The 72089-nt window shown below is 36.9% G+C and overlaps 1 protein-coding gene and 1 pseudogene across 1 annotated transcript; one reads left to right on the forward strand and one right to left on the reverse strand.

Moving 5' to 3' along the window:
- Nucleotides 1–37520: 37520 nt before the first annotated feature.
- Nucleotides 37521–39809, reverse strand: LOC123933543 (disintegrin and metalloproteinase domain-containing protein 20-like). The gene has a single exon (XM_045992819.1). It carries the CDS (start codon nt 39807–39809, stop codon nt 37521–37523), a length of 2289 nt encoding a protein of 762 aa, XP_045848775.1.
- Nucleotides 39810–68280: 28471 nt separating this feature from the next.
- LOC123936921 lies at nt 68281–68806 on the forward strand (annotated as a pseudogene).
- The last annotated feature ends 3283 nt before the right edge of the window (nt 68807–72089 follow it).

Here is a 72089-nt window from a genome sequence, read left to right on the forward strand (position 1 = left end):
AGGAAACTGAGACATGTTGGACAAAGGGCATAAACTTCTAGGTATAAGATGAATAATGTCTGGGGAACTAGTGGATAGCATGGTGATTACAATGCCATATTATATAGTTGGAAGTTGTTAGAAGAATATATTTTACACACACACACACAGTTAGTTATGTCAGACGGTGGAGGTGTATACTAACCTTATTGTGGTATCATTTCAAAATATATATATATATATATGTGTATGTGTGTGTGTATCAAATAATCACACTGTACACCTTAAATTTACATATATTATATTTTAATAATATCTCAATAGACTGGAAAACAATTTAAAAAGTTATTTTCAATTTCAAAGAAATATTTAAAAATTGTCTATCTTTGTTTTCTCATTTTATGTTTTACAGATTGAAGACAGATATGTCATAGAAAAATGCTTTTAGGCCAACAGAATAGAAAATAAAATGAGAACTAGAAAAATAGGGGACCTGGGTGGGTTAGTCAGTTAATTATCTGCCTTGAGCTTGGGTCATGATCCCAGGGCCTAGGGATCAAGCCCCACATTGGGCTCCCTGTTCATCACGGAGCCTGCTTCTCCCTTTCCCTCTGTCCGCAGCTTTCCTTGCTTGTGCTTGCATACTCTCTATCAAATAAATAAAATATTAAAAAAATAAAAACATTTATTATCACTGGATCTCAAATCAATTTTTTGCTAAACACAGATGTATCTTGTGCTATTTATTGTAGAGAATTTATGTTTAATGTATCATGATACAGACTCTCTACTCAAATCATATACTATATGTGAATTCTTTGATTCTGTAAGACTTCACTGGTTTCTGCAGCTTTTCCAGAAACACTTTCTTTTGGAAAAAATCATTGTAAAATTAATCACCTATGACTTACATTGTATTTAGTATTGCCTCCTGTCTACAGGTTAGTGATAATATTTTATGTGTTATCATTATTTTTTTGAGAAGCAATCATAGTCATTGTGTGTGTGGGACTGGGAAAGCAGTGGGAAGAATAGCTTTAGGATAACATAATTAATAATCAAGGTCAGTGTATAAACATTCAATAATTAATCTTAAATAAATATTTAATTGAAATGACCAAATCTTGTCTCAAAGTATGATATTCAGAAATAGAGAAACATTGAATTCTTTTTTCAATATTTGGATTAATCATGGTTGTCTAATGAAATCAGAGCAGAAAAATTTCATTTTAATAATTGATTCATGGTATCAGTGGAAAACTCATGACATGAAAAATTAATTAGAATACTGTACAAATACAAAAATAAAGCTGTCACCATCTAAATCTATTCTTCAACTTTCACATCCCAAAAGATGGAACAACCAGTCTTATTGTGCTTTCCACGCAATGAGACCAATCTATTATGCCTCCTTCCTAAAAGACCTGGTCTGCATATATCAAAATTTGAGTCTAATCATATTTACATGGAAAGACAAGTGATAGAGGAACAGTTTAATGCACACCTCAAAAAACAGACACATCCAAGGAATGATGCTTTCTTCAAAACAACTAATTTGTGTTCCACAATAAATTAAAGGCATTAGAAACAACAAATAAAAAAATTGGCAGGTACAGAGGAAATTATCTAGAATACAAGTAACTTAAGAAACACAATTTTGAGTGCAATGTAGTTGAATCTGGCATGGATTCTCATTTACATAAACATGGAGAATTTTTTTTAATAACAAAAATGGATTATTATAAACTTACATCAAGAAAATACTTAAGTTTGGTATTAATGGATTCATGGTGTCTTTTATAAATAGTTTCAGGGATAAAATAGCATGTGTGGTTTGCTTTAAATGCTTTAACAAAGAAAGACCAAAAAGAAGGAGCCATGTAAAACTCACGTGGCAAAATCTTGATAATCTGAGTATTAAAGGTTTCATTATAGTTCTTATATATCTTCAGTAGATTTAAAGTATTTTTTAAGTATGATGGCTCCACTGACAGAAATTACCTGGAGGGACAGACAGCACATTTTAATTTAGAAGAGGTCTTACCTTGGGGAGCCTGAGTGGCTCAGCTGATTAAATGTCTAACTTAAGCTCAGGTTATGATCTCAGGGTCCCCTCTGCCCCTCACCCCACTCATGCTCTTTCTCTCTCTCACATAAATAAATAAAATCTCAAAAAAAAAAAGAAAGATCTGGACTTACTTAGTCTGTCTCTACAATTAACTATTGTACTCTGTTAACAGGCCAGATCATGGAAAGGGATATAATATTTAATTTGTTACATTTTTGAATAAAATTTTAAATTTCCTGAAATTCATTGGTTAAATATTAATATGGACTAAAAAAGTAAATACTTTTTCTTTAAGTTATTTGAGCATATAAACCGGCAGCATCCTATACATTGTGGAGTTCACAAAATCTAAACAACAAGAAACCAAAGGTATAACTCAGAAGATTAGGAAACATAAAGGAAATGGATACAAGTACTTAGGAAGCCATAACTTGTCTTTTACCTTTAAAAACTAATTTATGGAGACAGTTCTGTGTCTCCATCAGTTTAGCACCGGCTTCCAGCTCAGGTCGTTATCTCCGGGTCTGGGCATGGAGCCCTCTATTGGGCTCCCTCCTTGGAGGGGAGTCAGGTTCTCTGGCTCCCTCTGCCTTTCCCCTGCCCTCGCTCATTCTCTCTCTCTTTCAAATAAATAAGTAAAATCTCTAAAAATAACCCCCTATTTTACTATATAATTGTTGTATTTGTTGGAATAGACCTTAATTTTTCCTGAGCAAATTTTGTGGTGCATTGGTAAGGTATTGAACTTTTATTTTCAACTGAGTATATAGAAATGTAAAGGTCGTATGTCATTAGGGTGGTGTAACATCATGCATTCTGTTCTCATTAACTTCAAGAGCAGCTACACATATTACATCATTATGTAATTTATTTTCTAAAATAACACTACTCTCTGATCTCAATTCAATCAACTACTTAAAACCTAACAGTGTTGCAATTTACAAACTGAGACTCAAACTTCACTTTTCCTGTTTTCCTGAGACTCAAACTTCACCTTTCACTGTTGCCACTATATTTTCACCTCTCACCACCAAAATCATTGAGTAAATTCTGTTTTATTTTTTTTTTTAATATACACTTTATGACTAAGGTAAGAATAAAGAAGGAAGAATTGCTGGAGTGATGTTATTGAATACACTAGAGGGAATGAAATCTGCAAAGTTGAAAGATTTGGTTTTATATATGAGTGTAAAAACCTCTATAATTACAGGAGGGAAAGTAGAACTATTTGTTATAGATATCAATAGATACTGTTGACAGTCCCTTTGATTATTTTGATTTTTCTCAGTGAAATTTGGTCTATGTCTGCAGATCAATAACTGTATATATAATATATATAGTTACATATATGTATATAAGTATATAATTTATATATTATATCTGTACAGAAATATACACACTTATCTTTTTTAGACGGATCTCTCCAATACCCAGATCAAGATATAGTCTGTTTTCAGCAACTCAGTAGGCTTCCTCATACACCCTACCATTACCTTCAAGGTAATCACAATGTGAATAGGGAGTCTGCTTCTCCCTCTGACCTTCTCCCCTCTCATTCTCTCTCTCTCTCTCTCAAATAAATAAATAAAATCTTTAAAAAAAAAAACTAGAAATAACCCCAATTTCCCTCAGTATTAAATAAAAGAAAACATCTGCACAATGGAATTCTGTGCAATAACCATAAAGTAAAACAACAATAACAGAAAGAGACTCGATCCCAGGACTCAGGGAACATGACCTGAGCCAAAGGTAGTTGCTTAACCAACTGAGCCACCCAGGTGGCCCAGGTTATTTCTAGTTTTAATTTTAGGTAAAACTTCTATGATCATTCTTCTACATGCTTTTGGTCTACATAAGCACTCCCTGATGTTTAAAAATGTAGTAAATCTCAGAATGTACTCATTGGAATTTTTAAACATTTTCTGAATATCTTTGTTGTTGTTGCCTCTGGTATTGTTAATTACATATGACATGGTTGACAAATAAATACTTTCTTCATTTGACTTATAAGACACCATATTATTTTGCCTTTACTTCATATCTTTCAGTCTTTTTGTTCTCAAATATCTTTACTTTCTTTTCTTATACATAAAATTTGAAGGATTCTGTCCTCAGTCTCTTGATGATATCACCTTCAGTTTCTTCATTCTCTTGATGGTATCACTCAGTTTCATAGCCTTCAATATGATAATGTTGATGACCACCAAATTTATATTCCTGGCTTTGCCTCATATTCTGAACTGTAGCTTTCATATATATCAACAACCTACTGAAGGCCTCCAGTTAGAGCTCTAACAGTCATCATAAACTTAAGATACTATGAACTCAACTTCTGTTCTTCCCTTCCCTTAATCTCCTTGTTCTACAGTCTAAGGGCAAATCCATTTTGTATTGCCCAGACCAATCTGTGATTTCATCTGTAACAGCTGCTCTTTCCATAGCTCATGGTGCATGAGAAATCTTGTTCTTTGATGTCAAAATATGTCTAGAAATCTAACTACTTTTTATCACCTTCCCTTCTATCGTGCTGGTCCAAAGTAACATATCTGTGTCCTTGATTTTTTTCTTCAATAGTGTTCTAAACATTTTCTCAGATTCTACTCCCAGTTTCATACAGATTCTTCTCAACAGAACATCCAGAGAGACTTAAAAATATAATCTACTCTCATTTTGTCTTTTTTCAAAACTTTCTAATGGTTTCCAGTGTCACTTATAATTATTACAATGTTGTAAAATCCTAGTATTTTTATGATTATCTGATTATTTTCCCAACTGTATCCAATTCTTCTGTTCTCTTGTTCTCACTACCTTCCAGCCATATTGGATTATTTACAAAGATGGGCTCCAGACTGTACCCTACCAAACCTCACCCACATTCCAAAACCCCATCAGGGGCACATACATTTACAATTGTTATGTCTTGATAATTAACCCCTTTATTATTATATAATGTGTGGAAACAAAGGTAGAATTAAATTTCCTTACTACTTACAGCCCATTGACAAGTCCTTGAAACAGGCAGAGTGACATTCCAAGTAGAAGCTCAGCTGCCTTTGAGGTGGTTTTGGAATGTAGGTGAGGTTCAATGGGGTGGAATCCAGAGCCCATAGCCAAGAAAGAATTCTTGGGATGTCTTTGGTGCAGAATGGTTATTTATTAAAGCAGGGGAACAGGACCCATGGGCAGAGAAAGCTGTTGCACTGAGGTTGTAAGGGGTGGCTGATTATATACTGTGGGGTTGGGGGATAAGCAAAAGGGAGGTTTCAGAACTTTCATATGTTAAAGAAGACCTACAAGATACTGAGGCCTTGTCCTTATCAAGTTAAGGTTGTTTTCCTCTCCTCTAGTAAGGCAGTAACATTAAGATAGCTGGGAGATTCCTGGAAGAATGTCACACAAGGAAGTGAAAGTGGGGGTGGGGGAGGTTGCAGGGTGTCAGGTTATGCTTTGTCTTCAGCCAGTACTTTCCTCCCTCATCACCTTGATGTTAATACTCTGTTAAGAGCAAAAGACAATCTTGGGTCCCACACCCAAGATTCTGTAAGTCTACTTTACCATACAAGAATTCCTTTGCAAACCTCCTTTATCTCGACACCCACCCTAGTGCCAAGATATCTGTTGGCAATCATCCTCCAAGCACATGATCCATATACATCTGAAGGGTCTCATGACTGAGGGTTTACTAAGCAATAACAAATGACCTTTTCCTAACAATAGCTAGCCCCCTCAGGATCCTGGAAACCTTGTTTCCAAAATACCTGGTAAGTTTATGCTCTCCCTAACTTCCCCCCAACCCAAAACCTGCCCAACTTTAAAGTATATAATGGGACACTACTAATGACCCCAGTGTTGTGGAAAATCTGAGGTGACCGAGGAAACCCAAAGGGCACGTGGAGAGATGAGAGAATACAGCTTAATGCCAGTGGGCTCAGTGGGACCATTCCCAAAGACTGAGCACCCAACAGGGTTAGGAGTGAGTTTTTATGGTTACAGGCAATGGGGGATGGTAGCAGGGTGTTTTTGTGGCCCAGACACATTCCCAGTTCCCCAAGGCCGAATGGCCCTTTCATGTGGCAGTATAATCTACACTGAGACTACTCAGGAGAGTGCTAAATCACCTCCAGGGCTGTTTCTCTTTTTTTTCTTATTCAAACAAGACCAGATCTCTGGTCTTTTTCTTTGTCTCTCGGGACCTTGACTTGTTATCTTATCTTAGTCAAAGGGGATGGCTATTTGGTCTTTTCTTGTCCATCCATGGAGCAAAGGGGAGCCAGGGACTGAAAGGGACTGGAGCCAGGAGTCTCTATCCACCTCACCAGTGCAGTTCTTTCTGCCCTCTGGTCCTCTTGTCATGCTTCAATAAAACCACCTTTTTAGACTAAAGAAGTCTCAGGAATTCTTTTTGCCCATCGGCTTTGAACCCTAACATCTTTCCTACATCATTATATAATGACTTCTAATTATAATAATGACCTCTAGTTACTGTTTTTGGCTTAAAGTCTGTTTGGTGTGATGTGAATTTTCTACTTGCATGGAATATCTTTTTCCATTCTTTCACTTTGATCCTGTAGGCAGCATATAATTGGGACTTTTTTTCCTTTTAATTCCATCCAGTCAGTGTGTACCGTTTTAATCTGTGAATGCAGTCTATTTGAATTTACAGTGATTATTGATATGTAAAACTCACTATGGCCCTCTGATTGATTGCTTTCTATTTGTTTTCTATCTCATTGTCTCTTTTCTGTTTTAGTCTACCTTTTAAATGGATGTTTTTCCATAGTGGTATACTCTGTTTCCCCAATTTTTGTTTCACGAATCAACTCTAGATTTTCGCTTTGCAGTTACCATCTCAAAGTTAAAACAGTCCATTTTTTGAAGATAGCCATTTCTTTGTCTTTAAAGCAACAACACTTTTACTATCCTTTTTTAAAAATTTTTGATGTCACAAGTTACCTCTTTCTGTGTTATGAATTTGTTACAAATTGTAGTAGCTACAGTTATTTTTAATATTCTTTTCCTTTAAACTTTACACAGTTGTTAAGTGGCTAATACACCATCCTATGACATAATTGAAGTTTTCTATACCTGACCATATATTTTTTACCTTCACCAGTTCATATATTCTGTATTTTTTAATCTCACTGATTACAGCATTTTTTCATTTCCACTTGAACTTTCAGCCTGCCTTGCATGGTACGTCTAGGGGTGATCAATTCCCTCAGTTCTAAAGTCTTTTTTCTTCCAATCTGAAGGATAATTTTGATTGAAAATATACACTTAACTGGCATTTTTTTTTTTTTTTAGCACTTTAAACATCTATTCTTCTTTCTCCTGGCCTAAGAAATCCACTGACAGCCTAATAGGGGTGTCTTTCAAAATTTCTATCTGGGATACTTGGGTGACTCAGGCAGTGAAGCATTTGGCTTCAAGCTAAGGTCATGCTGGGATTGAGTCCCACATCAAGCTTCCTGCTCAGTAAAGAGTCTGCTTCTCCCTCTCCTCTCCCTCTGCTGCTCTCCTGCTCTTTCTCTCTCTGTAAAACAAATAAATAAAATCTTAAAAAATACCAAAAATCTTAAGTAAATAAAATCAATTCCTATTTAACTCATCTATTTGCTCTTCTATCTGCTCTACTCCTGTGAGGGCCTATTTAACCAGAGCGGCCCCACCACGGTTGAACAGCCATTTTTGTTGTTTATGCAGTAAAACTTAAATTGGCCCCGCCCCCTCCCCAGGGAAACTTATTTAAAAGCAGGTCTGGGAAACCAGTCCCAGGTAACAGCCCAAATGCAAGGGTGGGTCAGGTCAGGTAGAGATATTCAATCAGTGGGGGTGCATACTGTCTGTCTCCTAGCTACCAAGGTGATAGGCTAGTTTCCATGGCTACTGAAGGGTGAATTGTAATTCAATTAGCCACCTGTGTGTGGCCAGGCCCAACCACATGGCCTTTGCTCTATAAAAGTTAGTCTGGAAAGCAGGGAGCGGTCATCCTCTCTGTAAGGGGCACCCCCAACCGGTCTGTCTGACAGTAGGTCTGATTCTTGATGCGTGGCGTGAAATAAAGCTTTGCTTGACCTTCGCTTTGTATCAGTCTTACTCCTTTGACCATGGAACAATTATTGGGGGTTGGATACTCTTAATTATACCCTTCATCCCACTCACTGACTGCTCCAGAATTTTGGTTTGTTACGGTTTTGTCTTTCTTGTAAAGAATTCATTCTGTTCATGTATCATTTTCCTAACCTCACTGAGTTGTCTTTCTGAGATTTCTTACAGTTTGCTGAATTTCTTCAATACGGCTATTGTCAATTGTTTATGGGCAAGGTTGTCTTCAGATGGGTACTGTTCACTGGTGTGCTTGCCTAGGGATCCTAGATTTGTCATGGGTAGACCTGCTTCATTTTTATTCCCTTTCATGGCAGTATTTATAAGCTTTGTTTTTTTTCTCTTCATCTCATAAGAAACTGGCTGAGAAATCTCTATTTTGTTTTTCAGAAGCTCCAGTATATGATCTCTCTTACCCTCAAACTGCGGACCATTTTGCTGAGAACACATAGATTACCCACCTGCTCTCACTGCCACACTCAGGAGCATATACAAGGGGCCCAACACACAGTGGGGAGATGTATGAGTTTGGCAATTGGGGCTTTGGAGATGCCTTTGGGTTGGTAAGGAAATCCTCCCATGAGACAATCCCAGAGGCTTGTATGCAGACCTCTTGCTGAAGTCCTAAAGCCAGAGCATGAATCAGGTTCCTTTCACGAACTTTGATATTCTTATCTGCTTTCTTCCCTTTCTTCTTCACCCTGTGGTGGTGGTTCTTCCTCAGAAACTTGGTAGCTGCTGGAGACAAACAGGTTTCTCCACTTGAGACCCCCAAAACTAGGTTAGCTGAGTAGCCACACACTTTTTCCAACTCTACCATGAGAGAAGTTGAGTCTTTGGGACACTGCAGAAAATGTTTCTGCTGCCACTGCCAGAGAACATAGCCCATTGCTATCTCACCTTGAGGAGGGGCTGTGGCTCTTCTAGTGGAGTTCCCCACTGTCCATTGCAACCAAACTTGTCCTTATTCCACTCCTGTGGCATGCTGGAATCTCCCCTTTGGCAGACTGAACTTGGATTAACTTTCTCTCACCTGTTTATTTCTACCCAGCTCAGTTCCCTCCAAGTTTGTTTCCATCATTGGCCAAAGCAAATGGAGATGGGATGGGTTTGTCAACTCCCTTGGATTTGCATCCCTTACCAAGGGCTTGATTGTTTATTTTCCCATGCACAAATAAGCAAGAGTCCTCCCCAGTCCCTCCCACTGCTGAGGTGCTCATGTATGGATGTCTGTAAGTGGTTGTTTAAAAAGGGGAATGAAAAAGGGAAAATGTCTTATATCACCATGGTGCTGACCTCAACACCTACACTATATTAAATTCACCTCTGTCTCCTTTTAAATTTTACTTTCCTTATTCTTGCTGATGCAGTTCTAATAGATGAGCATATTTGTTTGTAGATATGAAATGTCTCTGAGTTATTTATTGACCTTATAGTGAAAGTCACAGATGATTACTGATGTCTGTATCTCTGTAAATTGTTTTAAGTAAGGTCAAATCTCTTTCTGGAATCTATAGTAACTCAGTATTCCATAATGTGGTTCAATGTTGAGAAAATAATCTGGGGCCAGGGCAAGAGTACTGAAAATAAAGTGTTTCCACTATGTGCAGGGAGCACACAGAACTGGGATAAAAAATGTAGTCACATTTATTCATATTGAAGAGTAGTTAGACATAAAGTGTGATGGAGGTGATGTGGTCAGAGGGGGAGAACTTTTATCCAGTTGCCATGGTCTTTAGAATTGAGAAAGTCTTGTTGCTAAGCAGTTCAATCTAGAACACAGTTAAATGAGAGATGAAAGGGAGGGGATTGTTACTACTCCTTGTCATGTAAAATTTCAAATAAAAATCTGTTCATAGCCATCAGTGGTCAAATTATCTATGACAGGACTATAATGCAAAAAGACCAGGGGGGGCATTAATTTTACTGCTGGTAAGTCATTTGAGAATTTAACAATAAAGGAGAGAAGCAGTAGTATTTGCACATACATGAGTACATACAGGTGCATACATACAAACACAATGTGATTCTTTGCCGATTTTTTAATCTTAAGGAAGATCTGTAACCTGTATATGTCTGATTCTGGACTATTTATTCAGAGCCAAAAATTTTTGTTTCTAATGGGTTGCTACTCATTGGGAAAAACTGAATTAGGCGATAAAGGAAAGTGAGAGGGGAGATGTATTAGGGTAATTAGATTGATGAATTTTATTAAGCTGTAGGGAAAGAAAAGAATTCATTAAAGATAATATATGGTAGTCTATTTGGAAGTTTCTGTACTATTATGGTTCTCTACCACATGAATGAAAATGTTATACTTTGGCACCTGGGTGGCTCAGTTGGTTAAGTGACTGCCTTTGGCTCAGGTCATGATCTCAGCATCTTGGGGTCAAGACCCATATAGGGCTCCCTGCTTAGTGGGGAGCCTGCTTTCCCTTTCCCTCTGCCTGCTGCTCTGCCTTGCCATGCTCTCTCTCTCAATCTCTCTATCAAATAAATAAAATCTTTAAAAAAAAAGAAAAAGAGAAAATGTTATACTTTCTCAGGAAGTATGTCTTTTGTTTCACTCTATAAAAGAATTTATGAGGACAAATTCAGTCTGACTCAAATATTTTTGGAGTTTGTTTTCCTATTACCTGTTTGCAAGCTGACATCTTAGGAATTATTTCTGGTCAATTTAAATTGATTAAGGACACTTTTAACACTATCCTATTCAGAGATAATTTTTTCTATTATAATCAATACTCCATAATAATTACCAAATACATATCAAGAGGGCTATGGAAAGCAAATCAGTGTTTTAGGATTCTGCTCACAATTTAGAGGAGGTGTCCTCTAAAAAAGATTTAATTTAATTTAGGGATCTTAGGTCTTTTTGTTGGCTCTTGGCATCTTGTGAAATATCCCTTCCCTTTAATCCTAGAAAAATATCCACAAACTCTAAGAATTTAGGTCACTTTAATGATGAGGTTAATGTTCAATCTGAAATAGGTTTCTCAACTATCTGCAAGAAAGAAGGACAAATAAAAATACTGGATCTTTATTAAATGTGCATAAATGAAAAATTCTTTTTTTTTTTTTTTTACAACTTGAACTACCATTACTGAAACTTAATAATAATTACTTGTAAAACAAATACAATGGATTGTCAGCTGAGGATCCTGTGTATTGATGAAGGAATTAAAAGAAAAATTAAGAAACAAAGTGGACAAAAAATCTCAAATTTTTAGAGGTGTCCAGGGGTTGAAATAAACATCTGTTTCTGACTTCATCCTTTAGCCTGAAATGTCAGTCTGCTTATCCAGTTTGTACTTTTCACCTTTCACATATTCGTTCTCTACACATTCTGATTTTCTTACAGTTTGGGTAATTTGTTGTAGAAGTATAGGAAGCAGGAAAATGTTTAATCCTGTCTGGGTTGAGCCCACAGTGGTTGAATTGATGGAGTCTAGAGCCAGGCTATAGGTATAAGAGGTAAAATAGGAAAACTTAACAAGTGGGAAACAGTGAAAAGTTATTTTTGTCCAGAAATTTGGGAAGTAATTTTTGAATGAGAATGAGACTTTGGTTAACTATTTAATATGTAAGAGTTAGGACAGTGGAAAGTAATAATAAGAGTTAGGATTAGGGTTCGGCATGGGGTTAGGGTTTGTTAATAACTTTAGGGGATAGTAAGATATAATGTGCAGCCATAGGTCATTTGTCAAAAATGAGTTTTAAAGCTTGAATAATGCAGGTTTTATATCAGTTGTCCACATGTTCATGAAACCCAGAATATGGGTAAAATTATTGGTGGATAATATATTAGGAAATAAGATATCCAGTTTCTTGAAGTTTGAAGTAATTTGATAGTTGGTGTATGAATACGAAAACAGGCTAAATAGTGGTTTCATGGAATGGCTAGCTATTAGGCTTGTGGTTTGGAAGTGGATTTGAGTAAGAGTGAACTGCATCCAAATGTCTGGTAGTATGGCATATGGGTATTCTGAGTATGGAAATCTTTTCTGCTGGTCTTTCCATGCTCATCAGCAGTCAACTGTTAGTTTTGTGTAGTAGAATTAGCTATGAATAAGGAGCTATCCATGGCGAAATTTGAAAGAGAAGTGATTGCTGTTGCTTGTTATGAAAGGGAAATTCCATAAATGACAGGAAAATAATTCCAGAGAAAAAAGGTCAAAGAACATAGAATCAAGATTTACAAAAAAATAAGCAAAAATGGGCACACAATCTAAGAGATGATAGGCCTTTAATTAGGTATCTTTCAATTTTATATTATTATTGTATTATATTATGTCATATATATTATATTGGATTATATGTTATAATATATAAAATACAATTAATATATAATATTATATTATAAAATTATATATAATTTACATATTTATATTAGCCACTGGGAAGTAGATTTGATTAGTCATTTTTGGTTCTCTTATAGCCAAATTCAGTATCTTATGTTTTTTCAACTACATCAAGAGTTTTTACTCTAAACAATCTCACTTTAATGATCTGATGAAGACTGTGGGTATTTCCCTAGCTAAATAAAAATAAAAATTTTATATGTAAAATATTGAATTTAATTTTACAAATTTCTAATGTGTATCTTTGCCCCATCCCCTCTGTCTAAATTTGAGCTCTATATTATTAAATTTTCTTGAGATGTACAGTCATTTAGGTTTCCCAAGTTTGTAGCACCATGTGTGCACATTATGTGTGTGTTTTTTTTAAAGATTGTATTTATTTATTTGACATGGAGAGAGAGATCACAAGTAAGCAGAGGGAGAGAGAGGAGGAAACAGGCTCTCCACTGAGCAGAGAGCCCAATGTGGGGCTCAATCCCAGGACCCTGGGATCATGACATGAGCCAAAGGCAGAGGCTTTAACCCACTGAGCCACCCAGGCACCCCACATTATGTGTTTTTATAAACACTTTATTGAAAGAAGAAAGCAGAAATCAGAGTCAAGATGGCGGGGAAGTAGGAGGAGGTGCCGTTTCAACCTGTACCCTAAAGTGAGCTGATTATCTACCAAAGAACTCTGATTACCCATGAAATCAGCCTGAGATCAGAATTACACATGTCTGGATCTCTACAGGAGCAGAAGATGCCAGTGGGCAGGTAAAGCGGAGTGGGAATGTTGGACTGATATCGGAAGATAAACAAAAGGGGGAGGGAGCCACCAGGGGTGACTGATCGGAAAGTAATACCCCAATATGAGAGTGCCCTGAAACTGGGGACCAGCATTAGCTTGGAGTCTGGTTGAAAGCACTCAAAGAAAAAGAGCAAAGGGTCACGGGGGGAAATTGTGGAAATCGGGGCAGTTAGGGACAGGGGCTTGAGTCCCTGGACCCAGGACAGCCTCCCCTGGCCCTGAGCCAGAGATAGTGGGGCAGAGAAACCAGGTCTTGGTCCCTGAGTCACCTGCGCACCTGAGCCACCAGCCCGCTGGAGAATGAGTGGGGTCCGGCTCCCGTGAGGGGCTGGGAGCCTCGCCAGGCAGCATTCCTGAAATGCGCACATCCCACACCCTCCCCTGGGAGAGGTGCTCACAGGTGCTAGCCTGGAGCTCTGGCACCCGGAAAATCCAGGCATTCCCAGCCCAGGCCAATAGCAAAATCTCAGTGTGCGACTGCTGCTTGGAACCTCTCTGGCGGTCTGGAACTGCCCAGAACATCCTCCACTGCTGTGGTTTTGGGTAAAAGGAGGAGACCCTGCATCCCCAGGGACCGTGACTCAGAACCTACTCTGCCAGCAGCTCTGCAGAGCATTCTGAGACTTCTCTCTGAGAGGGAGGTCTGGGTGCAGTTTGCACTCCTCTAAACCTCCAAAAACCATCAAAAGCTGTCAAGGTGAGAGAAAACAGATGAACAAACATAAAAACATCCAGAGAACAAAAGCCTGAAAAAAACGGTTTCCTCAGAGCCCAGCCCCTTGGGGGGGGGCGGGAGGACCTAACTCAGAGAACATCATTGACTGAAAACCCACGTGGCAGGCCCCTCAGCCAGAAAACCAACCAGAAAGGAAGAAAAAAAAAAAAAAGAAGGTGACAAGAGAACAACCACCACTACATCATAAATACAAGTTTTATTTTTAACTCTTTACCACTATTCTGGTTCTTTTTTTTTATATACATATAGATAATTTTTTTAACCTATTTACCATCACAGTGAGATGTCCAGTACACCAAATTCCTTAATAATGTTTTAACCTGAACATATTGAGACATACAACCGTGTTTTTCTTTTGCTTTTCTATTTTTTAAATTTTTTAAAAAAATTTAATTTAGTCTAGTTTATTCTTTTTTAATTTCTATTTTCTAATATACATATAGAGTTAAACTTCAAGGTAATCCCCTTTCCCCAATCAATGCTACCCCTATAGGCAAACCAATTTTTAATCCCCCTTTATCTTAGGAAAGTTGTGTCCCTTAACAAAGACATCAATATACATCCAGGAAGAATCAAAATACCTTCCTCGCCCACATTGAGAATTTGTAACCACTTCTCATCTTTTCCTTCCGACAGTGTTTCTGTGTATTTGTGTTTGTCCTGATAGTATATAAATCTTATACTTGGGGTTCTTTCTGACAAGGTTCTTCCTTTTTTTGCATATATATATATATATATATATATATATATATATATATATGTATTTATCTTGTCATATACTTTTATCAGTCTCTTTGTTTGTCAGTTTTTGTTTGTATACTTCATAAATCTTACCTTGGGGCCCATTTGGGCTGAGCCTTCTCTTTTATCTTCCCTTTTTTTCCTCTCTCTCTCTCTTTTTTCTTTTTTCTTTTTCTCTATTTCTTTTTATTTTCTTTTTTCTCTCATTTGGGTGGGGAATCCTGATGGCACAGAAGCATTCCAGGGAGAACCTTGACTGCACCACAGTTGATACATCCAGCTGCATCCATTCAGTCATCTCTTAACAAAATAACTAGGAGGAGGAATGCCCAAAAGAAGAAAAATACAGAGGATGGACCTTCTGCAACAGAGCTAATGGCTATCAACATAGACAATATGTCAGAAAAGGAATTCAGGCTAACAATTATCCAGGCAATAGCTAGGTTGGAGAAAGCCATGGATGACCAAATGGAATTGATTAGGAAAGAACTGAAAACTACCAGGGATGATGTTCATAATGTTAGGGCAGAACTGAAAGCCACCAAGGATGATGTTTGAAATGCTCTCAATGAATTCCAGTCTAATCCAAATTCTCTAAAAGCTAGGGTAACTGAGACAGAAGATAGAATTAGTGATCTGGAGGACAAACAGATAGAGAGAAAGGATCAGGAGGAAGCCTGGAACAAACAGCTCAGAAGCCATGAAAACAGAATCAGGGAAATAAATGATGCCATGAAACGTTCCAACATCAGAATTATTGGAATCCCTGAAGGGGAGGAGACAGAAAGAAGTCTAGAAGATATAGTGGAACAAGCTGTCTATGAAAATTTTCCCAGTCTCACGAATGGAAACAATTTTCATGTACTAGAGGCAGAGCGGTTTCCCCCCAAGATTTTAGATTCTTGAACATCCTTGTGACACCCGATAGTTAGAATGAAGAATTACAATTCTAGACAGACCCTCTTAAAAGGAGCTAGGACAAAGAGGCTCCTTACATACAGAGAAAAGCCCATTAGAATAACATTAGACCTGTCCACAGAGACCTGGCAAGCCAGGAAGGGCTGGCAAAATATATTCAGAGTACTAAATGAGAAGAACATGCAACCAAGAATACTTTATCCAGCAAGACTAACATTCAAAATGGATGGAGAGATAAAGAGTTTCCAAGACCAGAAAGTCTTAAAAACTATGCAACCATCAATCCGACACTGCAGGAAATATTAAGGGGGGTCCTATAAAAGAGAAAAAAATCCTAAGAATATCATTGAACAGAAATATAGAGACAATCTACAGACAGAAAGACTTCAAAGGTAACACGATGTCAATAAAAACGTATCTATCAATAATCACTCTCAATGTGAATGACCTAAATGCGCCCATAAAATGACACAGGTTTGCAGATTGGATAAAATGATAGGACCCATCCATATGTTGTCTACAAGAGACCCATTTTGAACCTAAGGATACACCCAGACTGAAAGTGAAGAGATGGAGAAGCATCTTTCATGCCAATGGGCCTCAGAAGAAGGCCAGTGTAGCAATTATCATATCAGATAAATTAGATTTTAAACTAAAGACTGTAGTCAGAGATACAGAAGGACACTACATAATTCTTAGAGGGCCTATCCACCAAGATGATCTAACAATTGTAAATATCTACGCCCCCAATATGGAAGCAGCCAATTACATAAGAAAACTATTAATCAAGATAAAGAGTCATATTGATATGAATACATTAATAGTAGGAGATCTTAATATGCCTCTCAGTAATAGACAGATCATCAAAGCAGAAAATCAATAAAGAAATAAGAGCTTTGAATGAAACATTGGACCAGATGGACCTCATAGACATATACAGAACATTCCACCCTAAAACAACAGAATAGTCATTCTTCTCAAGTGCACATGGAACCTTCTCCAGAATAGACCACATACTCGGTCACAAAGCAGGACTCAACCGATACCAAAAGACTGACATTATTCCCTGCATAGTCTCAGAACACAATGCTTTGAAACTGGAGCTCAATCACAAGGAAAATTTCGGAAGGAACTCAAACACCTGGAAGCTAATGACCACCTTGTTTAAGAATGCTTGGACCAACCAGGAGATCAAAGAAGAACTTAAACAATTCATGGAAACCAATGAGAATGAAGACACTTTGATCCAAAACCTATGAGATACAGCAAGGGCGGTTCTAAGGGAGAAATACATAGCCATCCAAGCCTCCCTCAAAAAAATTGAAAAATCCAGAATACACCAGCTGTCTCTACACCTTAAGGAACTGGAGAATCAACAACAAATCAAACCAACACCACACACAAGAAGGGAAATAATCAAGATTAGAGCAGAGATCAATGAGGTAGACACCAGAGATACAGTAGAACCTATCAATGAAACTAGAAGCTGGTTTTTTGAAAGAATCAATAAGATTGATAAACCATTGGCAACACTAATCCGAAAGAAAAGAGAGAAAGCCCAAAGTAATGAAATTATGAATGAAAAGGGAGAGATCACAACTAACACCATGGAAATAGAAACAATCATCAGAAATTATTACCAACAGTTATATGCCAATAAGCTAAGCAACCTAGATGAAATGGATGCATTCATGGAAAACCATAAACTCCCAAAATTGGGTCTGGAAGAAATTGACAACCTGAATAGATCAATATCTAGTAACGAAATTGAAGCAGTGATCAAAAACCTCCCCCAAACCAAGAGCCCAGGACCTGACGGATTCCCTGGAGAATTCTACCAAACTTTCAAAGAAGAAATAACACCAATTCTCCTGAAGCTGTTTCAAAAAATTGAAGCAGAAGGAAAATTTCTAGACTCTTTTTATGAAGCCAGCATTACCCTGATCCCCAAACCAGGCAATGACCCTACCAAAAGGGAGAATTTCAGGCCAATATCACTGATGAATATGGATGCTAAGATTCTCAACAAGATCCTAGCAAACAGGATCCAGAAGCACATTAAAAAGATTATCCACCATGACCAGGTGGGATTCATCCCTGGGTTACAAGGATGGTTCAACAGTCTCAAATCAATCAATGTGATAGAACAAATCAATAAGAGAAGAGAGAAGAACCACATGGTCTTCTCAATTGATGCAGAAAAAGCATTTGACAAAATCTAGCATCCGTTCCTGATTAAAATGCTTCAAAGTATAGGGATAGAGGGAACATTCCTGAACTTCATAAAATCTATCTATGAAAGACCCACAGCAAATATCATTCTCAATGGGAAAAAGCTTGCAGCCTTCCCTTTGAGATCAGGGACACGACAGAGATGCCCACTCTCACCACTCTTGTTCAACATAGTATTAGAAATCCTAGCAATGGCAATCAGACAACAAAGAGAAATAAAAGGTATCCAAATTGGCAATGAAGAAGTCAAACTCTCTCTCTTCGCAGATGACATTATTCTTTATATGGAAAACCCAAAAGACTCTGCCCCCAATCTACTAGAACTTATACAGCAATTCAGTAACATGGCAGGATACAAAGTCAATGTACAGAAATCAGTGGCTTTCTTATACACTAACAATGAAAATACAGAAAGGGAAATTAGAGAATCAATTCCATTTACTATAGCACCAAGAATCATAAGATACCTGGGAATAAACCTAACCAAAGAGGTAAAGGATCTGTACTCGAGGAACTACAGAACACTCATGAAAGAAATTGAAAAAGACACAAAAAGATGGAAGACCATTCCATGCTCTTGGATCGGAAGAATAAACATTGTTAAAATGTCTATACTGCCTAGAACAATCTATACTTTTAATGCCATTCCGATCAAAACTCCACTGGTATTTTTCAAAGAGCTGGAGCAAATAATCCTAAAAATTGAATGGAATCAGAAGAGACCCCGAATTGCTAACGAAGTGTTGAAAAACAAAAACAAAACTGGCGGCATCACGTTACCTGAGTTCAAGCTTTACTACACAGCTGTGATCACCAAGACAGAGTGATACTGGCATAAAAACAGACACATAGACCAGAGGAACAGAGTAGAGAGTCCAGATATGGACCTTCATCTCTATGGTCAAATAATCTTCGACAAAGCAGGAAAAAATATACAATGAACAAAAGACAGTCTCTTCAATAAATGGTGCTGGGAAAACTAGACAGCTATATGTAGAAGAATGAAACTCGACCATTCTCTTACACTGTACACAAAGATAAACTCAAAATGGATAAAAGACCTCAATGTGAGACAGGAATCTATCAGAATCCTAGAGGAGAAGATAGGTAGTAACCTCTTCAACATCAGCCACAGCAACTTCTTTGAAGATATGTCTCCAAATCAAAGGAAACAAAAGTGAAAATGAAGTTTTGGGACTTCATCAAGATCAAAAGCTTCTGCACAGGAAAGGAAACAGTCAACAAAACAAAAAGGCAACCCACAGAATTGGAGAAGATATTTGCAAATGACAGTACAGACAAAATGTTGATATCCAGGATCTATAAAGAACTCCTCAAACTCAACACACACAAAACAGATAATCATATCAACAAATGGGCAGAAGATATGAACAGACACTTCTCCAGTGAAGACATACAAATGGCTATCAGACACATGAAAAAATGTTCATCATCACTAGCTATCAGGGAGATTCAAATTAAAACCACATTGTGATATCACCTTACACCATTTAGAATGGCCAAACTTAACAAGACAGGAAACAACGTGTGTTAGAGAGGATGTGGAGAAAGGAGAACCCTCTTACACTGTTGGTGGGAATGCAAGTTGGTGCAGCCACTTTGGAGAACAGCGTGGAGATTCCTCAAGAAATTAAAAATAGAGCTTCCTTATGACCCTGCAATTGCACTGCTGTGTATTTACCCCAAAGATACAGATAAAGTTAAAAGAAGAGCCATCTGTATCCCAATGTTTATAGCAGCAATGGCCACGATCACCAAACTGTGGAAAGAACCAAGATGCCCTTCAATGGACGAATGAATAAGGAAGATGTGGTACATATACACGATGGAGTATTATGCCTCCATCAGAAAGGATGAATACCCAACTTTTATAGCAACATGGACGGGACTGGAAGAGATTATGCTCAGCAAAATAAGTCAAGCAGAGAGAGCCAAGTATCATATGGTCTCACTTATTTGTGGAGCATAACAAAGAACATGGAGGACATGGGGAGATGGAGAGCAGAAGGGAGTTGAGGGAAATTGGAAGGGGAGATGAACCATGAGAGACTATGGACTCTGAAAAACAACCTGAGGGTTTTGAGGGGGCGGAGGTGAGAGGTTGGGGAACCAGGTGGTGGATAATAGGGAGGGCACGTATTGCATGGAGCACTGGGTGTGGTGCAAAAACAATGAATACTGTTACGCTGAATATAAATAAATGAATAAATAATAATAAAAAAGAAGAAGAAGAAAGCAACAAATCACTATCACTAGCCAGACATTGTGCTAAAAACATATTTCATTTTCACAAATATGTGGTAATACATTTTTGTTACTGAGATGATTTTTTGTTTCTATATTTCACACAAAATATGTATATGTATTTTTATTTATGAAATAAACGTGGTTTATTGTCAAACCTAGGACAGTGGTAATCTTGCAGTCTTACAAATGCAGGCTTTGATGTCTTGCCACTGTAAGACAATATTACCTTACCCAAAGCCTTCCTCCTTCCTTCTAAGATTATTGATTTCCTTTGCATTTCTGAAGGAACTTTATTTTACCTTCAGTGTATGCAGATCTCCAGCTGTTTGATTTCCTTCCATTTTACATGGCTAGAGGTTTTTAAAATTCTGTTGTTCTTAAGAGAAGAATCAAAGATAAACATATTTGAATAACATCCATCACCAACCCAATATACTCCCTCTTCAAATACTGCTGTTATGTGTTGATTATGGAATAAAGGTACCATTATAGTAGCTATCAATATCTGTGAAAACAGCCGATGCCTGATCCTTGCAGTTTCATAGTTCTAGATGAAAAGAGGATCTCAGGAATGTTACATGGAATCATATATCACAGACATTGAGAAAATGTGAGTAATTTTTATATCTCTCCTGAGTAATGCCACTAAATATTTCCTCGTAAAATGAAAGGAAGACATATATTTTGGTAATTATACTTCACCCATAGGTGTATATCAGTAATTCTTCATCAAAACATGATAGGTATTCACCTTTCCATTAAGAACACTTTGTTTTATATATTTATTGTGGAAATGTTCATATGTATTCATATATTTAGAAAACAGTATAATGGATCCACATGTGTCCTTCATCTAAGTTCTGTAACTATCAGCCTATGATCAATCACCATAGTTTTGTACACCCAGTCTCACCTTGCCTTACTACTATTTAAGACAAAATGCAATGCAGTATAGTGAGTCAATGAGCCCAACATGTCCCCATTTTAACCCATTCACATACATTTCTCTTCTTCCTCCAGCTCAGACCTCCCCCAACCTTGTCTTGTCTCTGTCCTTCATCTTATTTTTTTTTCTTTTAGTGCTGCTACTCTAATAATGTAACTTCGCAAGAGAACAGATTAAATGTCAGCAGCACATCCAGCTTAGAGGGAAGAAACAGAACAGTGATGCTTCCTGACCTCCCCTCTTTTGCTCTCATCAGTGGCTGAATATGGTGGCTCCACAGTGGTTGTGGGAGAGGTCCTGGTGCATGTAAGGCCCTCTTCCTATGTTCTGGCTGGGATGTGTCAGTTCCTTTCTGGATGGTTCCAGGTTGGGCCCCCCTATTACTGTGACACCCAGAAGTGTTGATTCCCTTGAGACATGACACTGGCATGAAGCCTCCAGGCTTGTTATCTTAAAGCCTGCATTTTGGAGGCCAGAGGCACATACTCCACATGAAGATCAATAAACTTTTTTTTCTGTCCAGAAACCTCCCAGTATTTACCTACATAGACCAGGGTGTTCTCCTTGAGGATCAGCTTTTAGTCCTGAAGGACTCCTGCTATCACAGTTATGTGGAAGGGGCACAGAATCTTCATTGCTCTCAGTACCTGTTCCAGGGGCTTTTGAGCAATATGATAGACAAATGACATTGCTTACGAAATTGAGCCCAAAAGACCTTCCACCACATTTGAACAGCTGATATATAATATCAACAGTGAGAAAACACAATTCCAACTTATGAGGTGTACATTAACAGATGAAGAAATAGCACAACAGTTGACGTTTCTAGAGAGTGATAGCTCCATTTTGATCCACAGTGGGCATAAAGATTAGTGAACCACAAGTGGTTTCTTGAATTGGCAGTAGTGATAGACCACAATTGGTATGTTTAAGGTAATATCTCAAATGTGCAGAACACAGTATGCCTTGTTATCAATTATGTAAATCAGTTTTTTAAATCACTGGATCTTGCTATGATTTTAATAGGAATTGAGATATGGACTGCATAAAACCTCCTTTCAACTAATAACGAACCTCTTAAGTAACATTTTGCAAATGGAAGAATGGTGCCTTTGGCACCCATTTGCCTCAGGATCTTGCATTTATTTTTGTAAAGAAAACCTATGCTATTGACATTAGCATGAACTATATTGGAATTGTGTCTGATATACTCTCACTGTGGAGTCATTAGTTTCACAGAAGAAAACTTGCATGGTTTTGCATTTACAGTGTTGCATGAAGTGGGTCATTCTCTGGGTATGCTAGATGGTGATAACACTTATAAATATGGGAATGAAAGGTGCATAATGTTCCCATAGAGAGTAACAACAACTAACGTCAGCAACCACAATATGCTAAGTATTGAACACTGGCAGAAAAAAAAAGTCTTTGTATACTTCAATAACTCCAGACAGAATCTCCAAGTATACATGCTATGGGAACCATGTGGATGAAGAGGGAGAAGAGTGTGACCATGGCTCCTTAAACATGTGTACAAAAGTTCCATGCTGTCAGTCAAACGCCACTCTGAGTCCTGGAGTCCTGGAGCTGGTGCTTTGAGGCTTTGTTGCAAAGACCTCAAGATTATGCCTTCAGGCGACCTGTGTAGAGAGCAGGCAAATGAATGTGACCTTCCTGAGTGTTGCGATGGGAAATCTATCAGTGTCCGGAAGATGTGTCTGTACAAGGTGGAATGCACAGGAAATGCACAGGAAATAGCTACTGCTATGAAAATAGATGTAATATTCATGATGAACAGTGAGGAGAATGTTTGGCAAAGAGGCCAAGCATAGAAATCAGAGTTACCATGTGGGAGGCCACAATAAGGCTCAAGACAAGGACCAAACCCGGCTCTGACTTGTGTCTCCTTTAAAGTCCGAATAGCCTAACAAAAGGCTTAGGATGGAAAAGTTGAGTTGCACTGAGAAAGGGTCTGTGCTATGTGTTGTGTGCTTGCCTATGTGACTTCCCACACGTTTCCTAGTTAGATGAGAGCAATTTGGGTGGGGTCATAAATTCTTAATTGGTCCTTGCTGTTCCAGCACAGCTCAAAGAACACTCTCAGGTTTGTTGTTACTTCTTTGTAATTATTATCTGAAGACAAAGACCACTGGCCTTGGAAGATCTGCATTTAGACCTTGAGAAGTAGTTAATGGGGAAGTCTGGAGGGTTTCATGCATATGTAACAAATTCTTTCATAATTAGCTAATGATGGATACTTCTTTGTAATTATTTCTGTTAGCTATATAATGCCTCGCTGCCCTGAATAAATTAGGCACTGTTGAACATCCTCCTCAGTGCTCCTCCTGCCCCCATCCCTCTCTTTGTCTCTTTAACTTCTTTTCATCATCCTCTTAACCTCACGTTTCGTGGTCAATTTGTCGTGCCGGCCATGACATGCCATAACTAATGAGCATCCAAGGTGACCATCGGGCTAACTGTGGTATAAATGGTTCTATATCTGTACAATGTAACATATCAGATATCCTGTGTGGGAAGGTTCAGTGTCAGAAGGTGACAAAAATTACTCTTCTGAGTGATCATTCTTTCTTTTTTAAAGATTTATTTATTTATTTATTTATTTATTTATTTATTTATTTCAGAGAGAGAGAGAGAGAGAGAGAGTGCAAGTGGGTGGAGGGGCAAAAGGGGAGGGAGGTAGGCAGACTCCCTGCTAAGCAGAGAGCCTGAAGATGGGCTCAATCCCAGAATGCTGAGATCATGACCTGAGCTGAAATGGAGTCAGAGACTTCACCAACTGAGCTACCCAGGTGGCCCTTCACCTGCTGGGGTATGGACTACACGCTGGGATATTAATACTTGATAGTGGTGTAGTGATAGATGGTAGAGTGTGTGGTGCAGAGCACCACAATGGAAGTGTATCCCTATGTCACATCTGGCAAGAGCTTATTCACCTGAAACCTGCAATATGATCAGGGTTTGTAACAACAGACATCACTGCCATTGCAAGCATGAGTGGAACCCTACTGACTGTGTGGTAGGAAGGCTTTGGAAGTAGTAAAGATAGTGGCAGTCCCTCACAGAAAGAAGAACAAGATATAAAGGAAGTTTTACATGATACTGCTTGGGATAATTCCATTTTGCTTCTTATGTGGTTTATTACCCTTGCTTTTTCTAAGAAATGAAGAAAAGGATGAGAACAAAGAGCAGAATGTTCCAGTTGCTTTAACTTCACTAGAGAAACAAAACCAGAACGCTCCACCTGCACAATCTTTAGTATAGAATCAATAGGGTTCATAGTTCACCTAAGAAAGTAGATCAAGGAGTTTCAACTTAACCTAAGAAGGAAGGGCAAGAAGTTATTTTAAAAAAGAAACTCAATTCCAAATGAACTTTCCCATGGATTAAGTTTTAGTCTCCTGGCAACAGAAAAGTTACAGCATGTGTCACAGGTTAATGACAGAAAATCCTAGTGAGTTTTATCATTAGGAATCTTAAATGTTAACCATTAAAAATTAGTGAACTACATAGTTCCTACCATATTTCTACTTATTTTAAGCAATTTTAGTGGTTAGTTTTTCACGGAATTAATCTCTTTATGTTCTTAAGCAAAGGCACCCCTCATGGATGCTGTGTGTGTGTGTGTGTGTGTGCAACTTGTCTCTCATTTTCACACATCCTTCCTTTTTGAATTCTACTTTGTCTCAAAGGGAATGGGGACCTATAAATTGTACTTCTGCTCTGATGGACTTCTCCTTGTGTGCAAACTGGGGGGACTGGAGTGACTTTGGAAACCTAAGAAATTTTTGGATTGGTCTACACAACAGTGTTGCTTCATTAACAGCTTTCACCTTGGCATCAACAGTAATTTTCTTTCTGTACAATATTTATATAGATATGTAGATGATACATAGATGGTAGATAGATGATAGTTAGATAGAATGTGTGTGTCTCTGTGAGTGTATATATACAAAAGCAATTTTCAGAACCAACTGATAATTATCAGAAGTAGAGATACTAGCATTGCTATCAAGTGTCCTTCCTTGCAGTTCTAGACTCTAAGCCTCTGAGTCCTCCTCCAAATCCCTGAAGCTCAGCACCACTTTGGATAACCCTTTCCCCAGAGGTCAGAGTCCTAGATCCATGGGACCTACTTCAAAGGTGTGGTTCCAATAAGCACACCTCCTCCGTTTGATCTCCAGGCTTCAGGGCAATGGGTGCACTTCCTGTTAGGAAAGCATGGCTTCTCATGGAGGGCTTTGCTTATTGTGATTGAATTCTGACTGATAGAGTACTTAGAGTTGGCCCATGTGCAGGACATCTGCTGAGGAAAAGAGAAATCCCCAGTGTCTTAGTTACCATAGAGGGTTAGATAGACTCTCAACATAGACATCAAGGGCTCTAATTCACTATCAGATTTCCCCAAGTCATAACAGCTTAATCTGAGAGCTCTGTGGAATGCTGGTGAGCTCCTCTTTGAAATTTCTCAAAGGCACCGATCCCCAAAATCATGTTGTATTTTGAACATAAGACATAGCAAAAGGAGGCTTATCTCAAGCAAAGGATGTCTCTACCCATAATATACTTATCTGATTTTGATCTTGCATGTGGCAAGAAGTAGAGGCTGGGGAGTGAACCTCTTGGTGATAGAGCCCAACCGTCCATAAGCTTTAGAGTTGCGAAAATGGAGTCACATAAACTCACAACTGAAAGCCCAGCAAGCCCAAGCCTGAACAACATAAGGAAAGGAGAATTAGCCCAGAATTTACTAAAAGTCACTCACCTTTGACCTGGCACAACCTATGATTCGATACAGGTAATCAGCTCCTCAGCCTGTCTTCCTAACAGAGGAAAGAGAGAAAACTTTGGGGTCACCTAGAGCAGCTATGGGTGTCTTATACACCATTCCTGCACACAATAAAAATTACCATACATGCTAAGAATCACAATTGATGATTTATTGCTAAGAGAAGAAAAAAGGGGAAAAAAAAAAGAGGGAAGAACGTTAAGTATGACCCATAGTAGAGCAAGAGTACATGAAAAACAAAAATTAAAAAATAAAACAATGATAACAGATTTAAAATGGAAGAAAAATATACAAAATATAACAAATGTAGACTATGCTCAGTATGTTGGAATCTATACAACAATTTCAAGTAGATATTATAGAACTAAAATGTACAATACATAATAGGCAATTCAGTGGACAGTTTGAACAGTAGTTTGAGCATATCAGATTACAGAATTACTCATCTGGAAAATGTCAGTGGAAAAATCCCCCACACTCTTGTATGCAGAAAAATTAAAGCAAAATACATTTAAAAAGTTCTAGCATCCCTAATTTGGAACCCAAAAAAGTAGCAAGAGAGATGTGAACAGAAATGATATTTAACAGCTCTTTTTTAGCAATTTTTTTTTTTAAAAGGAAGACACTATTTCACTATGGGTCACTTATTTCTCAGAGGCCTGGTCAATATTTCTTTCTCTCTCTCTCTCTTTTTTTTCTTTAGTTTGTGAGATTCTTAATAATCTATCTTCAAAGCATTCTTTATTCTGCCTGCTGAAGTCTTCTGATCTCTTCTAATAATTTTTTTGATATTATTTATTTCATCTCAAGATTTTCCATTTGTTTCTTATCTATGCTTTCTGATTGCTCTTCAAATATATGGCTTATGCTAGGACACATGTTTAATTAGAGTAGGTGGAGATTTTGTCTGTTTTAGTTCATAGAATTTTTTTTTTTTTAGATTTTATTTATTTATTTGACTGACAGATCACAAGTAGGCAGAGAGACAGGCAGAGAGAGAGAAGGAAGGAAGCAGGCTCCCTGCTGAGCAGAGAGCCAGATGCCGGGCTCCATCCCAGGACTCTCAGATCATGACCTGAGCTGAAGGCAGAGGCTTTAACCCACTGAGCCACCCAGGTGCCCCTCATAGAATGTTTTTAAACATAAAAAAATGAAATTAAAAATCAAATGGAAAAACAAAAGAAATGGTGAAATCAACTATGAAAGTCATTTTACAGAATGAAAGTTAATCTAATTATAGATATGTAATGTAATGGGAAGTGTACTGAGACAATACACAAGGAAGAAGGTGAAAACATAAAATTAAAAGTCAGGGTGAGTGACTCAGATGGTTGAGTTTCTGACTCGATCTCAGCTCAGGTCTTGATGTCAGGGTCATGAGTTCAAAACCCTATTTGGGCTGCATGCTTGGCATGGAACTTGCTTAAAAATAAGAAGTAATTAAAAAATAATTAAAATCCATGCACTGGGTGATGTATGTAAGTGATCAATCATTAAATCCTATAACTATTAACTGGAATTTCAATAAAAAAATTGGAAGAAAAATAAGCAAACAAACAAATAAATACATACATACTGTGGGCAAAATAGTGTGACCAATAATAATAATGAAAATAAAGTAAATCTATGCTCATTTAGCCGAGTTTTTCTTTTTTTCTTTTTGAAGATTTTATTTATTTATTTAACAGAGAAAGAGTGGTCACAAGTAGGCAGAGAGGCAGGCAGAAAGAGGGTGGGAAGCAGGCTCCCTGCTGAGCAGAGAGCCCGATGAAGGGCTCGATCCCAGGACCCTGAGATCATAACCTGAGCCAAAAGCAGAGGCTTAACCCACTGAGCCACCAGGCACCCCTAGAAGGAGCTTTTAGCACCAATGTTTTGAAATAAAAGAGGAGGTTGACAGGTTGACTTGGGAAAGCAATTTATTATAAAGTGTAATTTCTCTAGGGATGTGTATATCATTTAAATTTTGTTGAGCTACAGGCAATGATTACCTATTATTCCAACAATTAGTAAATCTTATTTACTCTAAATTCACTAATATTAATAAGTCACTCTTTCTACCACTAGTTAGCAACAATTTTCAAGCAACTGAGTAACACAGTTACATAATGGAAACTTAGAACATGAGAAAGAAAAGGAAGGTATAGTATTTAGAGTGATTATGATCAAGTCTATAACTACTAAGAAAAAATTTATATGGAGATTTGATAACAATTTCACTATTTGACTTATGGAGATGCTTACTTCAAAACACAACTGCCTGACCAATATTTTGACCTGAACTTTTTCATTAGTTGTTATACTAACCAAATAAGAAGAACTGAGTTGTGAATTTTCATTTTTCTTTCTTTATTTTTTTTAATCCCACTTGATCATGGTGGATGATCTTTTTTTTTTTCAAAGATTTTTATTTATTTGACAGACAGAGATCACAAGTACACAGAGAGGCAGGCAGAGAGAGCGGGGAAGCAGGCTCTCTGCCAAGCAGAGAGCTCGATGAGGGGCTCAATCCCAGGACCCTGGGATCATGACCTGAGCTGAAGGCAGAGGTTTTAAACCACTGAGCCACCCAGGCACCTTTCATTTTCCTTCTGATACATTGATTCAATTCCTCTAGAGGTGGTACATGTATTTCCTTGAGTGATGTAACTTGGATTTTATTTACTTTTACCATATTAATCTTATGACTCTTATTTCACTGGGCTAGAATTCTGTACTTAACTATACTACCTAGTATTCAAAGGAACATACGAACACTGATTTCTTAGGACAAATGGTCATATTCATATTATAGTAAAATCCACATTTTTCAGATCATTTAGAATTAGTTTAACACATAATTATTAAAAATCATAAAATTTATCAATGGGTACACATAATAAAATAATAGCTAAGAAATTATGGAGTCTAAGTTAAATCACTGGGTTGTATATTATATCAGAAAAAGCAGTAAATATTCAAAAGTTAAGTATATAACCAAGAAATTAGAAAATAAAGCACTGAAGATACATGAACATAGAAAAGGACATGAATTTAGTTGGTGTAGGAGTGTTGACCATACTGACTCTGCCTTTGGCCCTCCATCTTGTTCTTGTTTCTCCTCTCTTGGGGCGACATGTTCCAGGCCTCTTGGAGATTAATATACACATAACTTAGAAAATACCTTCCAAGGCTGTGATCAGGAAAGGCTTGTTCTAGTCCTCCATAAATTTGTTAAAGATAACACAGTTTCTTTTTTTTTTTTAAGATTTTATTTATTTATTTGACAGAGAGAGAGACCACAAGTAGGCAGAGAGGCAGGCAGAGAGAGAGAGGGAAGCAGGCTCCCTGCCTAGCAGAGAGCCCGATGCAGGGCTTGATCCCAGGACTCTGGGATCATGACCAGAGCCGAAGGCAGAGACTTTAACCCACTGAGCCACCCAGGTGGAATAACACAGTTTCTTGCCTTCTTGACTCACAGATGGTGCCTCAAGAACTCAAGGTCAGCTATCAGGTGCATGTGAACACTTTGATCTCATTACAATGCCTTCTGCATGTCCCCTTGTTCTATAAAATCTATGGACTAAGGTCTAGACATTGCAGAGAATAGCTATGCTCCTCTGTACTGCTGCACACCCGGTCCCCTCTGTCAGCCAGTTATCCTGAGTAAAACTCTGCACAAATAGTGTAGACTCACCTGTGTTGTATTGAAGTCTCAAGGTGCCTTCTCAGTCGGGAGGACAGTCTCCTCTTCCCTACCTTCTAACAAGTATCATTAAGAATTAATGGCTTTTATAGTATGAAAATCTTTGGAGATATTAAGAAAAAATGAAAGACAGAGATGAAGAACTATAGGACAAAAAATGAAGATAAGACAACAGATTCAAGGGAGAATAATACAATGTTGAACATAGTATGGAAACTTAACAATAGTAAATTTTAAATGCTGAGTGGACTTTTTTTTTTTTTGGAAAATGTGACATACACAGAAGTCAATTTTAAACTCTGAACAATCTATAGCAAAGGAACTGGATTATTGGTGTAAAATCTACCCACACCAAAACCAGAAACTCCAGTAGGGCTTATAGACATATCTCCAAATATTCAAAGATTTAAAAAAAATCCAGGGGTGCCTGGTGGCTCAGTTGGTTAAGGGTCCAACTCTTGATTTTGACTAAGGTCATGATCTCAAGGTGGAGATGGAGCCCTGGTCAGGGTCCGCACTCAGTGGGGAAGATTAGCTCTTCCTCTCCCTCTGCCTCTCCCCCTTCAGATAAAGAAATAAATCTTTAAAAAAATCCAAATTCAATGCAGAGACTTCAAGATAATATATAATAGATGACATTATATACTTTATTTTACAGGAGCAGCATAACAGAATGAAACAATCATATAAGGGTCAAGAGAAAAACTTAAAAGGAAAATTAATTTCTGAGCCTACATAGTACTACGAGATAAATAAAAGCTAACAGTTATTTTCTTCCCAAGGCAGTCATGAGTACAAAATTACAAAATATGAAATAGTGGTCTGACTCCCTATGTTTTTACCACCTTAATCGAGTAAAATTTTTTATACACCTATTTATTTATAAATTTAGGTCCTTTTTAAAAGATTTTATTTGTTTATTTGAGAGAGAAGAGCAGAGTGAGAGAGCTTGCTCAAGTGGAGATGAGGGGCAGAAGGAAAGGGAGAATCAGACTCCCTGCTGAGCAAGGAGTCCAATGAAGGGCTTGATCCCAGGACCCTGAGATCATGACCTGAGCTGAAAACAGACACTCAACTGACTGAGCCACCAAGTCACCCCTAGGTCCTTTTTGTTTTAAAATAATTGCAGATGTACAAAACTGTTCAATAAATACTTCAGAGAGTTTTGGTAAATCAAATCCTGCACTCAGTTTCTCCTATTGTTAAATCTTACATTACTATCATACCTTTGTCATGAATAATGAACAAATGTTTACATATTATTATTTTATTATTTTTTATTTTTAAAAGTTTTTTGCATATTATTATTAACTAATGTCCATACTTCCAAATTTCTTTCATTTGTGTCCAGTGTTCTTTGTTGTTGTTGTTATCCTGGATACCATATTGTTTTTAATTGCCACACCTCCTTAGGCTATTCTTGGCTGTAAGTATTTCTCAGATTTTCCTTATTATAGTGGCCTTGATATTTTTTAAGAGTACTGCTCAGGTGTTTTGCAAAAGGCTCCTTAATTTCAGGATCTCTTTTTGAATGTGAAAGAGGGGTTATGGCTTTTGAGGAGGAAGGCAACGCAGATAAGGTAACATTTTTCATCCATCATTTCAAAGGCTCATGCTATGAACATGGCTCATCCATGTGATGTTAACAATCATCTTGTGGCACAGGTAGTCTTTTTCAGGTTGCTCGGTATAATGTCATTCCCTTTCTCAACTTCCGTACTGAATTTTTTGGAAAGAAGTCACTATCTATAACCCAACATCAAGGGGTGGGAGTAAGGATAGAGAGCTGACATAAGAGTATTTGGAATTCTTCCACTTTGAAAATTGTTCTCTCCGCCCCCCCCCCATTTACTTCTCTCTTGAGTCATTTATTTGTATCACTATGGGCTGATGTTTATTTTACCATGTTGTAAATGTACAGTACATTCAGGTTTGACCTTTGAGAGGACTTTCAGTTAGTTCCTGTGTCCCTTTGATATACCTTTTATCTTTTAGGAACTTCCTCATGTTCTGGAGTTACAAGAAGTTCTGAGTTCATATTGTATATTTAAAGTAAAAAGTCAAACGTTATTGATTAATAGATAACATGGGTGTTTTCACAGGAAATCCCAAGGACTCCTTGTAATACACACACACACACACACACACACACGTGTGCTTAAAATGTACATTTAGTCAGTGGTAGGGCAATATGTAAATTTACAAAGTGAATTATATTTTTAGACCAGCACCAGTTAGTTAGAAAATAAATTACAGTCACAATTATATGCACAATATAAAAACACCGAAGTATTTAACCAACTATATGCAATACCTCTCTCTTGGAAACAATAAGGCATTACTGAAATATCTTTAAAAAGAATGAGATAAATGAAGATCTATACCAACTTCATGGATAGAAAGACTTATTATTTCTAAGGTAACCATTCTTCTCAAATTGAGGTACAGATTCTCAAATTGAGGTACAGATTCAATTCAATGCAGATGAATACAGATTCATCACAATGCTATCAAGGTTGTGTGTGTGTGTGGGTGTGTGTGTGTATGTGGTAGAGTGAGTGATAGGCTGATTTTAAAATTTATATGGAATTTCAAAGTATGTACAATATCCACAACAATCTTTGCAAAGTAAAACAACACTATGGTAACATTACCAGTTTTCAGACTTGCTGCATTACTTCAGTAATCAAGACAAGAGAGTACTGGTATAATGTTCAACAGCTAGATCAATAAACAACTAATGACTCTGGAAATAGGACAATATTTACATGTTTATTCATTTTTCAATAACAAAAAAAATGAAGGAAATGGAAATTTTTTTAAAAGATGGTATTGAAATATGTGTATATCTCTATAGAATAAAATGGACTTTAACTTGGACTGTATAACATACTGAAAACAATTGAGAAAGGCTGTAGACCTGAGTGAAAAACAAAACTCATAAAAGTTTTGGAGAAAACATAGGACCATATCTTCATGATGGAAGCACATGAAGATTTCATAGACTATAGAAAAGAAAACATATGAAAAATTGATAAATAAAGCTCATCAAAAATAAAAATTTCTCACTACACAAAGTTACTGGCACGAAAATGAAACAGAATGGATACAATTTAAAAATATTAACAATACTATGGAGTCATCAGAGCTTTCAGACATTATTAGTGAGAAAGTGAGAATGGTATAAGTACTACAAGAAAAGTGTTGCCTATTTCTCTTAAAAAGTGTGATCCAAAGAAGACATCCAGATGGCCAACAGACACATGAAAAAGTGCTCCACATCACTCGGCTTCAGGGAAATACAAATCAAAACCACAATGAGATATCACCTCACATCAGTCAGAATGGCTAAAATTAACAAGTCAGGAAATGACAGATGCTGGCGAGGATGCAGAGAAAGGGGAACCCTCCTACACTGTTGGTGGGAATGCAAGCTGGTGCAACCACTCTGGAAAACAGCATGGAGGTTCCTCAAAATGTCGAAAATAGAACTACCCTATGACTCAGCAATTGCCCTACTGGGTATTTACCCTAAAGATACAAACGTGATCCGAAGGGACACGTGCACCAGAATGTTTATAGCAGCAATGTCTACAATAGCCAAACTATGGAAAGAACCTAGATGTCCGTCAACAGATGAATGGATAAAGAAGATGTGGTAAATATACATAATGCAGACATGAAAAGAAATGAAATCTTGCCATTTGTGATGACGTGGATGGAACTAGAGGGTATCATGCTTAGTGAAATAAGTCGATCAGAGAAAGACAACTATCATATGATCTCCCTGATAGGAGGATGTGGAGATGCAACATGGGGGGCTAGGGGGATAGGAGAAGAATAAATGAAACAAGGTGGGATTGGGAGGGAGACAAACCATAAGTGGTTTGTCTTAATCTCACACAACAAACTGAGGGCTGCTGGGGGGACGGGGGGTTGGGAGAGGGGCAGTGGGAAAGGGGGAGTGGGGTTATGGACATTGGGGAGGGTATGTGCTATGGTGAGTGCTGTGAAGTGTGTAAACCTGGCGATTCATAGACCTGTACCCCTGGGGATAAAAATACATCATATGTTTATAAAAAAATAAGAAATAAATAAAAAATTTAAAAAAAAGTATGATCCAGTGATTCTTCTCATGTGATGACTCATAACAACTGAGCTAAAGAAGTTTGAAAATAATGTATCATTATGCAGACTCTTAATTTTTGAGAACAAACTGATGGTTACCAGAGGGGAGGGGAGGTGGGGGGATGGGTGAAGAGTGATGGGGATTAAGGAGTACACTTGAAATGATGAGCACCTGGTGATGTGTGAAATAGTGAATCATGATATTGTACACCTAAAACTAATATAACACTGTATGTTTACTGGAGTTAAAATAAAATGGTAAAAATGTACAATTATGATATGAGAATAAAATATAGAAAATAAATTAGTAATGTGAAATCCTTTCCAAAATTTCAGAGATGAACTTTAATTAAGAAAAAAACCCTAAATGTTTGAAAGTTCTTGACTATTTAAAACCGTCTTAGAGCTAAACCTACATTTTATTATTTAATAATGAAGAACTTGCAATTTCATAAAAACAAAGGTAGCATGATTAAATTTTCTGTCAAACTCATGCCTACAGTATTCAGATAAGCAATATTTATAACAGCACACATACAAAGTCTAAAAAATATTTGCTAAAACTTGATATTTTTCCTTTTATTTTTCCTTACCTGTAATTAGGCAATCTCTAAAAAGTCATAAAATTCTCAAATCTACTTCTTAATCTTTTATATTCTGCTTTTATTTTTCTGTGTACAGCAGTGTGGGGATTTTTCCACTGACCTTTTCCAAATGAGCAATTCTGTAATCTGATATGCCCCAACTACTGTTCAAACCATCCACTGAATTGCCTATTATATATTGTACTTTTTAGTTCTATAAGATCTACGTGAAATTATTGTATAGATCCCAACATACTGAGCATAGTGTACATTTGTTAAATTTTGTATATTTTTCTTCCATTTTAAATGTATAATCATAGTTGATTTTTTTTTAAAGATTTTATTTATTTATTTGACAGATAGAGATCACAAGTAGGCAGAGAGGCAGGCAGAGAGAGAGAGAGAGGAGGAAGCTGGCTCCCTGCTGAGCAGAGAGACAGATATGGGGCTTGATCCCACGACCCTGGGATCATGACCTGAGCTGAAGGCAGAGGCTTTAACCCACTGAGTCACCCAGGTGCCCCCATAATTGATTTTTTATTATGTACTCCTGCTCTACTACCTAGTTCATACTTAACAGTTTCTCCCTCTTTTCTTTCCCTCCTTTTTTTACTTCTCATAATAGGAAGTCATGAGGTGCACCTGGGTGGTTAAACGTCTGCCTTCAGCTCAGGTCATGAACCCAAGGTCCTGGGATCAAGCCCCACTTCTGGTTCCTTTGTCAGCAGGAAGCCTGTTTCTCCCTGCCCCTGCTTATGCTCTCTCTCTCTCTCTCAAACAAATAAATAAAATCTTTAAAAAAAGGATATTAAGAAAAAAAAGTCATGAATTGTGATTCTTAGCATGTATGGTAATTTTTATTGTGTGCAGGAATGGTGTATAAGACACCCACAGCTGCTCTCTCTTTCCTCTGTTAGGAGGATAGGCTGAGGAGCTGATTACCTGTATCGAATCATAGGGTGCCAGGTCAAAGGTGAGTGATTTAGTAAATCTGAGCTAATTCTCCTTTCCTTATGTTGTTCAGGCTTGGGCTTGCTGGGCTTTCAGTTGTGAGTTTATGTGACTCCATTTTCACAACTCTAAAGCTTATGGACGGTTGGGCTCTATCGCCAAGAGGTTCACTCCCCAGCCTCTACTTCTTGCCACATGCAAGATCAAAATCAGATAAGTATATTATGGGGAGAGACATCCTTTGCTTGAGATAAGCCTCCTTTTGCTATGTCTTATGTTCAAAATACAACATGATTTTGGGGATCGGTGCCTTTGAGAAATTTCAAAGAGGAGCTCACCAGCATTCCACAGAGCCCTCAGATTAAGCTCTTATGACTTGGGGAAATCTGATAGTGAATTAGAGCCCTTGATGTCTATGTTGAGAGTCTATCTAACCCTCTATAGTAACTAAGACACTGGGGATTTCTCTTTCCCTCAGCAGATGTCCTGCACCTGGGCCAAGACTAAGGCTCAAGTCACAACTGGCATCAGCATATACTTAGAGGCTAAAATGGCTGGCAAGATTCAGCCCTTTTTAGAATTGTTTCATCCTGCCTGAAATTTCAGTTCACCTATTCCATATTACTTCCTCAGCTCTCTGATGTCCTTAAAACATGGGTTAAAATAAAATTAGGATTTGGGCATTTGGGTGGCTCAGTTGGTTAAGCAGCTGTCTTAGGCTCTGGTCAGGATCCCGGAGTCTCAGGATCGAGTCCCACATTGGGCTCCCAGCTCTATGGGGAGTCTGCTTCTCCCTCTGACCTTCTCATCTCTCATGCTCTCTCTCACTGTCTCTTTCTCAAATAAATACAAATATTTTAAAAGAAAAAAAAATGAAATTGGGATTTTCTAGGTGTTTTGTTTTGTGTTTTGTTTTGTTTTTCCTTTGGAGAGGACACATGGTCTGCTAAGACTTAGATATCCTACATGGAATTATAAATATCTTCTTTATCTTATTTTACAAGTGAAGTTACCAAGGGTTGAGTGGCAAGTACCATTTTCCTTTCTTTTGAGATTTTGAAGTAATTCTACCAGAGTATAAAATATGTCCCCAAGATGGTAAAGGCAGTGGTGTGGAAAATTCAAAAGATTTTGATGTAAGACTCCTTCCTGTGTTTTCCGTTATTCCAAAGTCAGTACTCTATCAGTCAGAATTCAGGCACAACAAGCAAAGCCCTCTCTGAGAAGACATGCTTTCCTGAAAGGAAGTGCAGCTATTGAGCCAAAGACTGGAGATCAATGGGAAGAAGTGTGCTTATTGTAATCTACACCTTTGGAGTAGGTCTCGTGGATCTAGGACTCTGACCTCTGAGGAGAGGGTTGGCTAAAGTGGTGGTGAACCTCAGGGATTTGGTGAAGGGCTCAGAGACCTGGGATCTAGAGCTCCAAGGGTAAGACTCTTTATAGCTGTGCCAATATCTCTGAGGCTGACAGGACTATTGGTTCTGGGAATTACCAAAGAAAATAATGTGTGTGCATATGTGTGTGTGTGTGTATATATATACATATACATATACATATATATATATACATATACATATATATATATAGTATATCATATCATTCTGTCCCTATCTGTACTACATTTATATCTGTATATGGTAATGTAAAGATTGTAAGGCGCTTCCTTTGCCAGGGTGAGAGTCAGTTAGGCAGCTCTGATATGAACAACATTCAAAACATTTCCCATGTGGAGTTTCCCTCTAGCGTCCATTATTCGTGGTAGCTAAAAATGGAGGACTCACAAAGGAGAAATGTGATTTGTAATTTCCTATTCCCTGTGTATGAAAGCAGATTACAAAGAGGAAGGTTGTTTGGAATTGTCAGACAGCAAGCTAAACACACACACACACGAACGCACACACACACACACACACACACACACACACACACACACCCTCTGAGGGCACTGCCATTGCTCAGGAAATGCAGAATAATTCCATAAAAATTAATTGCTGAAATTGCCTAAAATAATGGAAAAGAGAGCTGTGCTGAGAATTAGTATATTTTGCTTATTGTTCAATGGCTAGTGTGTATGATCCCAAGTGATAAAAAAAAGTCTCAGTGATTTTCTGTCAGTGATCTGTGGTACAAGCTGTAACATTTTTCCTGCCAGGGGACTAAAATTTATCAAATGGGCAAATTCATTTGGTTTGGGTTTCTTTTTGGAAATCATAACTTTCTAGTTTTCATTCTCAGGTGCAGGTGGATCACTCACATCTTGATTAGTTACAGGTGGCTCATTCTGCTGTGCATTGGGTGCATGTGGAACATTCTGCTCTTCTTTCTCATCCTTGTTCTTCTGTCTCATAAAAAATGAAATTAACAAACAACATAATAAAGCCAAAAAAGGCATCAACCAAAATAATAACTGGTAAGTCATCTTCTGCTGCTGCTTCTGTGACACTCCAGTCTTATTTCTTATTGGGGGTGGACCACTGTCAACACTGCCTCCTCTGCCTCTTACCTGGCAGTCAGGGGGGTTCCACTCATCGCCACAATGGCAGTGATGTCTATTGTTGCAGATCCCATTCCTACTGCAGGTCTCGGGCGAACAACTGGTTTTCAAATATGCCAAAGGGATACACTTCCTCTGGATGCAGATATGGTCTTTACCACACTCTGTACCATCTTTCACTTCACCAAGATCAGGCAAGGGCATCCCATGATGGAAGTCTATACCCCAACAGACATTATCATTGAGGTGAAGCCAATGCAGAGTAGAATGGTCTCTCAGAGTGGGGATTTTTGCCACATCCTTACACTGTACCCTCCCACACAGGGTATCTGAGGTGTTACATTTTGTAAATTGATGGCCCTTGAGACCACAGTTACCAAAACGATCTCCTTGAATATTCACTGTACTGTAGCAAATCTGACTCGCACTCTTGGCATTTGGGCCAAAAATTTTGCTACACAGTTCATCACGGATATTGCATCTCTTTTCATAACAGTAGCCACCCCCTGGGCATTCGACTCCATCTTGCACATACACATCTTCTGGGCATTGATGGGATGTTCCATTGCACCACTCAGGAAGATCACATTCATTTGCCTGTTCTCTACATAAAGCACCCGATGGCATGAATTTGCAGTCTTTGCAACAAAGCCCAAAAGCACAAATAGCCCCAGGACTCAGAGTACAATCTAACTGACAGCATGGATCTTTTGTACACAAGTTTAAGGAGCCACAGTCACACTCTTCTCCTTCTTCAACCACACCATTCCCACAGCGTGTAAACTTGAAGCTTCTCTCTGAAGTGGGTGGGTGGAAGATACATCTGGATCCTGCAGAGTTTTGCCAATATTGAGCATTACTGCAGTTGCTGAATTTGGTTGACCATGGCTGTGCTGCATACATTATGCACCCATTGTCTGCACATTTGCATGTTTCCTCATCATGCCCCATACCCAGAGAATGACCAAGCTCATGTGACACAACGAATGCAAAAACCCCCAAATCATCACTTGTGAAGGTATCCACTGCACAATTAGTATTGTAGTTACATATTGATCTGACATAAGATATGCCAAATGTACCATATCCTCTTTTTACAAAAACATGGGCGGTATCGTGGGGCACACGGATGTTAAAGCCTTTTTCCTTCCAGGTGCAAAATAAATTCATGAGTACACCCATGTTCTTTATTTCCACAGGGTTTCCTTTAGTCCAGACCTCTATTCCGACTAAACTCACATCAGTATTTAGGGGTTGATAGAAGGTATTTACGTGGTTCATAGTGGTAATCACTTCCAGTTCCACAGCTGTGACATTATACTCACGATAAGCGTATCGATGGTAGTCTACCACCACTGCCATTTCAACAAATCTCTTGTGTGTCCACAGACCTCCATATCCACTTTGCAAAGCGGAATTATTGCTCTCTTGAAACTTCATTTGTTGTACTATTTTTTCATCTGTCAACCCACACCTCATGAGTGGGAATTGTTTCTCCTCATCATATATCTTAAATACCAGATGTTCAAATGTAGTAGAAAGGCTTTTGGGCAAAATCTCATAAACAATGTGATTTATCTGTAATATTCCCTGAAAGTTTCCAAAACAGGTACTCAGAGAAACCAGTGAATCCGGATCCCCCTCCACGTAACCATGGTAATAGCAATCTTTCCGGATAAATGGCTGGTCTTCAAAAAGAGCACCCTGGTCTGTGTATGTGAACACTGGGAAGTTTTTGGACAGCAAAAGCTTCTTGACCTTCATATGGAAAACATGTCTCTGGCCTCCAAGATGCAGACAGTAAGAGATCCAGCCTGGAGGCTTCTTGACACTGCCAGTGCCTGTTATCCTCAAAGGAATCACCACTTCTGGGGGACCATGGCGATAGGAGTATCCGATATGGGACCATCCATAAAGGAGCAGAAACACCCTCAGCCAAAGAACGGGGACAGTGATCCTCACATGTACCAGGACTTCACCCACAGCCATTCTGGAGCCACCATATTCAGCCATTGGTGAGAATAAACCAGAGCAGGTCAGGAAACATTACTCTCTGCCTCCTCCCTCTGAGCTGGATGTATGCTGATAAATAAAGTGTTGATATCTAAGATCTGTCTTCTAGCTGTCACACCATCAGAGCAGCAACACTAAAAGAAAAAAGATAGAAGGGCAGAGACAGGGGTGGGAGATAAAAGCAAGTCAAGGTGGAGGGTAAAGAGAAGGCTATGAGTTAAAATGTGTTAGTGTTTGAATTATGGCTCAGTATACTGCATTGAGTTTTCTCTTAATGGTAAGGCAGAGTGGGACTGTGTGAACAAAACAGTGGTGATTGGCCATAGGTTGACTCTAGATAAAGGACACATATTGATTTTTATACTGTTCTGTAAATATATGAATGTGTGCCAACATTTTCACAGTAAATATTTAAATAAAGTGGTATTAATGGTAGCATGAACACCTATCACGTTTTAATGTAGCACTCTCAATTTATACATATGGGCTGGATGTGAATATCACTATATAGGTCTTCCCTTCACTTTCAGATGATAAATTAGTCAGTCACATACATTACTCAGGGAAGATATAAAGATTACTCACATATATTATTATTTTTTCTCATTGTCTGTAATATATGCTTCCATGTGACAAATTATTAATTATCCTGTCTCTTTTCCTGCATTTCTCTTTTCATCTAAGCCTGTGAAATTGCAAGGACCAAAGCATCAATTGTTTTCACAAATATTGGCATCAAAACCTGAATTTATAAGATTGCAAGATAACCTCTTCCTGGGTTTGACGGTAAAGTGTATTTATTTCATAAATAAAATTACATATACATATTTATATGAAAAATAGAAGCAAGATAATGGTGCAACACATTCAGAAAATGTAAATGAACATATATGTTGTGAGACTAATGGTCTGGAGATATTATGGTCTTAAGTTTAGACAGAGTGCTTGGGCCAAAGCTACACATTAGAAATTTGTAAAACTTCAATATTTTATATATACATTGTTTATTTTTATTGTCTAGTGAGAATATCACAGTCTTTATGAGATCATTGAAGTAATATGAATGCTTGAGGTAATGAAACCAAGAACTCTTCCTCTGGTTGAAAAATCAGAAAAGTGAAGTCAGCTATTTATCTATTTGTCTATTTGTATTTATCTAATGTAAACTGATCAAATCACCTCCCATAGTAGGTAACATAAAAATAAAAGATGCATGATTAAGGACCTTTATCGCCTACTCCTTATACCTGACCTCTTTTCTGCAGAATCATTGTGTTACCTATGGAAACTTCCTTTCATGAAAAACAAAGAACTCTCTACTCTCACTTTCTAAGGGAAAGTTCCTTATTCCTACTTCATTTTACTAAACATACCAGTCAACAATTCAAAGCCAGACAGAAAGAAATATTCTCATTCTCAGTATTCCTGTATGGCATACAGAACAGATGACTGGTCCCAATTTCCACTGATTGCCAAAGCCACTTCCAAACCACTAGACTGGTAGCCATATCATTAGATCACGATTTAACTTGCATTATTACTCATATACCAACACCAAAATCAATGCTACATAAACCTCAAGAAATTAGGTGTCTGATTTATTAATGTAATTTTACCCGCATTTTGGGATTGGTGAGCATGTGGACAACCCATGTAACACCTAGTTTATTTTAGTTTTATCACTCATTTTCAACATTTAGCCATTGGTCTATGGCTAAGCATTATATTTTGGTATCACCTGTATCTAATTATCAAACTCTAACTGTAACCATAACCATAACCCTACTCCTAACCCTTATCATCCTCCATTGTTCTGACTCTTACATATTAAACTGTTAACCACAACTCTTATTAATAATGTGGTAAAGTGCCATAATAGTACAGAGATTTCCAAGTAGATGGTCATATATCATCTTTTACAATTCATTTTTGTCCTCTCCCAGGGCTTCATCAAGTTAATCCATCTACTTACCTCCACTCTCACTCCCATTTTCAGTCTATCAGTTTTTCCCAAACTATGAGTTACAACCCATTAAAAACACAATTTTGTTCATTTAACCAACTAAAATAGACCAGAATAAGACATAATCCAGGTCACAGATCCTCTTAAAGATTAAAAAATTGGCAAAGAATCATGTAGTGTGTATGTTTGTGTGTGTGTATTTATGTATGCACAAATACTAGTGCTTCTCTCCTTTATAGCTAAATTCTTGAAAGACTTACCCTCAGTAGAATAAATGGTTCCCACTAATTTTTTTAAATATAGCCCTATCATAAATAGAGGTAGTACAAACTACCTCTTTATGTACAAAGACTTTGATCTGAAACTTTTTATAACAAAGAGAAATAACAATCCCCTCCCTTTCTTCTATCATTCGATTATGTTCTAGGTTGAAGTGCTTAGCAACAAGACTTTCTCAATTCTAAAGACCATGGCAACTGGATAAAAGTTCTCCTATTCTGGCTCCATCAACTCCATCAAGCTTCATTTCTTAATTACTCTTCAATATGAATAAATAGGACTGTATTTTTTATCCCTATGTTATGTGCTCCCTGCACACAGTAGAAACAATTTATCTTCGGAACTTTGGCTCATACCGTTGTCCTGGCCCTATGCTATTTTCTCAGCTTTGAACCATATTCTGGAATACTTGAATTACCTCAGATTCCAGAAAGAAGTTTGAGCCTATTTAAATCATTTTATAAGTATACAAACATCAGTAGCCATCTGTAACTTTATTAGATTAATGAATAACTCGGGGATATTTTATATCTACAAATAAAGTGTTTCATCTATTAGGGAGTATTGTTAGCAAGAAAAGGCAAAATAATATTTGGAAAAAAAGAGAGAGATGAATTAAATATAGTGTGGGTGGTGATGTCAGCAACATGGTGGCATAGATACTGCTCATTTATCCCCCCTCCCATTTTTTTAAACAATGAATTAGACATCCATACATTAAAAAAGAGGACCTCAGCACCTGGGAGGAATCCAGGAGAACCTTTGCTCATCTGTGCATCAGAATATAAACAAACAAGACCTCAGGAAGAATGGATCCAAGGGAGTAAACCTGTCTCTCCTCCACTAGCTTTGGTCAAGGAAAAAACCTGGAATGTGCTGTCTGGACAGAAACACACAGGTGAGATAAAATTTATAAAAGTCCAGCCTGTCATAGTGGAGATTTCAGCATTGCCATTTGAGCAGAATAAAAATGAGTTTGAAAGCAGTGGACAGAGAGGAATACTAAAGCTGTCCCGCTCCCCAGGTGACACTGCGTAGGACTAAACTCTCTGTCAGCGGCTGCAGAGATGTTTCTCACAGAGATGGTAGAAAGAGGTGACTTCCCCAAGGAGAAGTTGGAAAGTAGTGGGTGATTGTCAGGTTAATCTACTTGTGGGGGTCAAACTGAAGAAACCTGTTTCTTTTCAGCAGACCTGATTTGTGAGAATGTACCTCCATGAGGAGCAGGCAAAGAAAGGAAAGAAAGCAGACAAAAATTTCAAAGATCCTGAAAAGAATACAGTTTCTACGTGGATTCAGGACTTCAGCAGGAAATCTTCCCACAAGATTCTGGGAGTACCCTGCTGGAGAATATCCCTATTAGCCTGCAGGCACCCTAATTAGAAGAATAAGATTAAAGGTGTTGTTTGGTAAACTTTAGTTAACTGTTCACCTTTCGTTTTATAACACTATATATTTCATCTTTGTACAAGTTTTACTCAGCCATAAAAGAGGTATTATTTACAGATATTTGCATATTATTTGAATATGTTGAAATCCTAACCCCCAAAGGTATTGGTATGAGTAGGTGAGGCTTGGGAGGTAAATTGGTCATAAGGATAAACATTCATGATTCGGGTTAATGTTCTAGTAAAGAAGAGCTCATATCTGTCATGTGAGGATACAAGAAGGGCCCTCTCTCAACCATGTTGGCAATCTGGTCCCTGACTACCAGCCTCCAGAACTATGATTGAATAGATAGATAGATAGATAGATAGATAGACAGACAGACAGACAGATACTTATAAGCTATCTAATCTGTGGTATTCTGTTATAACAATTTGAATGGACAAAATTAGCTTATGGATTTTGTGTTGACTGGTGAGATAGTTGAAAACTATTTTTAGCCAGTGAAAATATATATTTGTTGGGTCTTTATTTGAAAAATTTTTTTCATTTATTTAGATGTTAGTCACAAAATTTATAATCACATATCATAGTTTAGAAACTTTGGGCCAAGGTAAAATTATCAAACAGAGAAGTAAATCAAAGTTAACATGTTTGGTTCTTACTAAATAGGAGCAACTGGTGGGGAATGTATGACCCCTTTGGACACAAAATCTCTTCTGTTGGATGTATGGCAATAGGCAAATACCCTCATTTTCTGCAAATTCCTGACAGGATCAGAATATATCGAGGTAAAAAATGTACCAAGCCAAAAATTTAGATCCCTTTGCAAGAATTCCATATATCAAGCATTATGGAGATTTTGAAGTATTAGATGCCTTTGAGTTAGAATTTGTTTAATATTTTGGATAGTTTTGAGTTTAAAACACTACTGGGTCCATTCTTATCTTCCTAGAACTGTGTGAAATGAAGTAGAGCTTGAAGTGCTTATTTAATGAGAGTTTTATATGCTCCCTTAAGTGTGTTAACTACAAAATGAGATTTCTTTTTAATCTCCAGGGAATATTAAAGATACCCTTTTATTGGAAAAACACAGTGTTATTTTCTGGGATGTGAAATAAAATGTAAACCTTAACCTTTTTGAAAAATTAAAAAGAAATTTAAATTTACTTTATTTGAGAGAAAGAACAGAAGCAGGAGGAAGGGCAGAGGGAGAGGGAGAAGCATACTCCCCTCTGTGTGTGGAGCCTATTGTCAGGGGATGGATCCCAGGACCCTAGGATCACGACCAGAGCTGGAGTCAGATGCTTAACTGACTGAGCCACCCAGACACACCTAAACTTTAAGTCTTTTAAATGGAAAATTTGAATTCTATTAGAGTAACAACAAGATAAAAGATAAAGTTGTTTTCTTTTTGTTTTAAGATTTACTTATTTATTTTAGAGAGAGAGAGAAAAAAAGAAAGAGGAACTAGGGGGGAGGGGCAGAGGGAGAGGGAGAGAGAATCCTGAGAAGACTCCCTGTTGAGCATGGAGACTGACATGGGGCTCAACCCCAGGACCCAGAGATGATGACCTGAGCCAAAATAAAAAGTTGAATGCTCAACCATCTGAGCCACCCAGGCACCCCAAAGTGTTTTAAATCACTGAAGCAACTGATTAAAATTTAGCTGTTATTGTGGAAATAACTAGAGATTCCAAGGCTTGTTCCAATTTCATCTTGCTGATAAAAGTTGTACACCTTACATTATTGAATATTCATATATTTTTCGGTAAAATTTTACCCACACTATGTTTATAAATGTTTAAGCTAGTTTATTCTGTCAGTTGTGTGTTTTACTTTGTTACATAGAGATTGGACAATGTTGATTATATGAGAAACACTGAGATAGTTGACATTTTAAATTGTGAGGTCAGTTTGATGTCTTCTTAAAAATAAATCCTTTTTATTAAGAAATCATAGTGAACCACTGTCCTTATAACAATAATTGTCCTTAAGTTAATAAGGGATTTTTAAGTTTTTGTTTTTAAATTAAAGTATATTTAATATACAATATGCATAGTGATTCATAATTGCATACATTACAAATGCTTACCCCAGTTGGTATAGTTATGATCTGTCACCACACAAAATTACTACAATAGGGTTGACTATAGTCACTATGCTGTTCTTTTTATCCTCATAACTTGTTTATTTCATAATTGAGAGTTTATATTTTCTTGTCACCTCCCTGATTTTTCCCATCACCCATCCCTCTTTCCTCTGGCAACCACCTGTTTTCTGTATTTATGAGTATGTCTCTGTATTGTTGCTTATTTTTAAATTTTTCTTGTTTTTAGATTTTATGTATAAGTGAAATCATTTGGTATTTGTCATTCTCTGTCTGACATTTCACATAGCATAATACCCTCTAGGACCATCTATGTTGTCAAGATACAGTTTGTTTTTATGTCTGAGTAATATTCCATTTATATATATGCCATACCTGCTTTACCCACTCATCTATTGATAAACATTTAAGATACTTCCACATTTTGGCTATTGTAAATAATGCTGAAATAAACATATGATGCATATATATTTTCAAATTAGTGTTTTCATTTTCTTTGCATAAATACTCAATAGTGGAATTTCTGGATGGTATGGCATTACTATTTAATTTTTGAGGTACCCCGTACTGTTTTTCCATAGTGGCTGTGCCAGTCTACATTCCTACCAACAGTGCACAAGGGTTTTCTTTCTTCACATTCCTGCCAATACATTATTTTTTGTTTTTTTGAAACTGGCCATTCTGACTGGTATGAGGTGTTAGTACATTGTGGTTATGATTCTCCTTTTTCTGATGATTAGTGCTTTTGAACATCTTTTCATGTGTCTATTGGACATCTATATATTTTCTTTGGAAAACTATGCAGATTATCTGCTCATTTTTAAATTAGGTTATTTGGGGTGGTTGGTTTGAGTTATATATACATTCTTTATATATTTTAGATATTAACCCCTTTTCAAATATATTGTTTGCAAATATCTTTTCCCCTTTAGTATGTTGTATTTTTGTTTTGTTTATAGTGTTGTTTGGGAGCAAAACTTTTTAGTTTAATATAGTCCCATTGGTTTTGTTTCCCTTGTTTGAAAAAACACTTCCAGAAATATATTGCTAATACCAATGTCCAGAGTTTACTGGTTATGTTTTCTTTTAGGAATTTTGTTTTTTTTTTACGCTAAGGGTTTTTTATTTTTATTTTTATTTATTTTTTAAATTTCTTTTCAGTGTTCCAGAATTCATTGTTTATGCACCACACCCAGTGCTCCATGCAATACGTGCCCTCCATAATACCCACCACCAGGCTAACCCAACCTCCCACCCCTACCCCTCCAAACCCCTCAGATTGTTTTTCAGAGTCCACAGTCTCATATGGTTCATCTCCCCCTCCAATTTCCCCCAGCTCCCTTCTCCTCTCCATCTCCCCATGTCCTCCATGTTATTCCTTATGCTCCACAAATAAGTGAAACCATATGATAATTGACTCTCTCTGCTTGACTTATTTCACTCAGCATAATCTCTTCCAGTCCCATCCATGTTGATACAAAAGTTGGTTATTCATCCTTTCCAATGGAGGCATAATACTCCATAGTATATATGGACCACATCTTCCTTACCCATTCAGCCGTTGAAAGGCATCTTGGTTCTTTCCACAGTTTGGAGACTGTGGCCATTGCTGCTATGAACACTGGGATACAGATGGCCCTTCTTTTCACTACATCTGTATCTTTGGGGTAAATACCCAGTAGTGCAATTGCAGGGTCATAGGGTAGCTCTATTTTTAATTTCTTAAGGAATCTCCACACTGTTCTCCAAAATGGCTGCACCAACTTGCATTCCCACCAACAGTGTAAGAGGGTTCCCCTTCTTCCACATCCTCTCCAACACTTGTTGTTTCCTTCTTGTTAATTTTGACTATTCTAACTTGTGTAAGGTGGTATCTCAATGTGGTTTTGATTTGAAAATCTCTGATGGCTAGTCATGATGAACACTTTTTCATGTGTCTGATAGCCATTTGTATGTTTTCATTGGAGAAGTGTCTGTTCATGTCTTCTGCCCATTTTTTGATATGATTATCTGTTTTGTGTGTTTTGAGTTTGAGGAATTCTTTATAGATCCTGGATATCTGCCCTTTGTCTGTATTGTCATTTGCAAATATCTTCTCCCATTGCATGGGTGGCCTCTTTGTTTTGTTGACTGTTTCCTTTGCTGTGCAGAAGCTTTTGATCTTGATGAAGTCCCAAAAATTCATTTTTGTTTTTTTTTCCTTTGCCTTTGGAGATATATCTTGAAAGAAGTTGCTGTGGCTGATGTCAAAGAGGTTACTACCTATGTTCTCCTCTAGGATTCTGATGGATTCCTACCTCATGTTGAGGTCTTTTATCCATTTCGAGTTTATCTTTGTGTATGGTGTAAGAATGGTCAAGTTTCATTCTTCTACGCATAGCTGTCCAATTTTCCCAGCACCATTTATTGAAGAGACCGTCTTTTTTCCACTGTATATTTTCTCCTGCTTTGTCGAAGATTATTTGACCATAGAGTTGAGGGTCCATTTCTGGGCTCTCTACTCTGTTCCACTGGTCTATGTGTCTGTTTTTGTGCCCATGCCATGCTGTCTTGGTGATCACAGCTTTGTAGTAAAGCTTGAAATCAGGCAACGTGATGCCCCCAGTTTTGTTTTTCTCTTTCAACATTACCTTAGCAATTTGGGGTCTCTTCTGCTTCCATACAAATTTTAGGATTGTTTGTTCCAGCTCTTTGAAAAATGCTGGTGGAGGGGTGCCTGGGTTGGCTCAGTGGGTTCAAGCCTCTCCCTTCGGCTCAGGTCATGATTCCAGAGTCCTGGGATCGAGCCCCACATTGGGCTTTCTGCTCCGCGGGGAGCCTGCTTCCTCTCCTTTCTCTGCCTGCCTCTCTGCCAACTTGTGATCTCTCTCCCTCAGTCAAATGAATAAAAATAAAATCTTAAAAAAAATGCCGGTGGAATTTTAATCGGAATGGCATTGAAAGTATAGATTGCTCTAGGCAGTATAGACATTTTAACAATGCTTATTTTTCCGATCCTTGAGCATGGAATGGTCTTCCACCTTTTTGTGTCTTCTTCAGTTTCTTTTGCAAGTGTTCTATAGTTCCTCAAATACAGATCCTTTATCTCTTTAGTTAGGTTTATTCCCAGGTATCTTAAGGTTCTTGGTGCTATAGTAAATGGAATCGATTCTCTAATTTCCCTTTCTGTATTTTCATTGTTTACACTTAGGTTTTAATCCATTTGGCAAAAATATTATCTTTGCATATGGTGTAAGAAAGTGTTTCGGTTTCTTTCTTTGCACTCTGCTGTTCAGTTTTTTTCAGTGCCATTTATTGAAGAGGAGATTTTTCCCCATTGAATATTTTTGCCTCCTTTGTCATAGCTTAATTAACCATACAAATGTGAGGTTATTTCTGGGCAATCTATCATGTTTCATTGATCTATGTGTCTATCTGTGCCAATACTATAGTGTTTTGATTACTATGGCTTTGTAGTATGGTTTGAAATCTGGGAGCATAATATCTTCAGCTTTGTTCATTTTTATTAAAATTACTTTGGCTATTAGTGTTTTCTGTAGTTCCATATAAATTTTAGAATTCTTCTAGCTCTGTGAAAAATAATGTTGGTATTTTGACAACCATTGCATTGAATCTATAGACTGCTTTGGTAACATGGACGTTTTAACAATATTAATTTTTCCAATCCAAGAGCATGGAAAGTCTTTCCATTTGTTTATATCATTTTCAATTTCTTTCATTAATGTTTTATAGTTTTTGAAGTATAGATCTTTTCCCTACTAGGTATTTTATTCTTTTTGGTGTAATTGTGAATAGAATTGTTATCTTAATTATGTTGTTAGCTGTGTATTTGTCATATGTGGTTTTTATGAGGTATGTTTTCCATAAACCAACTTTTTAAAGAGTATTTATGATGAGAAGAAGTTAAATTCTGTCAAATGCCTTTTCTGAATTTATTGAGATAATCATATAATTTTTATTTTTCACTTGTCTGATGTAGTGTGTCATGTTGATTTATTTGCAAATATTAAGCCATTTTTGCATACCTGCGATAAACTGTGTTTTGAATTATTATTGTAATGTATTGTTAAATATGTGTTGGTTAAGAATTTTTACATAATTACATTGGGGGGTTGGTCTTAATTTTATTTTTTTGTAATGTCTTTGTTTTGGGTATGAGAGTAATGTTGACCTTGTAAAATGCATTTGAAGCACTGCTTCCTCTTCCATTTTTGGTATACTTTTAGATGGATGAGTATCAATTCTTTAAATGTTTGGTAGAATTCACCTGTGAAAGAAGTTGGTCTTGGATTTTTGTTTGTTAGGAGTTTTTTTTGTTTTGTTTTGTTTTGTTTTGGTTTGGTTTTTGGTTTTTGGTTTTTTGGTCTGTTTATTTTTTATTTTTTATTTTTTGTATTTAAGTATAGTTGACACACAATGTTACATTAGTTTTAGGTATATACCTAGTATTCAACAATTCTATATATAGGCTATGTTCACCACAAGTGTAGCTAACATCTGTCACCTCACAGTGCTATAATCATTCCATAGACTATATTCCCTATGCTGTATTTTTTTATCCCCATGGCTTAATCATTGAATAACTGGAAGCCTGTACTTATCCTCATTCATCCATTTTGCCCATCACCTCACCATCCTAACAGCTAGCAACCATCAGTTTGTTCTCTGTATTTGTCTGTTTCTGTTTGTTCGTAATGTTTTGTTTTGTTTTTGGATTGCACGTGTAAGTGAAATCATATGCGTTTCTCTTACTTATTTCACCTAACATAGTGACTTCTAGGCCCATCAGTGTTTTTAGCAAATGGTAAGATCTCATTCTTTTTATGGCTGACAAATATTCTATGTTGTATACCACATCTCTTTTCCATCTATTGGTAAAGATTAAGGTTGTTTCCACATTTTGGCTATTATAAATATTGTTTCAATAAACATAGGGATGCATATATCTTTTCAAGTTAGTGTTTTCATTTTCTTTGGGTAAATAAGTAGTAGAGGCATTACTGGATCATATGGTATCTGTTTATAATATTTTAAAGAAAATCCATGTTATTTTCCATGGTAATTACAATTTACGTTCTCACTAACAGTGCATAAGGATTCCATGTTCTCTATATCCTTGCCAACTTTGTTATTTCTCATCTTTTTTGATACTTTTTTTTTTTTTTTTTTTTGCATTTCCCTGATGGTTAATGATTTTGAGCATCTTTTCATGTGTCTGTTGGGCAACTGTATGTCTTTGGAAAAAATGTTTATTCATTCCTCTGCTAGTTCCTTATTTGGATTTTTTTTTTCCTTTGGTGCTGAATTCCTTAAGTTTTTTACGTATTTTGGGTGTCAACCACCACCAGATATATCACTTGCAAGTATCTTCTCCCATTCAAGCAGGTTGCCTTTTTGTTTTGTTGATTTCCATCTCTGTTCAGAAGTTTTATTTTCATGTAGTTCCAATAGTCAATTTTGCTTTCATTTTTTTCTTGCTGAAAGAGAGATAGCTAGAAAAATGTCGCTAAGATCAAAGTCCAAGAGATTACTGCTTCTGTTTTCTTTAAGGAGTTTTATTATTTCAAGGTTCACATTTGAGTCTTTATTGAATTTTGAGTTTATTTTTGTATATGGCATAAGAAAATGTTCCCATTTTATTCTTTTTCGTGTTGCTGTCCAGAATCACAAGCACCATTTATAGAAGTGTTTTTCCTTTGTATATTCTTCCCTATTTTGGCATTGATTAATTGGCCATATTAGTATGGGTTTATTTCTGGGCTTTTTATCCTGTTCCATCCGTCTATGTGTCTATTTTTGTGTCGGCACCATAATCTTTTGATTACTATGGTTTTGTAGTATATCTTGAAATCCGAAGTTGTAGTTACTCCAGCCTTGTTCTTTTTTCTCAAGATCACTTTGACAGGCTGTCTTGTGGTTCCACAGACATTTTAGGGTTATTTGTTCTAGTTCTGTAAAAAATGTTATTGGCATTTTGATAGGGATTGCATTAAATCTAGATTGCTCTGGGTAGTATGTAGGTTTTATTAATATAAATTATTCTAATCCATGAGCATAGTAATCTTTCTATTTGTTTGTGATATCTTTAACTTCTTTCAACAGTATTTTATAGTTTTCGGAGTACAGGTCTTTCACCTACCTCCTTGATTATGTTTATTCCTAGGCATTTTATTCTTTTTGGAACAATTTTAAATGGGACTGTTTTCTTAATCTCTGTCTGTTGTTTGGTTATTAATGTATAGGACCACAACAGATTTCTGTGTCCTGTGACTTTACTGAATTGATTTATTAGTTCTAATAGATTTTTGCGGTATCTTCATGGTTTTCTCTATATATAGTTTCATGCTATCTGCAAATACTGTGAATTTTACTTTTTCCTCACTAATTTGGATATAGATTTGAAAATCATGAATTATATTAGGAAGTTTTTGATTATTCATTTAATTTTGTTATGAGTAATTATTCTACTCAGATTTTCTATTTCTTCCTGATTCAGTCTTGGACTATTTTATGTTTCCAGGAATTTCTCCATTTCTTCTTGGTTGTCCAATATGTTGACATATAATTTTTCATAGTAGTTTCTTATTACATGTTGTATTTTTGTAGTTGTCTGTTGTAACTTCTTTTTTATTTCTAATATTATTTATTTGATTCCTTTCTTGTTTCCTTGATGAGTCTGACAAAAGGCTGATCAATTTGATTACCTTTTCAAATAATCAGCTTTAAAAATATTTATCTTATCTATTTTAAATATATGTTGCATTTATTTCTGCTCCAATCTTTACTATTTCCTTCCTTCTACTGTGTGTTTCATTTTTCCTTTTTCTAGTTCATTTGGGTATAAGGTTAGATTGCTTATTTGAAATTTTTCTTGTTCTTTGAAATAGGCCAGTATCTCTGTGAACTTTTCTCTTACAACAGCTTTTGCTGTCCCAAAGATTTTGAATTATTGTGATTCTATCTTCACTTGACTCTATGTATATTTTTGTTTCCTCTTTGATTTCTTCATCAAATTTGGTTGTTTAGAAATATATTGTATAGCCTCCATGTGTTTGTGCTTTTTCCAGTTTCTTTTTGTAACTGATTTGTAGTTTCATTCTGTTGTGGTAGGAAAAGATGCTTGATATTATTCAATCCTCTTAAATTTATTGGGACTTGACTTGTGGCCCCATATGTGCTCTATTCTGGAGAATGTTCCATGTGCACTTGAAAGGAATGTGTATTCTATTGTAATTAGATGGAATTTTCTGTATATATCTGTTAGGTTTGTCTGGCCTGATCTGTCATTCAAAGCCATTATTTCTTTAATAATTTTCTGTCTGGATGATGTATTTGTTTATGTAAGTGGAGTGCCAAAGCCCCCTACTATTATTGTATTACTATCAATTTTTCCCTTTTTTCTATAATATATTATATTAATTAATTAATATATATAATATAATATATAATATAATATATTAATATATTATATATTAATATATATTAATATATTATATATTAATATATATTAATATATTATATATTAATATATATATATTAATATATTATATATTTATATATATATATTAATATATATATATTTCCAATTTAGGTGCTCCTATGTTGGTTGCATATTCAAAATTATTACATCCTTTTATCAGATTGATCCTTTTATCATTATATAATGCCCCATTTGGCTGTTGTTACAGTCTTTTAAAATTGATTCTTTCTGATATAAATATTGCTACCCTAGATTGTTTTTGTTTTTGTTTGTCCCCATTTGCAAGGAATATCTTTTCCATCAGTTCACTCTCAGTCTGTATGTGTCTTTAGGTCTGAAATGAGTCTCTTGTAGGCAGACTATAGACAGGTTTTGTTTTTCTATTCATTCACTCAACCTATGTATTTTATGTATTTTTTTAATTGGAGCATTTATTCCATTCACATTTAAAGTAATTGTTAATAGGTTTGTACTTATTGCCGTGTTTTTAACTGTTTTCTGGTTGTTTTTGTAGTTCTCTGTGTTTTTCTTCTTTTGTTCTCTCCCCTTGTGATTTAATGAGTTTTTTTAGTGTTATGCTTGGATTTTTTCTCTTTATTTTCTATGTATTTGTTATAGGTTTGTGGCTACTATGAGGTTCATATATAACTTCCTGTGTATAAAGCAGTGTATTTTATGTTAATGGTTGCTTATGTTTGAACACATTCTAGAGGTACTACATCTTTTACTCCTCTGCTTCCACATAGTATGTATGTTATGTCATATTTTACATCTTCTTACTTTGTGAATCCCTAAACTACATTTTGTAGGATTTAATTGATTTTTACTAAATTTGTTTCTATTATACAACTTTTATAAGTGATTGATCTACTAATTTCATATATGTTTACCTTGCCAGTGAATTTTTTTCCTTTATGATTTTCTTACTTCTAGCTATGGCCTTTTCTTTTCTCTTAAAGAAGTCCCTTTAACACTTTTTAAAGACCAGTTTAATGATGATGGAATATTTGAACTTTTATTGTCTAGAAAATCTTTATCTCTCCTTCAATGCTGAATGATAATCTTGTTGGGTAGAATATTCTTGATTGTGGGGTTTTTTTCATTTCAGCCAATTGAATACATTATGTCACTCTCTTCTGACATACAAGTTTCTGGTGAAAAGTCAGCTAATATCCTATGGGGTTTCCCTGGAACTTAACTATTAGCTTTTCTCTTGTTAGTTTTAAGATTCTATTTTTAAATTTTTGTTATTTTAATAACAAAATAAAAATCTTGTTATTTTAATAACAAAATAAAAATCTTGTTATTTTAATAACAAAATAAAAATTTTGTTTTTTTAATAACAAAATAAAAATTTTGTTATTTTATAACAATATGTCTAACAGGACCTCCGTGATTTTAACTTGTTTGAAGTTCTCTGTGCTTTCTGCAACTGGTTGTCTGTTTTTCTGCACGGATTAGGAAAGTTTCCAGTTACTGTTTCTTGAAATAATTTTTCTGTTCCCCTTTTCCTATCGTCTCCTCAGAGATCCCAATAATGCAATATTAATGCTCTTGATTTTGTCCCAGAGATTCCTTAACCTATCCTTATTTTTGTTTCTCTTTTTCTTTTCTGCTGTTCAGCTTGGTAAGTTTCCACTATTCTGTCTTTCAGATCACTAATCCATTCCTCCATATCCTCTAACCTGCTGTCAGTTTCTTTTAGTGTAATTTTCATTTTAGTTATTATATTACTAAGCTGTGTTTGTTCTTTTTTAAACTTTCTCTTTGTTGAAATTCTCATTGAATTCATCCACTCTTCTCTTAAGAATGGTGAGCATCTTTGTGACCATTACTTTGACCCTTATCAGCTAGATTTCTTATCCCTGTTTGATTTATGTCTTCCTGCTCTAAAGTTTTGTCTTGCCCTTTCATTTGGAACAATTCTCCTATCTCTTCATTTCATCTGAATCTCTGTATTTATTTCTATAAATTAGGTAGGTCAGCTATGTTTCTTGGTCTTGAAATTAGTAGTCTTATGCTGAAAGCATTTTATGGGATCTAGTAGCACAATCCCCCTTAGTCTACAGAACCAGATGCTCCAGAGGTGTTCCCTGTTTCATCCCTGTGTGCCCTCCTATTGTGACTGGATCACAACTTATGTGGGTGTGTTGATGGGCAGGGATGGCCCTCAGTCCAACTGTATGCAATAACTGACATGTCTATTGATGGTGCAGTGGTGGTCAGTGATGGCCCTGGAACAGCTGGCTAAGAGGTCCAGCTGTTGTTGCTGCATGTGTGCTTGTTAGTATAGTTAACTCTTAGAAATGTGCTGGGACTTGCTTGGAGGGATGCTAGTCCTGGCTGCAGCTATCTGCTATATCTGGCATGGCAGTAGTCACTTTGGAGGGAAGCGCCTTGACTGACACTGCCCATTGTATGTGGGAGGGTGGGAGCCACCCTCGATGATACTTGTTTGGGTAACAGTTTAGGTGGAATGGGTCTAGACAAATTGATTTTGTATATTAACCTTGTATCTTGCGACCTTGATATAATATAATCACATATTATTAATTCCAAGATATTTTTTAGAGTCAATTTGTTTGGATTTTCTACATGGACGATAATGTCATCTATGACAAAGAAGTTTTCATTTCATCCTTTCAAGCCCCTATATCATTTATTTTCCTTACATTTCTTATTGCATCAGGTAAGATTTCCAGTACAATGCTGAAAAGAAGTTTAGGTAGGAAAATCCTTGCCTTGTTCCAAGTCCTAACTTCTCACTTTTAAGTATGTTGTTAGTATTAGGGTTTTTTTTTTTGTTATTGTTGTTTTTATTCTGTCTTCATGTCACAATATCTCCCCTCTTGGGTGATTGATTTATTATAAACATGACTTCTTGATATTTATTTGTTATTATAAACATGACTTCTTGATATTGCACAATATTTGTTTGTTGATTCAAAGTGGTTGATAAAGAAATAAAGAAACTTCCAAAATTTTAGTCTGATACACCTGATATGATAAAGTCGTCTAAATCTAAAGTGAGTGGTGTAGAGCTGGGAAGAAATATGAGAAGGTTCATTTAGACAGGTTAAAGGTGAGATATCCAATAAACAGTTCTATGTAGATATGGATTGATGTGAGATTTATACTGGAGGTACAGATGGCCAGCATGCTGATGTCATTAATAGCCACAAGATCACAAAGGGAAGAAGGAAGAGTGGTAGGGAACAAAGGAGATAAATTGAAACTAGAAGAGAGTAAAAAATGGACAAGGTGACAACTGCATCACGGTGCCATGAGTTGTTCCTTTTCTCTATCCTTTTCATATACAAGTACTCCTAATTCATAAACAACAAGCAAAAAGCACCTGTGAGCAGCACAGCAAGACAGCCAAGAGATCCATCCATCTGTGCCCACAAAACTGGGTAGACTGTCTTTTGAAAGTAACTACAGAGTACCAATGTTGGCCCATATAGCAGTTGGCAGATCAGGCAACTTGCTTTCAGGACCTTTCTGGAAGAGGAAGTAGATGGTGAAAAGAGAGGGTAGGGTGTCTTCCTGGCTCTCAGTGCTGTGGATGGAAGAACCCATTTTCTATCTCTGGGGAGAGACCCATGTGACTTAGAGTGAAGGAAAGAGAAGGGAGTAAGGCAGACAAAAAGAACTGAAGGAAATAATTTGCTTTCAACAGCCCCAGGATTCTGGAAAGAAGACTGCTCATAGACCTCAGACGTCCCATTAGAGGATCCCTTTACTGGGTCAAAAGCACACCTGAAGCCCCAAGTCAAGCACACACCACTTCCTACTCTGCTCCCACTCCTCCTCCTCCTCTTCTTCTTTTTCTTCTTCTTCTTTTCCCCCTTTCTGTACCATTTTTTTAAAAGATTTTATTTATTTATTTGACACAGAGAGAGATCACAAGTAGGCAGAGAGGCAGGCAGAGAGAGAGGAGGAAGCAGGCTAGCTGCTGAGCAGAGATCCCAGTGTGGGGCTCGATCCCCAGGACCCTGAGATCATGACCCGAGCCAAAGGCAGAGGCTTTAACCCACCTTGCCACCAAGGTGCCCATTCTGTGCCATCTTTTCAAAATGTGGGCACTCAATCCTAGAAGTTGTGTGTGCCTGTAAGGGAAACCAAAAACTTGTGCTATATCGCCACCTTCTGGAAGGTAAAAGGCAGGCTCCCAATTAATGACTGGTTCAATTGTTAAAATCAAAGTAAACAAAGCCTTAGTTCAGTAAGAAAGATTCTCACTACATGTGATGTGGCAACAGAGGCATTTATCATCAAAACACTGTGAAAAATCACAGTAATACAGTGCTGTAGGCAGTATTAAATCCTTACATATCAATAACCATAATGATGTAAATAGATTAAACTCACCAATCAAAATGCACAGGGTGAATGGATGGATGCAAACGCAAGACCAAACTATATGCTGCCTACAGAAGACTCATTTCAACTCTGAAGACACGCAAAGGCTCAAAGTGAAAGGATGGAAGATGATATCCCAAGCATATGGAAACCAAAAGGAAGCAGGCATACCCATACTTACATTAGACAAAATGGACTTCAAACCAAAAACAGTTAACAGGAGACAGAGGTCATTATATAAACACAAAGAGGTCAGTACCTTAAATAGATACAACAATTGTAAATATATACACTTCCAACACCTTACCATCGAAGTATATTAAGCAAATGATAACAGACCTTATGGGAGAAATAGAGAACAATATAACAGTATTAGAGGACTCCATGATCAGCAATGGATAGATCTCAGACAGAAAATCAACAATAAAACATTGGAATTGAACCACACATTAGGAAAAAAGATGGATTTAACAGACATATAACGAACATTTCATCCAACAGCATTAGAATACACGTTCTTCTCAAGTGCATATGGAACTTTCTCCAGGATAGATATGATATGATAGGCCACAAGACAAATCTTATTTGTTTTTTTTTTTAATTTTTCAAATTCAAAAAGATTAAACTCATATCAACTATCTTTCCTGATCCTAGTGGTATGAAACAAAAATTAGCAGCAAAAGGGAAGCGAGAAAATCTACAAATGTGAAGAAACTAAATAGTACACCTCTAAACAACTATTGAGTAAAAGAGCAAATTAGAAAGGAATTCAAAAAGACAGCTATCACATGATCTCCCTGATATGAGGACATGGAGATGCAACATGCGGGGTTAGGGGGATAGGAGAAGAATAAATGAAGCAAAATGGGATTGGGAGGGAGACAAACCATAAATGACTCTTAATCTCACAAAACAAACTGAGGGTTGCTGGGGGGAGGTGGGGTTGGGAGAGGAAGAGGGGGTTATGGACATTGGGGAGGGTATGTGCTATCGTGAGTGCTGTGAAGTGTGTAAACCATATCTCAAAAGAAATTAAAATGGAAATATAACATATCAATTATTGTGGGATGCAAGAAAAAGCAGTTCTGAGGGAAAAGTTAATAGAAATAAAGAAATATATTAAGAAATTAGAAAAATCACAAATAAACAACATAAGTTCACACCTCAGGTAAGTAGCAAAAAAAGAACAAAAGCCCAAAGGTAGCTAGAAGAAGAAAATAATAGATATCAGGGTGTAAATAAATGAAATACAAGAAAAATAATGCAAAGGATCGACTAAACTAAGAGCAAATTCCTTGAAAAGATCATCAAAATTGACCATTAACTAGACTAACTAAGAAAAAATGGGAGAAGATTCGAATATAATTAGAATGAAATAGGAGACATTACATCTGATACTTCACAAGTACATAAAATCATGAGACTACTATGAACAATTATATGCCAATAATTGTATAAGCTAGAAGAAATGGATACATTCTAGAAATACAGAATCTATTACGACTGAATTAGAAAAAGTAGAAAATCTAAACACATCAATAATGAGTGGAGATATTGACTCAGTAATCAAAAAATTCCCAGCACAGGTAATTCTGGGACAAGAGGCTTCGATGGAAAAGAATTAACATTTTTTGTAATAATTAACATTAAAAGAAGAATTAAAACTTAAAGAAAAATTAATATCGATCTTCCTCAAACTCTTCCAAAATACCAAAGAGGAAGGAACACCCAAAATCATTCTGTGAGGCTGGTATTATCTGGTACCAAAACCAAATAAGGATACTACAAGAAAAGAAAGCTATAGATCAGTATCCCTGATGAATATAGAAACAACATTTTTCAATAAATTTTTTAGTAAACTGAGTTCAAGAATACATTAAAAAAATTGTACATCAAGACCAAGTGGGATTTATTCCTGGGATGCAAAGAGTGTTTCCATATACAAAATCAATAAATGTAATCTATCACATCAGTAAAATGAAAGATAAAAATCACATGGCTATCACAATAAATACAGAGTAACATTTCACAAAATATACTATCCTTTCATGGTAAAAATCCTTCACAGATTGGGTATACAAGGAACATGACTCAATATAATACACGGCATAATTACCACATCTACTACTAACACTATACTCAATGGAAGAAAAACTGAAAGCTTTTCTTCTAACATCAAGAACAAGGCAAGGATGCCCATAGTGTCAGAAGTCTTAGCTAGAACATCTAGGCAAAACAGAAGTAAAATCATTGTTATTTGCTGATGATATGATGTTGTATATAGAAAATCCCAAAGAATCAGTCAAAAAACTGTTAGAATTAATCAGTGATTTTGCTGAAGTGGCAGCATACAAGATCAACATATGAAATCTGTTGCATTTCTTTGCACAAATGATGAAACATATGAAAAAGAAATAAAACCATCCTATTTGCAATTGCATCAAAAAGTGATAAAATACAAATAAATTTAACCAAGGAAGTGAAATTTCTGTGCAATGAAAACTACAAAATTTTCCTGAAAGAAGTCAAAGAAAATAAAAAGACATTCTGTGTTCATGGATCAGAAGAATTAATATTATTAAAATGGCCGTACTACTCAAAGCCATCTACAAATGCAGCACAGTCCCCAACCAAATACCAAAGGCATTCTTCACAGAAATAGAAAAGGCAATTCTAAAATTCATGTGGAACCATAAAAGACTACAAATAGCCTTGAAAAAGAACAAAACTGGAGATATCACACTTTCAGATTTTAAATTACACTGCAAAGCCACAGTAATAAAAGCAGTATGGTACTTGCAGAAAGAGACACATCCACTAATGGAACAGAATGGAGAGACCAGAATTAAATTGTCATATACATGAGAAAAGGCTAGTGTTTTCTACACATAGTGCTGGGAAACTGAAGAAATGCATGCAGAACAATGGAATTAGATCCAAGTTATACCACTCAAAAAAATTAACTTCAAATGCATCAGAGACTGAAGCAAAAAACCGGTATCATAAAACTTCTAGAAGAAACCAAAGGGTAGAAGCTCACTGATACTCAGCTTAGCAATTAATTTTTAAACAAGGTGTTAAAAGTACAAACAACAAAAGCAAAAATCAACCAATGGTACTACATCAAACTCTAAAGCTTCTGCCCAGCAAAAGAAACAACAAAATGAAAAGACAATGTACAGAATAAAAGAAAATTTTTGCAAACCATATAACAGATAAGGGGTTAATATCCAAAATATATAAAGAACTCAGTCAATTTAATAACAACAACAACAAAAAAAACCCCAATCTGATTAAAAATATAGGCAGAAGGACTAAACAGACATTTTTTCAAAAACAAGAACAAAACTGCCAAGAGGCACATGAAAAGACTTAACATCACTAATCACCAGGGAAATGAGATTAAAATCGCAATGAGATATCATCTCTTAGAATGGTCATCATCAAAAATACAAGAAACAACAGGAGCTGGTGAAAGTCTGCAAAGAGGGAACCCTTACACATTGTTGATGGGAATGTAAAGTTTTTCAACCACCGTGGAAAATTGTATGAAGATTCCACAAAAAATGTGAAGTAGAGCTACCATCAACTTCCGCCATTTCACTTCTTGGAATATGCCCAAAGAAAATGAAAACAAGATTTCAACAGGATACAGGCACGGAAACAAACCAAATGCCCATCAGCGGAAGAAGGAATAAAAAATACGGGATGCATAAGCACAGTGGACTCCAGCCATAAGGGAGGAGAATATATATTGCCATTTATGACAATGTGGATGGGACTTGGACACATTATATCAAGTGATATGAGTCAAACAGAGAAAGACAAGTACTGTGTGATGTGACGTATATGGAATCCAAAACACTAAAACTGTAAAAAACAGGAAGGAAAATGATAATTACAGGGGATGGGAGAGAGAAGATTGAGGGTATATGCATGCAAAATTGTAATGAGTGGTAAATAAGCCATATTAATCTAATGCACAGTATAATGAATATAATAATACTGTACAAGTATACAATGTGATATCACTCATTGTAGGAGTGACAAGTGAAGTAGAAGGTAAAGTGAGTTGTTTGTCCAAGACAAAAGTGACCAAAGTATTTCAAAGAGAAGAGAGTGAACCACCATGTCAAAATCTCTAATAGGTCAAGTATGATGAAGAATGAAAAAAATGTATATATATAAAGTTAACATTTATTTATTTATTTGAGAGGGAGAGCTTTCCTGAGCAATGGGGAAGAGCAGAGGGAGAGGGAAAGAGAAAATATCAAGCAGACTCCCCGCTGAGAGTGGAGCGTGATGTGAGGCTCCAGGTGGGGCTTGATTCCATAACCCCAAGATCATGACCTGAGCTGAAATCCAGAATCAGTCATTCAACTGACTGAGCCACCCAGGCGCCTCCAAAATTGGCTATGGACATCAAAATTGATATTTTGATTTAGTAAGAACTGTTTTGGTGGCATGATCAAGGAGAAAGCATGACTGAAGTGAATTTAGATGCTGTTTGGGAGCAAGGTCTTGGAGACCATGAGTACACAAAAATATTTCAAAAATCTTAAGTGCAAATGAGAATAAAATGGATCCAGAGAGGAAGGAGAATTGGGATTAAGGGAGGATTTTCATGAGGTAGGGAAAGAATCAACATGGTTAATTATCTAACTGAGAGTGGGAAGCGACTGAGGAAGGGATAGAGAAGAGAGAATTGTTGAAATGATGTTTATGAATAAATTAGAAGGAATAAAATCCAGTGCACACTTGGAAGATATGGCTTTGTATTTAAGCACAATTATTTCTATACTTACCAGAGAGAGGACAGAAATGTTTGGTACAGATATCAATAGATGGTGTCGGGAATGTCTTTTGATCATTTTGATTTTTCCCAGTGCTATGTCTTCTAAGCAAATAGATTGGTTATATATATAGATACCTATATATCTATATGTATGTACCTATATATGCCTATATATCTACATGTATATATCTATGTATCTTATTCTCTTTCTCTTTGAGTACCTGACACTTCCAAAGGTAATCACAATGCAAATATCTGTTATAGGAGATGGCTTCTGCCTAACTTTGAATTCTGAGTAACTGGAATCAAACATTGTCTGATCTTTTTTCTGACTTCTTTCACTCCCCACTTTTGTCCATGAAATGCATTCATATTACCATGTGGAGTTACATTTTTGTTATTATTGTTTTACTTTATGGTTGTTGTGCAGAATCCCATTGTGCAAATTTTATATTTTATTTTTCCATACTATTATTGAGAGAAATTTGGGTTATTCCCAGTTCAAGGCAATTTTAAGTAAAGCTTCTGTGAACATTCTTGTACATGTTTTTGGTCCACCTAAACACTTCTTGACATTTACATATACAGTCAAACTCATAATGCATTCATTGGAATCTTAAAAAAATTTCTGGGGCGCCTGGTGGTTCAGTCGTTAAGCGTCTGCCTTTGGCTGAGGTCATGATCCCAGGGTGCTGGGATCGAGCCCCACATGGGGCTCCCTGCTCATTGGGAAGCCTGCTTCTCCCTCTCCCACTCCCTCTCTTGTGTTCCCTCTCTGCCTGTCTCTCTTTGTCAAATAAATAAATAAAATCTTTAAAAATTTTTTTCTGAATTATTTCCATTACTTCCACTGTTAATTATTAATTGCTGCCATTCTGGTCCTTCACTTTGTTATTGTCAGGTTTTCTCATCTGTCTGGTCATCGTTTGCTATCTGCCCTCATTTACAAATAAAGGATGCTTTGGTTTAATGAAGGTAACTTGAAAGGATTATCTCTATTGATATTTACCTCTTATGTTTCTATATTTCACAATAGAAAGTTGAAGGGCTCATTGAATCTTCACTAAAACATAATTATCTCTTTCATAGAGAATAGAAAAACAACAGGCAGAATAAGAGATCCTTTCAAATGCCAAATTGTGCGAGATCATGCAGCAAGGAACAATGCCCTCAGATATCCTGACATTGACCTTGCAGATAACCCTATATCTCCTCACACAGTTCCTAGTTTTAACCCGAAGTGTATATTTTTCATTCACACTGGGAGTGAGTGTATAGAATTACTAGATTATAGATACTTAGCATACATATTACTATCATTCCTATCTTGTTCCTATTTTTCTTTCTCTGCAACATTTGGACACTCCGAAAGGCAGTCTGGTTTCCATGCCTGACTAGACTTCCTCTGAAAATTCTTGTTATAATACTGTGGTTCCATACACCCTTTGTCTTTCAAAAGTTCTTTAGTTTGATGACGTGAACTCTTCCAGTCCTCCTCCAGTATTCTGTTTTAAATTGTTCTCATGTTCTTTATTTACTGACATTCCAACTGTGTTAAGGAAGGTTCTCAGAGTACCATTCTGAACTGCTGTATTTAGGTTTTGTGTACCTGTGAGCGTGAGCGTGTGTGTGTGTGTGTGTGTGTGTGTGTGTGGTTTTAGTACACATGTCTTCTTGAAGTCAGAATTATTTTCTCTAACACCTCAAACACATAAACCACTCAACTCCATCAAAACTTACAATCCACGGATCCTATTAACATTTGAATAACCTTTGTCTGGGCATGTCATCCATTCCCTATCTACCTACTGCAATTTAAATGACATAGTCCAATTTTGCTTTTTTTTCTCTTTCTTTCCCATTTATTCAACTCCTTTGTTTTCACTCTGTAAGTTGTCCTCATCTGGAACAAATCTATCATGTTTGAAACCCATTATATATAGGCTAATTGTCTGCTCATATTGCAGGGCTATGCTCCTCTTACTAGAATTTGAGCTCCACAAACCAGAAATTTTGTAATATGCACAGTATTAAGAACAGTTGTGATGTCATATACGGACTCTCAAAAGTATTTGATAATTGTGAAATAAATAAATGACTTTTTAATCTTTGGATATTTAATTACAAAAATGTGTCTGTATCTTGATTGGGAACTCAATGTTTTTGCTATACTACAAAATAATTTCATAATACTTATTTTTTTTTTAAGATTCATTTATTTATTTTAGAGAAAGGTAGAGGGAAAGAGTATGAGCACAGAGAAGGGCAAAAGGAGAGGGAGAGAGAGAGAATCCTTAAGTAGAATCCCTGCCGAGCCTGGAGCACAACACAGGGTTCCATCCCGGGACCCTGAGATCATGACCTGAGCTGAAATCAAGAGTTAGAGATCCAAGAGACAGAGACAACCAGGTGCCCCACATACTAGTTTTTCTATTTTCCTTTTACTAATATAATTCTTACCTATATTTTACCTACTTTCAAAATTAAATGCATCCCATTATTTCTTAAAGTTCATATATTCTAAACCATTTAGAGCTAATATAAAACCTGGAAGATACCAGAATATTATTTCATTATATTCTGTATTTACACTTTACATCTTCCTTAATTAAGTTTCAGCTTCCCCCATTAGTTAAATTGTTTGAAATCCTCTCAAGTGTTTTTATGAAGATGATTTCAGCCAAACAAATCAAAACAAAACAAAAAATCTTTACGTTGCCCAAAGTGGCTTCTGTATTTTAGCTAATTTGCTTACTACTCTTGACTCATAAAGGCAGCTTTATCCTGTCTCTACCTGCAGTGACTTGAGATTTAGCACATTGACCTATACTCATGAAAGAAACAGTCCATATGTTCCTAGTGACATCTCCCGATTGATATGTTATCTTAGTTTTCACATCACATTTAAAGATACATAGTTTCGGGCACCTGGGTGGCTCAATCCATTAAGTGTCTGCTTTTGGCTGAGGTCATGAACCCAGGGTCCTGGGATTGAGCCCCCCATCTGGCCCCCTGCTCAGTGAGGAGTCTGCTTTTCCTTCTGCTCCTCTCTCCCTCTCCGTCAAATATATAGCTAAAATCTTTTTAAAAAGATACACTATTTCTATTTCATGAAGACAAAGCGCGTTTTAACAAGTTTACGTCTATTCTCTGAGATCAGCACAGAATCTCAGTATTCCTACATGGAAGAATATAAACAACAATTTTATACATTAGAAAAAATACTATTCAGTGAGTCATTTATAGTCACCAAATAAGACAAATACGTGAATTCCTGGAAACTACCTCATATTTCAGAGTTCTCTCTCTCTTTTCTTTAAAGATTTTATTTATTTATTTGACAGAGAGAGACATGGTGAGAGAGGGAACACAAGCATGGGGAGCAGGAGGGGGGAAGCAGGCTCTTCGCTGAGCAGGGAGTCCGATGCGGGGATTGATTCTAGGACCCCGGGATCATGACCTGAGTTGAAGGCAGAACTTTAACGACTGAGCCACCCAAGTGCCCCCTTTTTCAAAGTTTTCAATATTATTGTCATTTTTCAAATGAAAAACTGTCTGAATATTTTTATATTTAGTATATGAATTCTTACATGAAATGCCCTAAAATTTGGAGTTACGTTTACCCTTTTGGAACTAAAAAGAAAGATGGGCCTTTGACTGATAAACACGTGACTGATGACATTTATGAAACAAGCAAAAAAGAATAATATAATCTGATGTATAGTGTTAATATAAGTGCTGAAAAATCTCTCTCACTGGATTGATTGTAAACTCCATGTGCCCACAGCTTTGAAAAAGTTTAGTGAAATAGCCAGAATTTGAAATTGTTCATCCACCTGGAGGCACTCAGCAACCTACAGGAGTGATTCCAATAGTAGAGAGGTAAATATTTATCTGCACTGGCCAACTTGTTGCAAGAAATAGTACATAAATGGCAAAAGGTTTTAACTATAAATTAACTGTATTCTTGGTGGTCTTTTAATGCTCTGTACTGAATAATCTGTTAGCATCCTGACAAAATTGAGTTCTTTTTCCTGAAAATCTCAGCTCAAACTCTAGACTGTGATCAGCTAAATAACCTACCACTATTCTGTTAAAAAGATCAACAGTGGACGGATTTCAGTATGAGATTCTTTTTATTTTCTTCTCTTCTTCTTCTTTTTTAAAAAATATTTTATTTATTTATTTAACAGAGAGAGATCACAAGTAGGCAGAGAGGCAGGCAGAGAGAGAGAGAGAGAGAGGAGGAAACAGGCTCCCTGCCAAGCTGAGAGCCCGATGCAGAACTCGATCCCAGGACCCTGAGATCACGACCTGAGTCCAAGGCAGAGACTTAACCCACTGAGCCACCCAGGCACCCCTCATTATATTTTCTGTATCAGTCCCTGACATAATCTGTGATATGTACACAAATTTAAATCCCCCTGATCATCTCTGCCTAATTCTATTGGGCTCATTTTGATCATCTATTTTTTTCTGACTCTATATTTCTTAATTCAAATAACATATTGCTAATACCGTATTTTCAAGACTAAGTGAGGAACAAAGTGTGTGCAGTAATCTTACAGAAGAGCAAAGAGTGAGTGGACTCTGATATGTCTTGTGGTTGTAGGAGGGCATGGATAGCCCTCCTAATCTTAGTGATGCATGTGATACGATTCAACTCTAAATGATTGTTGCTTTTTTCAAGCCAGAGGTTTACACACAAGTCTGGGATCCATATTTTACTAGGGTTGGTACTACACATATATGCAGTCTTTATTCTGACTCCCACAATGATCATTCTGCCTCTCATCTCTCTGTGCATCAGCTCCTTTAATTTAACTTGGATTGGTTTCCCCAAATCCATCTTTATTTCTCTGAGTTTTCAGATGTCTTGTCCTCTTCTTACAGGGTAGCTATTCACAATAGATTTTTTTCTGTTCTTTTCGGTGTTGTATTACCTAATTTTTCTTTTCTGTGTTTGCAAGCCTTTTATCACTTCTTTTAGTTCTTGCAGAAAACTTGCATTTTCTTAGATTTGCTTCATGCCACAGACAAGTATCTTATCAAATGTTCTCCTTTCTCAAAACATAATTCCTTGTCATTCTAGATGTGAAAAAGATCCTTAAATTCTGAGGATCATAACAGCTTGAACTTTGCTTAAGTATTTCATATGGGAGGGGGCAGAGAGGAGAGTCAGCAGGCAGCTGATCTTGTCACGCTCCTTTTGTCACTTTCTCATCCATGTTCCTGACTCCATGTCCTTACTTCTGCTCAGGAAGACATCAATCTACCAAGAACAAAACCACATAAGTTTTCTAATCTAGCAACTTACCTATCTATGTTCAGCTGTCAACAGAGACTTAACAGTTTAACAGAGAGCTTAAACAGTTGGTGCTTGAACCAGCATCTCTTTCTCTTTTTCCACACAAAATGACTATTTCTGGCAAAAATGAAGTATATATGCAGTTTTATTTTTTTCTTCAGCTCTAATATTTGGCATAACTTTGTGCTGTGCCTTTACCACCTTGTACTCCACACATCTGCTGCTTCAGATAAGAGCATGTTGATTTGGTCTTATGGAATATACCTGGTTTGGGACAATTCTAGGGTGTTTTTTTTTTTAAGATTTTATTTATTTATTTGACAGACAGAGATCACAAGTAGGCAGAGAGGCAGGCAGAGAGAGACGAGGAAGCAGGCTCCTTGCTGAACAGAGAGCCCGATGGGGGGCTCCATCCCAGGACCCTGAGATCATAATCTGAGCTGAAGGCAGAGGATTTAACCCACTGATCCCCCAGACACCCCCAATTCTAGGTTATTTAATGTTTAAAAAAATGCATCGATTCATAGCATTCTCCTTTGATTAGGTAAAAAATTTACCATGTTTGTTGACTATTTTTATAGATCATTGCTTGTTCCAGCTTTTTTCCCCGCTTTCATATCTTCAGTTACCTTTGCTGTGTTAAAACAAAACAAAACAAAACAAAAGGAAAAAAACAAAAAAACAAAAACTCGCCACTCCTCCTGGTGCCCCCTCCCACCCAGTACAGCTCTGGTCGCACCAGGCAGGTTCAGATCTCCTGGCTCAGTCATGTTTCTCCAGCTGCCGTCATGATCATCGACTGGCACCTTATCAGCCATGATGAGCTGTTCTCCACCTTCTACAAGATCTGGAAGCTCACAGAGAGGCTGTTCCTGAAGGTAGAGGAGAAGGTGGTCAGTAGGACAGAGGGTAACATTGATGACTTGCTCCTTGGTGGAAATGCCTCCACTGAGGGCCCCGAGGGCCAATGTACCTAAAGCACAGTCATCATGGGTGTTGATATTGTCCTGAATCATCACTTGTAGGAAACCAGCTTCATCAAAAGAAGCCTGTAAGAACTGCATCAAAGTTTACATGAAATTAGTCAAAAGCCAGCTTGAAGAACAGAGTCCAGAAAGAGTAAAACCTTTTATGACAGGGGCTGAGAAACAAATCAAGTACATCCTTGCAAATTTTAAAAACTACCAGTTCATTATTGGTGAAAACATGAATCCAAATGACATTGTTGCCCTGCTGGACTCCTGTGAAGATCGTGTGAACCCACATGTGATTTCCTTATCACAAGAAGGCCCTTTCTGTAGCCAGAGTCTCTAAATTTGCTAATAATAATAAATGAAATAATTGTAGGACTTGTGGGTACAAAAGCAAGATTGGCTAGATCTTGGAAAGAAGAGAATAGAACCAAAATAAACAACTAATATTAAAGACTCATGATCAAAAATAATTCCAGGGTGATGCTGTAAGCCATTGGACAAACTGAAGAATAAAATAATAAATAGACTCTCAGAACAGAAATGTCCTGCTGACTTGGAATTATCCCATCAGGTTATGATAATTTTGGGAAAGGAGGAAGATATAGAACAGTGAGCACAAACCTGGGCTGGGTGTATAGTTAGATTGTGAGCTATGGACAAAACAGTAGTATTTGCATTGTAAAACAACTAGACTCCTCTTTACTGTGCTGAAGAGTTTTTCCCAGGATGTTACTGATTATGGGCACCCTTGAAGTAAATAATGGTTACAAAGTTTTCCTGCTGTTATGGTCTTTGGGTTTCTTATTTGTGAGATGGCTCACTGTCTTTGAATCCTTACCAGGGAACGAAAAAAAAAAAAACAACAAAAAACCATAGACGGGAAATCCTGAATCAAGTTAACTTACCAACAAGAGAAAAGGAAATTCCCAAAGACTTATTTGGATAAGACTTCTATACTTTTACTTCCCTGACTGGAGAATGAAGAGGGACAGGAGTGCCCAGTAAAGCTTCCAAGTGATTTTGCGTTGGGCATGAAAGCCAAACTACGCATGCAAGGAATTACAGTTAATATAGGATCTGGATTTGGAATGAGCTAAACCATTGGAAAAAGTCTGCCAGCTCTTCCCTAAAGACTTTATAAGGACCACAGCCGAAATAAGTGGGAGCCCCATCTGGTACAATCCAAGTGTGAGGCAGCCAGCAGTAAAGCTGCCCAGGAGAGGACAGTGTTTTAGGAAAGAACATGGAGCCAACATCTCCACGGTACTCAAGTCGCAAATAAGAAACAATAACAACTGCAGTGGATACAGTTATAGACTTGTAATTGTGTTTTTCCAGGTTTTTAGCACATGTTTTGAGGAAGCATTGGATAAATTAATCTTTTAGCTTTCTCCTTCTGTGCCATTTTCAGGTAAGTGGGATGTAGGGATACAACTTGTACTACTGAACCCATAGGTAAAAGATGTTCCTATATCTGTTCCTTGGCTAAGAAATGAGTATTTGACCTAAGTCCATCAGTCTGATGTTCTTGACCACAATTTTGAGTCTTGAATATAGAGGACTGCAGGAGCACAGAGGCTGTTTGCAATCATTCCCATGACTAAGAAAGATTACTAAGATAAAGTATCTGAGATATGTATATACATATAGATAACACACATACACATAAATTCACATTCTCTCTTATTTATCATCTATCTGTCTATCTATCCATCTAATCTATATGTCCTCTTTTTGAAGTTCTTGGCACTGGTGATCTTTACCTCCTGTTTGAATAGACTTGCACATTTGTAGGATTTTCTGCTTCTTTCAGGGTAGTCCTTAAAAGTGGTTTTCAAAACCACCATACCTAAAAAAGTTGTTCACTCCAGGAGATGGAAGTAAGACATAGATATACTTGTTTTAAAATATTGTTAAGTTTCCCTGTCAGTTGGTTATCTGTATAATATTAATTTTGAAAGTGTAAGATTAATAATTTATATAAAGTATAATACTGATAACTTGAGTTATACAATTACCATTAATTATAATGATTTTTTACTTTAGTTTTAGCTTACTGTCATTGTATGTGAGTAGTAAGCATGGAGTGTGTTGATATTTATAAACACAAAATTATTGGAATATTAAAAATAAATATCCTGACAAGAGATAATACTGCAAGAATAAATATTTTTGTGTTCTCCTTAAATATAAAGTCATAAATCTTTGACTTTTTCAGATGCAAAATCAGAGCAGCTTAGAACATTTCTGATGCCAATTAAAGGATGGGCAAAATAAAATAATTTTTAAAAAGAAAGTTGAGAGGAGTCAAGATGGCGGAGAAGTAGCAGCCTGAGACTACATCAGGTAGCAGGAGATCAGCTCGATAGCTTATCTAAACATTGCAAACACCTACAAATCCAACGGGAGATCGAAGAGAAGAAGAACAGCAATTCTAGAAACAGAAAATCAACCACTTTCTGAAAGGTAGGACTGGCGGAGAAGTGAATCTAAAACGATGGGAAGATAGACCGCAGGGTGAGGGGCCGGCTCCGGCAAGTGGTGGAGCAACGGAGCACAAAATCAAGACTTTTAAAAGTCTGTTCCACTGAGGGACTTTGCTCCAGAGGCTAAACTGGGGTGAAGCCCACGCGAGGTCAGCATGGCCCCAGGTTCTGCAGGGTCACAGAAGGATCGGGGGTGTTGGAGTGTCGCAGAGCTCACAGGTGTTAGAACGGAGAAGCCAGCTACAGAGACAGAGCCAAGGACTGAACTCTCAGCTCGGGGATACCTTGAACTGGACGCGGGCTGCGTGAGCTCAGAGCGCAGCTGGAGGCTGGGGATATGGGAGTGATTGGGCGCTGTCCTCTGGGGGTGCACTGAGGAGTGGAGCCCCGGGCTCTCGGCTCCTCCGGGCTGGAGACTAGTAGGCCGCCATTTTCATTCCCGTCCTCCAGAACTCTACAGAAAGTGTTCAGGGAACAGAAGCTCCCAAAAGCAAACCGGAGCTGATTACTTAGTCCAGCCCCCGGTAAGGGCAGGGCAATTCCGCCTTGGGCAAAGACACTTGAGAGTCACTACAACAGGCCCCTCCCCCAGAAGATCAACAAAATATCCAGCCAGAACAAAGTTCATCTATCAAGGAAAACATGTTCAATACTTAAGACACAGCGGAATTCCAGAGGAGGAGAAAGCAAAGCACGGAACTCATGGCTTTCTCCCCATGATTCTTTAGTCTTGCAGTTAATTCAACTTTTTTTTCTTTTTCTTTTTTTTCAATTTTTTTTCTTTCTTTTTTCTTCTTCTGCTACATTTTTTAAAACTTTTACCCTTTTCTTTTTTAATGTTATTTGACTAGTTTATATAAAATATATATTTTTTCTTTCTTTTTTATATTTTTTCTTTATTTGTTTTATTTTTTAAAAATTTTTTTCTTTTTTTTTTTCTGAACTTCTTTTTATCCCCTTTCTCCCGCCCCCCCCCCCACAATTTGGGATCTCTTCTGATTTGGTTACAGCACATTTTTCTGGGGTCTTTGCCACTCTTTTAGTATTTTATTTGATCCTTCATAACTTCTTATCTGGACAAAATGACAAGGAGGAAAAAATCACCACAAACAAAAGAACAAGAGGCAGTACCGAAGG

The sequence above is a fragment of the Meles meles genome, chromosome 2, assembly GCF_922984935.1.
Source record: "Meles meles chromosome 2, mMelMel3.1 paternal haplotype, whole genome shotgun sequence".
NCBI lineage: Eukaryota > Metazoa > Chordata > Mammalia > Carnivora > Mustelidae > Meles > Meles meles.

Bases quoted from the DNA above. Each gene is read 5' to 3' on its own strand.
- LOC123933543 (XM_045992819.1), bottom strand. From the start codon at position 39,809: ATGGCTGAATATGGTGGCTCCAGAATGGCTGTGGGTGAAGTCCTGGTA.